Below are 61,308 nucleotides of genomic sequence, written 5' to 3' on the forward strand. Positions count from 1 at the left end.
TTTTGCTAGAAAGTCCAAAGATATAAGAAATCTGACGGTTTGCAGTTAAAACCAATATGACAGTTCAAATCATTAAGCTACAGAAGCTCCATGAGTTCAAATGGAGGCACTTTTTTGGCAGAAAAATTTAGTATTTCCTGAGATAACAGCTCTCTCGTAAAATGGGATACTTCAAACATTCAGAAATAGTTCTTTCAAAACGTGCAACATCTTTCTTTTTATGCATGTTTGACTTTGGCAACACTGCCGAATCCGAAATTTAAATTTGTTTTGTATTTACTTTATATTTCTGAAATTTATTTTTTGAATTTTATACTTAAATGCTTCCTTGACGTCTTTTTCAAACGAAACTAGTTTTTCTTCTGCATGGTGAGAAAAGTTTTCATTTGAACGTTGTAAGTTTTGTATATTTTTTTCCCGCCAAAATGTTTTTCAAGACAAAACCTCTTTTCGGGCTCAAGTTTCGAACGAGTATGTAGATATCTAAAATTCTTTTTGTTTTTTGGTTTTGTTGTAAATCTACATTATGGTCGACATACGATCGATTACCGCTCAGCATTTCGACGCTATTAATTTCAGTGAATTAAGTGAGGATTGGATAGACGAAGTGACAGAAGGTGAATATACTGATGCTGATGAGAATAGCATAAGTACAAATGTATTATTTATTCGGGATGCAGCTTCTTGTCTGGATGATGTGGCAAATGTATGTGACGCTTGGTGCAAATTTCTTGATGGAGAGACAAATTCAAATGATATTTCTGGTTGTGAAGAGTTCACATTATGGAATGTATTGGAAGAAATGAATATCAACATACGGCAAGTTTTGGGCTTGGTATACTTGCTGTGCTATAAAGCTTCAAAGCCTGATTCTTCTATCGAAGATAAGGAGCTAGGCCTGAAATGTACAAAGTTTTATTTCAATTTATTGAAAGTGCCTGGCAGTGCAGCATATTCTGTTTATCACCCAAATTTGTTGTCTCTTTGCATAAACTGTTTTTGTGTACCAGAAATTCCTGTTGAAAATAAAATAACGTCAGAATGGAAAGAAATTGGAGACATTTTACCAGCGTATACGTCTGCTATTGAATCATTAATTCCTCTATTAAATACACTTCACCTTGGCAATGATTCAAATATAATTGAAAATATAGTCTTAAAACTTAGTGATTTGACTTCTTTCGAATCATCCTCATCCATTGATTTTGAGTCTTTATTTCTCAAGACAGGTACAAAAAAAAGAAGAAATTCATGGTCATACCTAGTTGCATCTCTAGCTTACCAAGCACTTACTTCATTAACAAAAACTGATCTGAATGGTGATATTCATGACAATTATTCACTCATCTTGGCATGTTTAAGAAAGCACATTTTGTGCTCAAAGGCTAAGAAAGCGTCTAGTATACCACATAAGTTTCTTGTCGTCAAAGATAATGCTGTATCATACATGCTTTTCAATTTAGAACAGGATCAGCCTTTGTATTCTGGAGAAACCTTAGTAGCTTTGAAACGACTCTGTCTTACAGTTTGTGACAAAACAGACTTTCGCTCCATTGTTGCTCAATCCGTTTTGAAATTGATGGTTCTTTTACTCAGTAAGGATTTTGTGGACTTCATCCAATGGTTACTTCAACTATCTGATTCGAATGACCTTAAGGATAGGATATTTGCACTTGATATTTTAAGCGAAATACTCGTTCAGAAGCCTAAAATAGACCCTGGGAGTCTTGATGAACCATTGAAAACATATTTAACAGAAATGCCAATAATTTTCCAAGTATTAACAAGGTGTGATGATACTTCAGCAGCTGTTAGGACTAAAGCTCTTGCTGTTTTGTCTCAAAACATGGATTGTATATTAAAGTTTTTCGATAAGTTTAGAGATGAACAATGGGAGCCTGAAGAGTTTGAAGAAGTGTCTGCAGTGAATGGTATTGATCGTAGTTTCTGGTACAATATATCTTCTCACCGGGAGAGATTAAACGAAATTGCATCTATACTTATTCGAAGAAATGATGATAGCAATGTGCATACAAGGAAAGCTGCTCTTCAAGCTTTGGAAAGTCTTATTTCTTTTGATAACACATATTTAAATGAAGAGAACTTGAAGGTAAGACTTTTCTGTCACTTATTTTTATTTTTTTAAGTGCAGGTTTTTCTCTTAAGTTTAGTTTTGACAAGCTTCTAACATAAAATGCTAGGAACTCTTCTAGGTTCAGTTTTTCAGTACTGAGCTGTCAAATTTTAGCAAGGGTGTAATCGCATCTCTTTATATTACACTACTCTCATTTTGGTCTTTTCCCTGCCATAGCGATCCGTAAGAGGAAAAAGAATTTTGAGTGATTTCTTTTAGTGTTTGCTTCAGCTAATAGAATAGATACCATTTACTATATGAATGTACCTAAAGTGGCTCCCAAAAGTGTTCGTACACCTTGAAATTTTGTAGTAAAACCAAAATAACGCAAAACTGAATTTAAATTTGAAGTCTAATTTTTTTTTCACATCATTCCTATGCCATTCTAAATAAAACTTAGTATTTTTTTTTCAAAACATTGACCAATTTTATTTTTTAAATTTGTCAAAAAACGAAGAGACAGAGAAAAAATACGCAAAAATCCACAAAAGTCATTGTACACTGAAATATTTTCATATAAATTCATGGTTAGAGTTTTCATGTTTCGTTTTTTTTTATTATTTTTGCATTTGTTCACACTGTACAGTCGTTTGTCTTTAATTTTTGTTTGTATATTCCCTTATATTCTGTTCATTATTTTTAAATGGCTGTTATTCATAAAAAACAACAAACACCATTTGAATTTTTTTTTCCTCACAGTAGCGGTAAATTGGTTTGAAATGTCTCTAAATTTGTTAATTTATGCTATAATGAAATGCTTGACAAAATGCTATAAACAAAAGAATCAAATCGAAAGCAAGGCAAGAAAAGCCAACCAGCAAATTTAACAAGGCGTGATCGGAGATTTACAGTTAAAAAAAATTATGAAAAATAGATGTTTGAGTGCTGTAAAAGTTTCTGCAGAATTTAATGAAACATTTTAAGTTCAATTTTCTCCTAAAAAAGTTCTCCGAGTACTCTGATTAGCTGGATTAAATGGGACCTCCTCCCGCAGAAATTTTCTTGTTTGTGCGAAAAAACAGAAAGCTTACGTTTTTCTTCGCAAAATCAATGATTGGCTTAATCACAAATAATCAATGGCTTAAAACGTTTTGGAATAAGGTCTTACTTACACACAAAATTAAATTCAACATTTTTGGTTAAATTGTATTATTGTAAACAAAAAAAAAAAACAGAAATTTAATCTTAAGAACTTAGTTGGATCAGTTAATCAGGATGGTGAAGGTGTTCTTGGCTGAGAGTGCATATCAGTATCAAAACTTGGTAGTTTGGAATTTTTTGATGAAATAATGAATCACTCTGTTCCTTTAAATATTTTTATAAACAATTTTAAACTATTAGTCTAAAATTTGATTATCGGAAGCAACTTTGTTTTTTTTATCAAGATAACGATAAGAAGCACACGGTTTTCAACGTTTGCGTCTGGTGCCTCAAAAATTGTCCTTTAGCTTAGAAAAATCTCCTCGATCACCAGATTTTCACCTAATGTAACATATTAAGAGATATCTGGAGGCTAGATTACGAAAATATGGCTTTGAAACGAAAAGAGAGCCAGAAAGAGTAAGACTTGAAGAGTGGTAGATTGCACAATGGAAAGAAAAAAAAAACATTGAAATCTATTTGCAGACTTTCAAATGTTGCTGTAGATGTTGAATGATATTCTACTAAGTAACAACTTAATAAAAAGTTATTATTCAATAATATAGAGACATTTTTTACAGTGTACAAAGACTTTTGTGAGATAAAATTTCCGGCACTTTTTGGTTTTTGATTTTTAAAAAAATAAGTTTTAATATGTAATTAAAATTTTTCATGTTGTTTTGTTAAAAAGAGATCATAGATCTTATAATTGAATACCTATTCCAAAAAATTAATTTTAACCAATGAGTAGGGCCTATTTCATTGAAAGTTGTAGGTGTACAAACACTTTTGGGAGACACTGTATGTAATGAAGAGCAATACTTACAGCGTGCGCTGGAAGAAAGTAACGGTTGGGGACTCGACTAGGTTGTCCCGCTTTTTGTCTAAGTGCAGACATACATTTCAGAAAGCTATGAAACCTTGAAATATCAAAAGAAATTCCTAGACTTCTGTGTGAGGTTTGGGGATTAACTCAAGGCCAGCTATCCAGATGAGCCAATGTAAGAGGTTATTGATATAGATAGCAATATAAGAGAAAATGGGATAGAGAGAAATATGTGACAACAGGCTGGGAATAGACCAATATGCGACTACTTTAAGGGTTAATTATGCTGTTGAGTAATGTTTTAACATAAGAGTGACCTCTCTGCACAACCAGGAACGGATTTGCAGATTAGAAAACTTGTCTCAATTCCTGTTTGGGGGATATTTGTCTGTGCATTTTTTAAATCAGCTTCAAGGGCCCCCTTTGCAATTGTAACATTGTAAGTTTGCCACTGTGCACAATGCAGTCACATTTTGGCACGGGCATGTAAGGTTGGGATTTTACAGGTAAAAATTGGTTTTTAACCAGGACTAGAGAAAAACGAGGTTTTTACCGGCCAAACCCACGGAAATTCTACTAACCCCTGTTCATTTGTTGGTTTGCAGTGATTTATTATTTTTACCAATAAGTCTCTACTCTACATATATTATAATTTAATGTGATGTATTATTTTGTATAGATATATTATTTATTAGGACGACTGATGCATCGGCGCCGATGGTTCAACAATTTAGGCATCGAAAGCCAATGCGAACTTGCAGGAAACATCGGCCCATCGGCCTTAAAAACATCAAAAAACCGATGGAATTGGCCGATGTTTTTGAAAAAAAAAAGGACCTTGGTTGTTTTACTTTTTAATACAAAGTAAAGGGAGTTATTGTTTTCATATAAAATTGTTTATTTAAATTTCAGTATGAATTTCTATTTTAGTCACCCCTGAAAGAGTTTTTAATACTGCATTTAGGTACCAAACAAGTTAATTATTGCATTGTTTCTTGCGGCTGGATATACGTATATATCTCTCATAAGTCCTAACTCAAAAATAGTAAGCTGTAGAAGGCTAAATTTTCACATGTGGGGTGTGAGTACGTTCCAGTTGTGCACTTCCCTTTTTGTTTCCAATCGGATGTTCTAAAAAAGCCTATTTATTCATTTTTTGTGGCTATTAATTACTTATTTCAATGAAAAACTAATATAGCATCTCAGACTGACAATCATTTGGTGATATATTGCCGAATTGGAGACTATGGAAACAAATATGAGATGGCGAAACCGGTTTTGTTTCATTTTGTTGTTAGAATTACCATTAAACCGACGATAATTTTTAATTTTTTGATATTTGTAATATGAATCACAGTAATGCAGTCTTTTCTGTATTGCTTCGGCGGAGCTACAAGTTTGAGGCCCGTCAAAATACATTTTGGGACCCTATTTCTCTATCACAGAAGTTGTAAAATATTTATCATAAGCATTTTTGTAACTCCTACGGTGCCCCTATGGTTATGGGGCCTCTCGCGCAATTGCAACATTTGCTATATTTTAAATCCGCCACTGCACGTCAAAACAAACTTGGGTGCAAGTTTTAAAAGGGTTTTTCTGCTCAATGTTTACGATTATTTTGAACTTGATTTTTTACGACTATTTTTTGTATTTCTGAGAACACGAGCCCCTCCTCCCACTCCCTCAATTTCTGAAATTAAACTCTACTTATACTTCTTAATTGTTTAAAACTAACACCATTCATAAAATTAGAGATTTTTTTTGTTTTTACAAGCTTTTTTCTATTGTTTATCAAGAATTTAGAGCATTAATGTAAGAAATTGATTTAAGACGTTTTGAAGGGTGACATAATTCGGAAATCAAAGGGACTTTTGAATTTGAAGTCCTGAAATAGATTCAGAAACTCTTCCGAGGCGGTGGTGGTAGTGGTTCTGTACTAAAAAAAATGAGACCGAAGTTTAATGCATGGGTGCAAGACCTTCCGTCTCAGGACGGATTTCCGGCTTGGACAAATTTCCTAGACGGAGGTCGGGACGGAAAGAAATTCGATGACTTTCTTTCAGTTTTTACTTAAAAAAGAAAAATTGAGTGTTTGAAAAATATGTTTTAATTACTGGACCGTTCCATAACCACAAAGTGACATCGACATTCTCTCTGTTTTCTGCCATGGGCTTGTTTTGTTTGCAACGTGCTTTTGGAGGAGTGGCTTTTCGACTCGCGCTGTTTGACTTTTTTTAGGTATAGTTCTGTTATTTCCAACTCACTGCATTGCAGACCGAGGAGTTGCTCGCTATTATCCCTAATTTTTCGAAATAATCGGCTTTGATTGAAAATTTAGCCTTTTCTCAAGCTATTTTCGATCATTCTTTCGTTTTTTTCATTTGCGGTTTGTTTTTTTGCAAACTTTACACGCATAAATGAAAATTATGTACGCTCTTAAAATGTTTTAGAGTTGAATCTGAATCACCGATTGAGAGTGATTGCTGACGAGATGAAATGTTTTCGCCACAGCAAAGGCATCCACATACCAGGTAAAATAGAAACTATCATTGATTTTGAATATTTCAATGAAAATGGGAATTTTGGATATAATTGAGGGGAAATTTCAAGCTGGTTGGAAACACCAATGGGCAACCACTCCTGCATTTTTGACAAAGACTCTACGAATCACTAAATTCCAATGTCATTGAATCTAACACTCGCTAGAATGGAAATATGGGAGGGGGATAGAGAAAGGAAAGGAGAAAAATAACGGCAGCACGAATTTGCAAAAAAATGCTGCTCTTGCAAAGAGGATAATCAGTTCGCAAATTAACCCACGATACTGAGGTCTTAAAACGTTGATATCTTGGACAATCTAAGAGGGGGGGGGGAGGTGTTACTCAAATGTTACAGTATAAAATATTAAAAAACTGAATTGAAAGCCATTTTTGAAGCTAGGGGTGTTTTGACATTTCTCCTCTGCAAACTCTTAAAAATTTAAAAGTCAAAGTTTTAGGCTGTCTTTAATGATGTAAAAGGTGAGTGGGGGAGGTTTTAAAAAAAAAAATCAAAAATTGGATTCTTAACTCGAGATTGCTCGCATAGGGTATTTCATATTCGAGGAGGTTTTTTAGTATTTTCGAGTACAACTTTTTTTCCAAAAAGGTTGAAAATGCAAATAAGAGAAAAAAGTATAATTATAAAACACTTTCTAAAAAGACTTGCATTCAATTTCTACATTTTTTTGCAAATGCATACCATATGGTCCATGCAAATGTTTTTGTCACATTTTTCACACACAAATTTGGTTTTTGTCTTTTATATTGGGGCTTTCAGTACAGCTTTTGTACGTGGACTTTGCTTTTTTAGCAGGGGATGCAATGTCTTCTAGATCCTAGTTTTAGTTTTTAGTATCTTGGAAGCATTGCATATGCTTTAGTTCAGAACTGTAGCAGAAATACTCGCGCAGAGTATGATACACCCGTAGAAGTCAATTCCAAAGAAACTAATTTTAGAATGTCCCCACCATTTCTACCCCCTCAAGGTTATGACCTATGGGTCAGCTACTCAAGGAATTGTCCACTTCCAAAAAAAGGTGGGATGGAAATTTGATTGAAAGCGAAGAGGTGTGTATGTCATACCCTGGCGAGCAATCTCAGGTTAAAAACACTAATTTAGGCAATATTTGGTGAATTTATGAGAGATGGTTTTGGTGTTTTAATATAGAAATGTTTTGTAGCTGATGTATTAAAAACTATTTGAGGCTATAATTAAATGGACTTGAGTGAAATGGCATTTGGGACTCTTTCCCGAAAAGTGTTTGTAATTGAAGTCTTAAAACTGTTAGGCTGTCTTTGGCAATGTCAAGAGGGAGGGAAGGGGCTCTCTTTAGGCGAAATTCCGACACTGGAGTCTTAAAAGAGCAATTTTAGCCCATCTTAGGGTTCAGGGTTTCCCTTTCCCAAAAAATATTCAAAGCTGAAATATTCAGAACTCAGTTTTAGGTAATCTTTAAAAGACTTAAGAACAGAGAATTCGAAGGCTTTCTCTCAATTAGTTTTAGAATTAAAATTCTTAAAGTTTCGGTGAAGGAAAGGGGAAACCGCAAATTTAAGTCAAATTTAGTGAACTTAGGGGAAGGAGTTTGGGGGGGGGGGGTCTCTCTCCCCGAAAATTTCTCCATGCTGAGGTATTGAAATGCTATTTTGGTTATTTTTGAGTGATTTAAGAGTTACGGAATTCAGAGTTCTTTCTCGAAACATTTTCGAAGTTGTAGTCTTAAAACTTTGGGTTATCTTTGGCGATGTGTGGAGGGGAGTTTCTCTCTCAACAGAAAAATAGATCTTAAACAAAAACTTACACTGCGTTTAGCAAACACAATGGGGGGTAGGGCTATCTTTGGATGACTTAAGGGGGAAGGATGTAGGAAGGTTCTTTCAAAAAGTTTCCAAAATTAAAGTATTAAAACTTTTAGGCTGTCATAAATCATGTTTATAGGTAAGAGGGGTACTATTCCTACAAAACAATTTAGAAACTGAAGCCTTAAAAATTGAAATTTAGGACATTTGTGGCGAATTCAGAGGAAGGGTTTCGGGAGTTCTCTTCCGAAAATGTTTTGATGCTGAAAATTTAAAGAGCTCCTTTTGGCTATATTTGAGTGCCTTAAGAGGGATGTGATTCGGGAACCTTGCCTGGGGTTAGGATTCAGTTCCCCTATTTCTTTTTTTAATTAATGAATATTGGAAAGCATACCTTGTTTAAAAAATATATCTACTTCACTGAAGCGATTTTTTATTGCTAATTTCACCACCTGCTATCTTAGAAAAGAATTCTTTTTCAAATGAAGACTGTGTGGGGGAATGGTACCAATTCATTATCATTAGTTGACCATACCCTTTTCTCACCTTTCCTTCATTTCTGGAGTGTTGGCGCTACCTTATGTAGACATTCCGATCAGAACGGATTTATGTTGCAAAGGTGAAAACCTTATGTCCTAAGCAATTTTATTGCTACAATAAAAATGTTTACGATCAGCAAAAACTAATGGCGCGGCCCTAAAATTATCCAACATCGTCTAAAATTGCGTTTTTGGAATTTCAATTTCGTATTTTCTTTCAATTATAAAACCTTACCATGAATATTTCACATTACCGAAGCACATCCACCTTCAAAACGCACCTTGAGGGACTATGTACTTCTGCCAGTGTTCATATAAATTTTTGAAACACTGCTGGAAGCCATTTTTCGCTACCTTTTGTGCAGCTTTATCTTCTCCTGACGGAAGAAAGTGGCGTCCATGCAAATGTTTTTTTTTTGCTGGGAATAGGTAAAAGTCACACGGAGCTAAGTCCGACAAAACGTTATGTTATTTGTTCGTCATATCAGAGTATTGACCAATCGAACTGTGTATCCTTAACATGAAAGTCACCATCTTCCCCACGATGAAGTTAAAGCAGCAGCGCAAGAGGCCTTACCGGAGGTTGCGATAAATGTCTTTCAGGAGTCTTTCTAAAAGCTATAGGAACTTTGGCAGAAGTGCATAGTCGTTCAAGGTGACCTTTTTTTAGATAGATGTACTTCGGTAATGTGAACTATTCATGGTAAGGTTTTATACAACTTGTCCTCAAACTTTTAGATCATACTACATACGTATGAGTTTTCAACTTACTATTTCATAACATTTTTGAGTGACGCAAGTTTACGCGCATTAAGACATCACAAGAAAATTTGCAATACTTAACTAAAGAGGCGTTCAAAATGGATATTTCGGTCATCTATATATTCTTAGGTATGTATGCATGTACAAATGTGCCGAAAAAACTTGTGAAGTTTAAATTGGGCGATCGTAAAATAGAAATTTAGGTCGAAATCTGATTTTTTTTTGTGATTACAATTCCTTATTCGTAGAAAGGAAGTAAAGTGAATTGAATCAATGATCCTTTAAATCCCTGACAATCTTATCAATTTATTTCTGTTAGATTTTTTTGAGCAATCACAATTTCTCATTGTTCTCAGCACTCCTACCCACCGTCCTCTGCAGGCGCAGCTCCTCCGGTCCTGAGCAATGCCCCCCGAAATCTGCTTCTCCTGGTCGGTGGCGTCCATGTCCTACACAAGTCTATGTACACACAAGCCTACACACACAGAGAGACACACTCCTACCTGTATGCACAGCTCTACGTACACACAAGCCTTCACGTGCATGCGCGCCTACACGCACGCACACACACAAAACTATACACATGTAACCGCCCAGGAGAAGGGGCACTTTTGGGGGGACAGGAGTAGTTTCTAGAAACAATAACTCCAATGAGTAGGGTCCTGTCGCAACTTGTGATTGCGAAAAACCTAATTTGAATTTAAGGAACAAATCTGATATACCCCCCTCTTGGCGACTTTTTCCTGTTGGCGCCAAAAAAGCGTCGCCAAGAAAACTATGTATGACGTCATATGTCATACATCGTTCTTAGCGATGCTTTTTTAGCGCCAACAGGAAAAATTCAAATTATGTCATTAATTATTTAATGAAATTAATGCATTAATTTTTTTCCGTTGTTTCTCCGGGATACGAGCCCTCGGTCTCATAGTACTTTCGTAATGAGACCTCGGCTCGCCGGCCCTGCCTCGGTCTCATTACGAAAGTACTATGACACCTCGGGCTCGCCAGGACCTCGCTGCCGCTCGGTCCGTTATCCCTCCGACTTTTAATATACATCACAGTCGGATATAAGTCACAGATCTCCTCCGTTCAGTATACAATAAAGTCACAGATTTTATGTGAAATTAACACCATTTTTGTGCTACAAAAATGCCAACCAGACCAAAATACAAACTACCAGAAACACACTAAAAACACAATAATTCAAAATATGTTCACTTACCTAACCTCTTTATTTTCAATTAGTTTAAATATAAAAAATCTATTTAGGACTCCGGTACGTCCAAACGTTGGACGACTTGACGAAAAAGAAAAAGAAGATTCATTCAAAAATTTCAATTGATACATTTGGACAACATCACAAACCGAACTCATAATTAAAATAGAAAATTCAACTAAATTAACATTAAAAAACAACAAGAAAAAGAATACTCTAAAATAAAGTTTGAATTGAAACTTTATTTTAGAGTATTCAACTTAAAATCTCCCTAAGAGCGAAACATATGAGCACCTACCTCCTAAAACACAAACACGTGCAAAAACAGACTTAGAGAAACTACTTTCCAGCGTTCAAGTTGCAAAACCAGGGTTGCCAAGTTATCGCCTTATTGGCGATTTTCGTATCGAGCGAAAAATTAAAATCTCGCCAAGAGGGGGGCATATCAGAGGAGAGCCGAATTTAAAATATCAGAATTCAAATTAATTTTTTCTTTTACTTTTTTTTTTTGCCATTGGCCATTTGGAGGAAAACTATCGGCCATCTTTGAACAATCGGCTTCGGCCCATTGTCCAAAAAATGCCATCTGTCGAGCCCCATTATTTATAACCATTGTTCCTTTAGACCAGGGCTTCGCAACCGGTGTGCCGCGGCACACTGGTGCGCCGCAACAAGGAACCCGGTGTGCCGCGGTATTTTCGTAGTTATATGAAAAGAAAGAGCCTTGAGGTATTTTATTTTAAAGTTACGACCAAATAGCGTTTGTATCGTTCTGTAACTTCTCAATGCACCCTGTCGATCATGTGCAATAAGACATACCCAACAAGGGGAGAGGCGGGATTTGCAGCCGCGCCTCTTTTAAACTTCTTGTGATCCTATTATTTTCAGTTTTTTAAAAACGGATTTTAATTTCCAGGAAATCAACTAATTATACAGAATTTTTTCTTAATCTTTTGCAAACGGGAGTATTGTCCCCTCTCTCAGGAATTTCAGCCCCAGCTTTAGCTTTTGTTTCCTCTTTTCCAGTTCCGAAACTAATTTCCTTTTATCCTAGTTTCTCAAAGTTCGATCCTGAGACTTAGTAAAATAGAAATTAAAACCATACACTGTTTCCTCCAGCGTGAAGTTCTCATGGCAGAACTTACCAGATGAGCTGAAGTCAGCTTTGGCTGAAGTCGTGAATTTCATAAAATCAAGGCCACGTAATTCTCGCCTGTTCTCCGTACTTTGTGAAGAAATGGGGGCAGATTACCATTCTCTACTTCTTCATACAGATATTCGTTGGCTTACATGTGGTGAGGTATTATCAAGAATTTTCGAATTGAGGGACGAGGTACGTTTTGATTTCAAAAAACGAAATGTAGTACGTCAGTTTGTTGCAAGACAAATATTGGCTGGCAAAACTAGCGTACATGGCTGACATTTTTGAAAATCTTAACGAATTGAATCGGAAAATGCAAGGACAAGGAGAGAATTTGGGTTGCATGTATAGACAAGCCAAACGGATTCAAATAAAAAAATCAGCTGTGGAGAGAAGAAGTAGTTCGTGGCTCATTGGACATGTTCAAACGGACCGCAACATGGTATGTGAAGAAAATGGCATGGAAGAAAAGCTGCTGAATGTGGTGGCAGAACATTTAGTCATACTTCAGGAGAAATTACAGCACTATTTCAAGAATAGTAACAGGGAACAGTATGACTGGATTCGCGATCCATTCTCTTCATCTACGGATGTATCAGTTAAAGACCTTTCTTTGAAGGAGCGAGAATAATTTATAAACCTCAAGAGCGACCGTACTCTAAAACTTAAGCTGAGCGAAGTGCCTTTGGACGAATTTTGGTTGCTGGTTAAAAATGAGTATCCCACTATCTCTTGTCTTGCTATTGATGTGCTGCTACCATTTTCAACTACATATCTTTGCGAACTCAGTCTCTCAGCCCTCGCACTTATAAAAAACAGTAAGAGATCATCTCTAAAGAGCCTGGATCAAGAACTTCGTGTAGCTCTTTCCAGCATAGAGAGCGAACATCAAACGTCTTTGCAAAAGTTAGGAGCTTGGTTTCAATTTCTTGCTTGCTTCTTTCTTGAAACATTATTTGATAAATCGTTCAGTTTTTGCACTTTTATGACATGTTTGACAGAAATGCTTTGAAACATATGAAGCATAATTTTCTTTAAATAGCTATAGTTTTGTTGTTCATTATCAACCTCAATACATTCGAAATATTTCTGCTTTCTAAATAAGTTTAAATACACTACGTTTGTTATAATTGTTTCATTCATATGAAAAAGGTGTCCCCCCCTCGTCTTTTTACCAGTGAATGATAAAAACATTTCTATATTACCATTGCGAAATTAACTTCAGTGTGCCCCGTTGATCTAGAAATTTCTTAAGTGTGCCGCAAAGTAAAAAAGGTTGAGAAGCACTGCTTTAGACAAGTAATGAGCTATCTTGTAAGTTTCAAGAGAAAGAAATTTCAAAATAAGGGAAAGGAAGAGAGACAGGTTTTGGTGCTATTAAAATCTTAAATTGATAACTCCATTAAATCTTCAAAGTTTGTCAGTAGATATTAATTTAATGTGCAAATAATTCATTTGTGCTTCACATGTATATTGATGTAGATCGCCATCTTTCTCTTGCAATGAGTTCAAAAATAAGCTTGTGATGTTAATATACAGTACAATTATTGATTGTTGCATTTGACTTTTCAAATTTCTGTTTCATAATTTAAGAGCATGTGAAATACATGCATGTGTCTTGTGTTTATTCCACTCTGTATTAAAGAGATGCATATTTTAATGTATAGTTTCCCTATTACTTTTCAGTTGTTTACTAGTGCCTTATCTGATAAGAATATTGTTGTTCGAAAGCAAATGATTCAGTCCATCACTGCTGTGCTAGATTCCTTTCCTACCAGTTCTTTAGTGCAGGACTGTTGGCTTAAAAGCATTCTTCCTTTGGTTCAGGATCCAGAGAATACTGTTCAGGTGAAAGCTTTTTCAGTCATAGAAGACTATTTCCTATGTAAAATTTTTTCAAACACAGAATCTGAGATGCAGTGTGCTCTTGATTTATTGAAGAAGCTCACAGGAGGAATATTTTTGGCTTATCAAAACTACGTACAGAAATCTTTTGCGTCATGGAAAGCTGAAAAGAAATTAAGGTGAATTTTGAAGTATTGTAATTTTTCATATTTTTCCATTAATATCTTTTATTGTTTTAAGACTTTTATTTTTTTATTAATAGAAATAATCATCATATGATAAAACTGTTTGTTTAGCGTTGTGTAATTGTACTCCTGTTTTTGCAATTTTTAAATATGAGTCTTTTTGAGTTACAATAAAAGGTTTAGTTTTATATATTTAAATGTTCTTTGTACTGGCACTAAAATATAAGCAAGTAGCACAATAATTTGCACTACTTGTTTATACAGGGTTCCCATGACCTTGAAAAATCATCGAATTTTATTTTATTCACTAGGAGCTTTGGAAAAGTACTTGATTTTTCAATCTATCCTTGAAATATACTGGCTTCAAAAAGTTAAGGTACAACCGTTTTTTTGCGTCTAATTTGCAAATAAATGAATGTAGAAACAAAAAATTTGGAGGATGTGTGCATTAAATAGTTTTTTATTGAATGCGTCATAGAAATTTGTATAAGTGCATTGCAAAAACTATTTATAACAAATAAAGCAAACTTTGCGGAAAAGTCCATTCTTGAAGAAAACAGAACATCACAGTGTTATGTAGTAAAATGTCACAGAAACAATATAAAAATGGGTTGTAATAAGGAATGTGTCCCCCCTAACTTGAATACATCGGTGGCATCAATTTTGCATGCTGTTTATTAAGTTGTCAGGCACCGGAATAGGAAGCGAAGACCAGACACAAAGCAAGTCTTGTTCCAGCTCATGTGACGACCTTGGAGGAGGATTTAAAGCAGCAACTCAACAATCCGATCTCGGTGTTGCCACCCATCAGAATTAAGTCATTACCAATATCGGGGACATATATGGGTGGTCGGTCATATGAATCAAGGATCTCAGACCAGTCAGAGTTACTCCATGGAACCACATGCAGGTCAGTGTGACCACCAATGAGATCCCTGCCCAAACCATGATTCCACCATCTCTATAACTGTGCCTTTCAACAGTATTGATGGTATCTAATGTGCTGTTCCCTCCAAATCAGTAGACACCCTGAATACCTCTCCAACGTAAATCTGGACTCTTCTGTGAACAGAACAGAAGCCCATTGCTGTTGGGTCCACGAAACAAGTTCTCTTGCCCAGCATAAGCGTATCCTTCGCAGTGCTTCTTTGAGCGGAACACATACAACTGGTCGTCTTGCATTGTGAGGACGATTTCACACCGTAGTAGTAGAGATTCTTCTTTCTGGTGCCACAAAGTGGTCTGCAACGAGCTGCAGCACAATAGCAGTTCTTCTCCTTCAGGCTGAAAAAAGTAGAAAACGGTCTTCTACAGCTGTTGTAGCTCGTGGTCGGCCTGAAACAGGTCTTCTGGTCACAGAATCTTCTGATTGATATTGATCCCAAAGTCGCTACGAGACACATTGAGACGCCTAGCAGCATCAGCCTGAAACATTGTCTCTGAGACATTTTCTAAACTCTATTGACTAATGTCACCGAAACTGCCAACAACAGTTGAAAATCAATACAACTTACACACAAAAGTACAAAAGCTTGATAATGGCATATTTTTTTTCTCACTCATAAAGATATGTTCTTTTCTATAAAATAAAAGTGACAGCTATCTTATTTTTCATAAATGGTTTTAAAGTTCGTTACTATTATTCATGCAAACTATGCATTTTATTGTTAACTGACATTTTTTTAATGGTGAGCTTCAAAAAACATGTATCAAAAACCAATTACCTACAGCTCTAAAAATCACCCCCTTTTTTTATATACGTAATTCTACTCTTTGGACATCACTAATTTTGTGTTTACCATTATTTTGATTTTTTTTTTTTTTTTCAATGTATTGCAGATTCTATAGTAAAGATCTTTTACCCTTGTCATTTTTCTAGACCACACACAAATTTCAAACCAAAGGAAAACCACCATATCTTTGCTGCATTTAGTCGGAAAGTTATGCAAATTTTATGACTAGCAACTAATAATAAATGAAACTTTTATTGGAAATACGAAGGAGTTTCTTATTTCTGTGTGATATGGACAAAACTATAGAGACAATTAGATTTGTGTGGTCTAAAATCAAAGTTTGCATGTTTTTTTTTGTTCTGCAAATTGCGCTACATATCGATATAAATGCTTAGTAAGCAGTTGGGGAAATCACATTCTATTTTTGCAGTTGTCTTGCTAGGTACAGTACTTAAAGAATTTGAGAAAAGGAAAGGTTGAAAAATTTCACTGTTCTTCCAATCCCAACCAAATTGAATAGATAGAGATTGGTCATTTAGAGATTTAAAAAAAAATTCTGGCGAATAAGGTCTACAAAGATGAAAGGGTTAGATCTTGTTTCTGTGTGTGTGAAACTAAATGATGATAAGAAGAGCTTGCTGATGTGAATTTAAGTTACGATACATTGTTCAAACTGTTCAACACAGTGGCAGCGATTCGGATTTCCCCCCCCCCCCCCCCCGGTAGCAGAGAGGCGAGTCGTGTCAGTCGCGTCGCAGATTTTTCAGTGACCTGCAGATAATTTTACCAAAGAACAAAAAGAAATAAATAAGAAAAACAAATAAATTAAAGGGAAAAAAAAGAAAAACAACTTGGCAAAGATCGTTTTTTGACTGGAGAGGCGATGGATGCTTAATCATTTCAGCTAGAAACATAGTCGCCATATTTGGTCATTCACAAGATCGAAGTAGATAGATGCTTAAGTGCCTAAGTTTTGAAAAACAAAGCAGAATCCGGTGTTTTTTTACTAAAAACTAATGAAAATAATCTAAAATGTGCAGCAAATCTTTTTATTAATAATTTTCTTGAGAAATGAAAAATTTTGTACATTTAAAATTTCACCTTATCCTCATTGCGTTGGGCTCAGAAGTGCTAAAAACTTTTCAGCTCAAGTGTTGTCTCATGAGGATTTTTATTTTTTAATTATTTTTTTGCAACAAATTCAGACATTTATATTTTAATTTCTGTCATAGTCGCCAGGTTTCGTTATTCCCAAGATGTTGGTATGAAAGACTCTTTAATTGTCTACGTTTTCATAAACAGAATTGGATGTTTATTGCAATGCAAACTTTTGAAAATTATGTGAAATGTGCCATTTTTTCGTATAATTCTTAATTGTCTTAAAAATGAAAAATTTTATCTTTAGAATATTATCTTATCTTTATTGTTTAGAGAGTAATTGCTAAAAACTGACTATTTCATCTAAATTGTAGTTTTTTAAGAATTTTGATGTAACAAATTCAAAAATCTGTTTATAAGCATAAATGTTTCACGTAGACGCCATTTTTGGCCATAAGCAATATGGCAATAGAGAAGCCTGTTACTTGCTTAAGTTTCCAAAAACAGAATTGGATCTTTACCTTAATACAAGCTATTGAAAATAACATAAAATGTACAATAAATCATGTTTTTTTAAATTATTTTCATGAAATATGTAAATTATTGTCTGCACAATTGTATTTGATCCTCATTGCTTTGGGAGCTTTGCTATAAACCATAAAATTCATCTGAAATGCAGTTTCCTGCCAACTTCTCATTTACTAATTTATTTATTTATTCATTTAAAAAAAACTCAAAAACCTATTTTAACTTAAATTTTTCATATTTAAATAAATATGTATTGAGAGAATAATTGTTTTTCATAGTGCACAGAGTTCTATTTATTTTTTATGAAAGTGGTGAAAACTTCTCTCTCCCCACACCCCTTTTTTATACTTTAAAATTAGGCGACAGTGATGGCCACTAAGTTTTTCCGGCCAGTTGGAAAATTTCTGAGTCTTGACCTTTACCAGGGACTTGTGTATTTTATGAAAACTTAAAATAAAACTAATAATAATGCTGCAGATTATTTTCAACTGCCCAAAATAGTGTTGCAGACTGGCTAGAAAGTTTCTGCTACTGCCCCCTCTCCCCCCACTTTTTATTGGAAATAATTTTATTTTCCAATAAAAGAACCAAAACTATAAAAATTACAAAAAAAAATCAGAAACTTTAAAATTTTCAGAACAGGATTTACCTGTTTTACTTTGTACATCTTTTTACGGAAACATTTTGCCCCCTTCCTTTTTGTGGAAAATTTATTTAATTTTCTAGTTAAGGAACCAGAGCTAGAATGACAAAAAAAGCAGAAACGTCAAAATTTTCAGAACATAATTATTTGTTTTACTTTGTACATCTGTTTACAAACATTACTTAGCACAAGCAGTCGCTTTTTGCTTATGTATTCATTGCTTAGTTATCAATAAATCAATTGTTTTATTTAAACAAGCCATACTTGGTTCAATGAAGTTATTACTAAGTGCTTGTGATAGCTTAAAATACTTGGAGATAAATACTGTAATTCTAATTCATGTCTAAGTTTCTTTGAGGGAAGTTATTATGTATATAATTCATCAAAATCTTAAGAAAAACATGTGTTAAGTTGTTAGATTTACGTCAATTTCCTCTTACCTGCTTTCCAAACCAGCCCTAACAAAATGTTGTACTTTTTTCTCTCTTTTTTTTGCTGGCATTTTTTTCCTAATCCCCCCCCCCCCCCCCCCCATCCCTCCACACACACACTTTTGAGCCCCATTTGCCACATCTGCAGGGCTGCCACTGCAGACGAAAAAAGCGACTATTTTGAAGAATTGCAGACTATGACACTATTTTAGCCTAAAATAAGACAAAAGCGACTTTTTTGTAAAAAAGTTCTACTATTTCAGCTTAAAAGCAACTAAAAATAAAAAATACAAAGAATTAAAAAAATGAAAATGTAAAAAAATTCAACTTTAAATATCATTGGCCGAACTTTTAACTCACTCTGGTCTGCCAAAATTCGGAAAAGTTGCTTTCTTTATCACTGAAGATAACTATAACAGCTCCCCCCCCCCCCTTTTTTTTTTGCCATCAGACACCTGTTGCATATTTCTTGCCAACAATAATAATCTCATAAAGAGAAATATTACTTGTTGATTTGGTGGGGTCGAGTTGGCAATTACAACCTTGTACCTTGTACTTCCTGGTACGGAAACAAGTAGTTTAGATTTCACAAACAAATTCTAATTCAATAACGAAGCAAAGTTTAAAGGGGCCAAAGGCAATGTTTTTTAGGTATTTTAGTTACTGTGGACATTTTTACCTGCCATTTTCTCTGCGGCTGCAATATTTGGACAATTTTATTTAATGAACATAGAGTGTATTCAGCCGTTTTTACTATAATTATTTTGCTTTTTTGTAGAGGTAATTAAGACATAAGTGTGTAAATGTAAATAAAAGCTATATCTGCAAAAGGAAATGAAATTTAAGATCAGTATTAAGCATTTTTCTTTTATGATTTAAAAGAATCCATGTACTATATAAAACACTTCAGTGTGTCTTCAGCACGTACTTGCTTATGTAATATTTAACTTACTTCACATTCGTAAGTACATTTAAACACTATTAATAAAGCAAAGTTTTGGAATGTGACTTGTTAAATTTTTTTAAGCACATGCTTACTAATAGCCATTACAATTATATGAGTGCTAATGTTTGCTTTGTGTTATTTAATAAACATACACCATTTAGTCTTTCTTTTTTTTTTTCGTTTCACTCTAAAGGTAAATACAACTTCAGTGTAAAATTTAGATAAAAGCTATCGATTGCTTTATATGCATACGTGATTGTGAATTTAATAACCGTGATTAGGGTGTTTTTTTTTTTTTTAATTTAAAAGTCCATCATATTATAAAAAAAAGTTTCAAACACTTGATAGTTTATTGAAGTTTTTCAATTTACAAAGTTTGAACAGAACAACGTCTGTCAGGTCCTCTAGTTGTTTTATAAGTATCTCTAATGTATGCACACCTTTCACATTCTTATTATTAAAATAAGATTGGTACGAAACCATGTCAGGAACACCATTTATGTGTAAATGGTTAGAACTCTGTGACAATTCGAGGAAGGGGACGACCAAAAATGAGATGGTTGGAACTCCCGCTACAACACGATTCAACTTACTCGAAAGGGGTATAACGCAAATGTTTCACAAGCAACAAATTTTAGCGCTAACGCGAATTCCTTGTCGACAAAGTGAACTTTTTAGGAAGAAAGTTTCAGCTTTGTTATTGGCTACTAAACATTGATTTCATGAACGTTCTTACATCCCGTTAGCATCACTGACAGCAAAAGTTCTCGCACCAAACTAGTCTATGCATCATGTTGTCAGTGCATCAAACAATCACTCATCATCTTTCTTTTTTTTTTCATTCTACTTGTTAAAAGTTGCTAAAATAAATATAATGACACCTTAGTGCGCTGTTTCATCCAAAATTTGAAGACTACAAAACGTCGACAGTAGCACAAAAATAAATATGAGTGATTCTTCCATAGGTACAATTAATAGTCGAAACAAAAAGATATTCGTAAACGTTCAGAACTTTGTTTCAATATTGAAGCTTGCAGGGTAGTCTAAGCAAAGTAAATAAATATTGTGAAAATGGAAGCTGCGCTCTTGTACTGTGGATTAAAGACATCAGAAAGAGAGGCTGTTGCCATAAATGTAAAGGTTACAAAAGAAAAGGCCAAGCAATGGTATTTAAAAAGAATAACCATCTGATCATGGAGCATAAATCATCACCACTTTATTTTTCAACTCATGAATATTACTACATACTGTGAGTGCCGTGTTGCTTTACTTTATGTCTCTCCCTTTCATTGATCATTCATTTTGTGCATCTCAGTATTTTATGTTAAACTAGAGGACCCGACAGACGTTGTTCTGTTCAAATTTTGTAAATTGAAAAGTTAAAAGATTTCAATAAACTATCAAGTGTTTGAACTGTTTTGTTGAAAAAAATAAGTAAAAAGAAAATGTTTTAAGCTGCTTGGTGTGAGAATGTGTATATTTATAACAACTTGATTTATCTAATGCAACGGAGCAGCTGTTTTATTAAATATTTTTTCTCTCGTACTTGATGGTTTGTTCCTTTAGCCATACTCAAAGGATAAAAAGCGTCCTCAGATATTAAGTGTAAAAAACTAACTACCCATCTAGAACAAACGAGAAATCCCGCTGCAACATCCCCCATATGAATCATAATTAAACAATAGAAAGGATATCTTTTAAATAAATGATAAAGGTAAAAATAGTTCTCTGAATAAGCCAAAATCACTGATCCCCCCCACTTCCGATGTAAAATAAAAATTCTCAACTAAAATGACTAAACACTCTTTAAAAACAAAAAACAATTCTTTGCAATTTGAAATATTTTGCCAAATTAACAAAAACTACAATAAATTACATTAACAGTAGCTTTAAAATGTAAACAAATGATCACGCAACTCTGTTTATAGCCAAAGTCGCCAAGCCACCATGTTACTGTAATCCAGCCAATCAGTGAGCAAAGCCAACTCCGACTGATTAGCGGTCCAATCTTTTGAACGAAAACTTTTAAAACTTCATATATTGCCCAATTTGTTCTTTCCACCAAAGATAAAGATCTTCCACTGCACTGATATTTTGTGTACAGAACTACCCTGTTGTAATTTATCTGGATGAAAAATAAAATTTGTTTCGTCTTTAAATTCCATCATCTTTTCCTTTAATAATGTACTGATTAGTTAGATAATCCTTAAAGTATTCATGACATTGATGCCAAAACAGATGGATTTGAGCCAAGAAGCAAATGTTATTTAGTTAGGAAAATCTACAGCACCGATCCGGTCACATGTGTTCAACTACGACAACAGAACACACGTTTTGCGTTAACTTTCCAATACTTGACTTTAAAATATATCTCGGATCCTAAAATTGTTGCTTTCAAGAAATGAACAAAAAAAAGGCTTCACTCTCTCTCTCTCTACGTTTTATCTATTCTCAATTGACATCAGTAGAAAATTTCATTACAAAAAGCAGAGCTGGCTTTCTTATTGTCCTTTGGCAATGGGTTAAATATTTATTTCAGTTCTTGCTCAACAATAGGTTAAAATAAATATTAATCATTTGGGAGATATAACCATCCAATGTTTAAATTAATTAATTAACAAAAACATTTCTGATTCGATCCATCACGCTTCGAAACCATGCTTGCCACAACTTAATTACATACAAAAAATTTGATCAAAATCGGTCCAGCCGTTTAAAAGCCTTATGGTGACAAACATCCGCACAGAAGATTTTTATATATTAAGATAAAACGCCTTTTTTTATTTTTTAAAAACAGTAATGGTTTAATTCTTTATGTAAGAAACTGTAATGTATAGTTTAGGATGCTTTAAAACAGTTTAGGGGTGTTTAACAGTATCTAAAAGAATTCAGTGTGTTTCTAAAAAAAATTGTATATGTACATTTTTCTACAACGCGAATTTTGACTTACATAAGGAGTCTTGGAACGCATCCCTCGTAAAAGTCCAGACTGGACTGTATATGAAAATAATGTCATGATGGACTTTTTAGAAAGTTCATAAGAGACCCAGAGTTGAGTGTGCCAAAAATGCGTCGTTATGGGTAAAAAGTGGGATAATGTAATGTTTCTAATAAGGAAAAGTTTAATTAGAATGAACTAGATAGTTTCTGCTACTTCTGGTACTATGCTAATATTTTTTGTGCTGGGCAGAATGAATTCTGAGAGCAATATTGAGTACTGAGCAATATTTTATTACCCAAATTACTGTTAAATACGAGTTTAAACTATTTGATCCAGCAGGATAATGCCTAATGACATGTTTCTTAAACCTTACATCTGACAGGTCTTTCTAGTCTTGAGCTCATTTCTTTTGCATTGAAAAAGGGTTCCTTGTAATGCCAAAACACCTGTCTGCAGTAATCTGCAATTTCTGCTTTTTGACATTGTTATTTCTTTTTTTACTTTTCAGCACAAAGGTATTTATTTAACTAAAGTTGTAAGTGGCAAAAACCTATTTTTGCCGGGTTGAAAAAAAACGATTTTTTCCACCTTTGACAAATATTTGCCAACCCTGATCCTGAAGTAGAAAGTGAGAAAATGCATTTGAGGAAGGACTACTTTTGATTTAAATTTATCAAATGCTTTTTCTTGTGTAAAATACATAAATTTAGGTTCCTTGAATTTTCTGAGTCCCTGAACATCCTTAATTTTCTTGAAAAAGTCTTTGAATTTTTTTTTTATAGATAAGATTGGAAATCCTGTTATATTTTTGGTCAAAGAGGTCCAGTTTCAAAAGTAGAAATTTTATATTAGTTTTTCTTCATGATATAATACCTCTGATAGAAATATCATCCAAATAACTTTTTGTTGATTTCAGACCACAGCTAATTATGCAGTTAGAAAAGCATTTAGGTAGTGAAAATGAAGAAATTATTTGGTTTTACATTTCCATGTTTGCTGCTTACTCAGATATTCCTTCAAGAATGCTAAATCTTGTGGTTGAAGTGTTTTGCAAAAATCATGAGTCAATGACATTCCTTTCATCAATGGAGTATATTATCAAAATCTTGGACCAAGTTTCGAAAAAATTGCCAGCTGAGACATTGAAAAAGTTACAAGGTAGGGGACTAAGTGTATTTTTCTCTATAAAAATTTTTCACTTCTGTTTTAAAATATGAAATTAAATAAATTTCATTAGCTGTGTGGAACTTTGTTGTAAAGACATTATGAATGATAATAAGAAAAGCTAGGAGTTGGACATTCGTGATATATACTGGGTTGTCTAGGGGTTTTTTTTCCCCAGCTCAGAAAAAAGATGCCTTAGACAAAATATCACTTTGTTCACTTTTTTAGCATATAAGAAATTCCATACTAAAAATGAATAACTTAGCAGCAGCATGTTGTATACACACACTATCGTGTGAACTGTTGATTAGTTTATTTACAAGTTTTTTTTTTCTTCTTTTTTAATGATATTGCATTTATGAAATAGATGAATATTAATGTTAAGTTTTAATGCATTTAGTAGTAATCATAAAAAATTTAAATTTGTTTTTAAACACAAAAAATACATATATTTGTGTCTTAAATAAGAACCTCCTTGTAAATCCATAATATATGTCTGCCATTTTTGTTGCTATTTGTGCTTTGAACTTTGCTTCTGTTTTGGTTAGTGACAATCTGACAAAATTTGCTCATCATTATATATTTTCCGTTAAGAGCTAAAACAAAATTTACATGTTGTGCACATTTTGGTATAAGTTAAGTTCTTTATTGGCTTATGATACTTCTACTAGCGTTGGAGTTTCCTTTTCCCCAAGAGTTCATCCATTAGTTCTCTATTACTAACTCTTCACACCTTTGTTGTTTAGCCAGATTGTCTTGATACACTACGAATTTAACATCAGTGTTAAAATATTAAAGGTTAAAACAGCAATGATTCTGAACCAGTGACTGCCCATCAGTGCTTGGATTTGTAATTGGAGCGATATTGATGCATCTGTGTGTTTCTAGAATAATTTTAAACTGGTTTAATTATGTGAGATATACACCAGATTTTTGCATCGCCCAGCATTAGAATGTGTAGTATAACTTCAATTTAACGATACCGTATTTAACGATTTACTCAATTAAATGATGCATGGATTTGACTGTATTGAATGTTTACGTTCCCAGATTTAATGATATATTTGATTTAATGATAACTTTTTCCAGTTCCTTAACAATCATAAAATCGGGGTTATACTGTATAACTAAAATTTCTCGTTTATAAATGTTTAATAATATTATTTGTTTTACCCATGCCTTTACATACTCAGGGTTGCCAACTGCTCCTCATTTCACAGAGTCGCTCCGAAAAGAAACTAAATCTTGAAAACTTTTCAAAAAAGTTATTTTGCTCCTCATTTCTCACCAAATTTACTAAACGAGGTTTCTCAAGCAAGTGCACAATTGCTTATCTAAAGTTGCCAGATGTTTCGTCATCAGACATCTTTCACCAAAGACTCCCCCCCCCCCCCCAAAAAAAAGCCACCTATCTTCCATTCTGTGACCTTTAATTTCATTGGATTATTCATTGCTTTTTTTTTTTTTTTTTGTAATATAGTAATATTCTTAGCCTTAAAGCTTTAACTACCATTAAAACATTCAATCATATTCAAGGTCTTTTCTTTTAGTACGAGGGGGGACCCAAAAGTATCCGGATTTTTGTTCTAAAATATTTATATATTAGTTTATTCACAAAATTTCTTTTGTCTCTTTCACCCTTAGATGAAATACACTTGTTAATTCTTTTATTTCCACTGTTAGAAGCTCCCCTGGAACTCTTTAGCTTTGACCATGTTCAGTGCCCGTTGCGAAGCAGTTTTTTCAGCCTCTACATCATCAAAACGTTTCGATTTCAGAATTTTTTTCATCCTTGGGAATGGAAAAAGATCACAGGGGCCTAGGTCTGCCGTATGCGGGGGTCGAGGAACGACTGACCACCCCTGAGAGTCCAAATAGCGATTAATAGTGAAGGCTAAGTGTACGGGACCGTTATCATGGCAAAGGAATCATTCTTCTGATCGCTCGCACAAGCACCAACTCACTCTTGTTTCTTCTAAAGTTTCGTCAATCATAAAAGGACGACTCTCGTGGATTTTTTGGCAGATTTTTTCAATGTTTTTATCATTTCGAGACGTTGAAGGGCGCTCAGAACGAGCATGATCTTCAACACTCAGGCTACCACATTTAAAGCGCCCAAACCACTCGAAAACTTGTGTACGGCTCTTAGTATTGTCCTTAAAAGCTTGTTGAAGCATTTGGTAAGCTGTTCCATTGCCGACTCTTCAAACAGGAAACAAAATTTCAAGCTTACAGTTTGTTCTTTCAAATATGCCATAATGAATTCACAGGCAGAAAGCAACAACACCTGAGAAAACCAACGCTACAATCAGACGTTATCAACTACACTGACGCTACTTGCACAGCTGGTTTGTGAAGGTCTCATTTTGAGTCATCTAGCTGAAGAACACTCTACTACATCTAGGATTAACATCGCACCATTAGTTTGGTTTCTTTTGGGTCCCCTCTCGTATTATATTTTGTTATTTTAATGCTATAATGTCAGACATGTTTTGGGAAATTTGTTTATGCTCAAAGTGTGACCTAGATTTTATAAATGTTTTATCAATTGAAAAATATTTTTTATACAACTGTTTTAGATGATTACAGTAGAATACCTTATAACGCCGACCTATATGATGCAATTCTCTATAAAATGCACAATTTTTCAGAAGTAAACAATAGATTTTGAAGGTAAAAAAAATTCCCACTGATTTACCTTGTAAACATAAAAACTGTTAGACAAATTAAATTATGAAAGAGATTTTCATTTTCCATCTTAATTCAGAGCTTTTAAATGAAAATTAGTATTCACAGTAAAAAGGAAATACCAGATAGCTCTTGAAAATGTAGCTGTTATGCAAACCATGAAGCTAGCAAAAGTGTAATTCGTTTTTTTTTTTTTTTTAAATTGTAAACCACATATACAATTTTTAGTCATTCACAAATAAATACTTAGTGCTTTAATACTCATTGCAGATAGAACTCATTTGGAACTTGAAATATATACGTATCACTTTTTTTTTTTCCATTACTGAACATAAACACGCTGAATGCGAAATGCACCTGAACTTGTTTCTCTAAGGTTGGCAATCCTGATCACTGTTTATTAAGTATGAAAATTACTAAAAGCTGTAAGAAAAAAAAACTGCTATTTATCATTAATAAAAGTTACGTATTTTAGTGTGTATGTTTACTGATGGGGGGAAAAAGATTTTCATAAACATATTTAATTTTCAGGTATGTTTCAGAAGTCACTGACTGAATTTTCTGTTCCTGTTGATTTTGTACCTTTGTATATCAATAGCTTAAGGCAAATTAATAAAAGCTTGAACGAAGAGGATGAACTACAAAAATTAGCTGATGAAGTTGTTAAGGTATGTGTGTTTGTTTTTACTTTAAGGCTCAAATTTAAGACATCAAAAGAGAAAGTAGCCTTAGACAACTAGCATTGCATTTTCAGATTAAAAAAAAAAATACATGTGCATTCAAAAAAAGAAATAGAAAAGAAGTGAACAAATTATTTTACAGCAGGATTGTTTAGTTTAAACTATAGTTTAAACCAGTTTTTTTTTTTTTTTTACCGTGTGGTTTTTTTCAATTTTTTTTTTTTTTTTGAAAACTTAATTGTTTTCCCCCAAGTGTTTTCATAAATTTTACGTGTTATTGCCAAGAGTAAAATCTAATTGATGCAAAGTAACTAGCAAAGCTATATAGTTGTATATAGTCTTAATAAATGTATTATATTATTATAGACTTAATAAATTTAGAAAGTTATATTTTTTAAGGTAATGTAAGTTCGTTAAATAGTTTTTTTTTTTTTTTCTTTTTTTTAATCAATGCAGCTTTCCTGTTACAGTTATATAAATATGCAAGGCAGACCAACAAAGATTTTTAAAATTACATGGGGAAAAAATCTAAATTGCTCTTTTTTATTTATTCAATTATTATTATTATTCAGTCTTTTGCATTTCAAAATAGTCCAAAAAGCATATTTCAACCAAAACTTTATTTACTACCTAATTTGCTTGATTACTTAAGATTTATTGAGATAGATTATTCACCATTGAAGCGACGCATAGTGTATATAAATTTTAACGTTAGAATATTTAAATGACAAGAGAAAAAAACTAAAGAAGTCCAAGAACACTTAAAGTAGCCATAAAATTATGTTTATACCTACACACTTTTTGCTTCCCCGATAGACGATGCAGTCCGAGCAAGAAAAGAAAAGATATAAAGTTATGAAAACAGAAAATATTCATGTATTTCAGCGCTCTTATAAAAAAAATTTTAAAGCCAAATTTTCACCTTTCAAAGAACTTTTTTTATCCCAATATAATAAGAGAAGTCTTGTGTAGGAATGGTGGAAGAATCAACAAACATTACTTTTTATGACAGTCTTCATTAGTAAAATATGTTAAAAGAGTATTTTCTGAGGCTTTTAATTATTTTTTTTTTCTTTGATAAAAAAAATATATTCTTAAATGCATTAAACTGGGAGAAATAATGTCTACAATGGAAAACATAAGGATTTTTTTTAAACTGACTTGTCCTGTTTGCATAATTGTTGTCACTGATACATTAGGTAAATAAATTGAAGGGATCAGTGGATAAAGGTGTTAACTGACATTTTTAAAAACAACGAGTTTTGTTGATAGATGAAAGTTTCAAATTATTATATTTCATATAAGCTAGCATTGAAAGTCCTATTCTGTGTATTTCCAGAGATTATAGATGATAAAGGTGTTATCTAACATAAAACCGTAAATTTTTTAGTGGTTAAAAGTGTTTACTATGTTAACACCTTCATCCACTAGAGGGCACCCTTTTTCATACAGTTAGCACCGTTTTTGATTTGAACGTTGGTTCGAAGAAAGGTTTGTGAAAGTCCTGATATTTTTGATATTCAACATGAGATATGTGAAAATTTTATTACCGATGCTAAAGTAGACGTATCACCTTCTCCTGAACAATTTGAAGAGTTGACTGAAATGCTCTGCTCTAAAAAAACCGTCCAGAAAAAGAAAAAGAACTCCACATGCATGGAAGCGAAAAAAAAGCAGCTACGGCTAGGCAGAAAGGAGAAGCTTATGTTTCCCAGACAGGCAAATTAGTAGCAGCAAAATCAGTATGTAACAGGTACTCTGTGCCATATTAAGTGTCGTTTACAGTTTTCCTCTAAATTCAGTATTGATGACAGGACTTCCATACTAACTCAATTCAATAAACTAGGTGTGAATGCTAAAAATTGTACACTTTTTAATAGTACTGAAATTAATAGCATTAAAAGACAGAGCACAAGTGCTAGGAAAAGTAGGGCAGCTTCATACAATATTATGTCACTTTCGACTGTCAAACTATAAATATTTGCAAGACAGCTATGTGCTTTTTGTGTGGTGTTGGAAGAAAAAAGCTTGATATCATAAAAAACAGTATTTCAAATGGGTTGTCAGCACCACTTCCAGATGAAAGGGACCATCACAGTTCAAGACCACACAAAGTGGAAAATGATGTGAAAGCATATGTAATGGAGCATATAAACAGTTTCCCAGCAGAAAGTTCGCATTAATCCAGGTGCTGCAATCCTCACAGAAAATACCTTTCCCCTCTTCTTAGTATCTCAAAAATGTATGCATTATATATTGAACGATGTAACGAAACTCACCAACGAGAAACCTTTTTTGTCAGAGAGTGGACATACAGAAGTATTTTTAATAGCGAATTTAACTTGTCCTTTTCACAACCAAGAAGCGATACATGTAACACATTTGATTCCGGGAATAATGATGAAGAACATGAAGAGAATTTCAAAGCTGATTTTGAGTCAATCAAATTTGGTAGGGAATATGCAAAAAGTAATAAGACTATGCCGTTGCCAAAATTAACATCAAAAGCCTTTTACTTGCGTCAGATGTGATTTTACAATCTAGGAGTACATATAATTTATACAGGGTGGCGACAGATCAGGGAAATCAGGGAGGTCAGGGAACTTTCTTAATCAGGGAAAAGTCAGGGAAATATCAGGGAATTTTGAAAAAATAACAAAAAATCAGGGAAAATTGATTTTATGAACAAAAAATTTTTTTTTGCTTTACAAAATTAAGTACTCTAATTCCCTACGCATTTTTCGCCAATTAGCTGTTCAAAAAAAATAAATAAAATTAATGAGGTACAATTATACACTGCCACATTATTGAATCTTACTTATTAACCACAGGATGAACTTCCTAAGATAGCTTTTGTGTCTGTTAGGTTGTTTATTTTACCTAGCTTGAAATTTCCTTTTACGCTTTCAATGCTACGTAAAATAACAAACGAGGCAAAGAAGAAGCCTTCATTAATGCCTTAGCTCCTTTGCCTTTATTCCATTGTCTCGAAGTAATTAGCGTACTGTAATCACGATTTCAAGAAGAAATCTTTGGTTTTTGAATTAATACTATGAAAGCTTAAAAGTTATTACTTCTTTGCGGTTTTAATTTAATGGCTAAAATTGAACTTTCAATGAAAAAAACCCTTTGTTTTTTGCCGTTATACTATTTGTTGTCACCGCAGATTATAAAGATTTTCTTTTCTTCCGACTTAAGAGTGATTCTTTTATTTTATAACCAAGTTGTATTCTTCTTTTATGTATTTTGAAATTAACTAATTGTTTTTTTTTTTTTTTTTCTTGCATTTCAAAGTTTGTTACAAAAGCAATCTAAGATTTTTTTCGATACATACTTAAATCATTTCAAATAGAGTTAACTTGTGTACTTAAGTAATTATCTTTATTTTTTATTGTTAAAATGCTGTATTCATTCATTAAAACCTATATTCTTGATTAGAGAAAAGCACCCTATGAATGGATGTCAAATGGTTTCATCTGTTTTGCATAAATATGTCAATTAGTTATATAAGAATAACTACATTACTTCTATTCTTTCACTATTACTTGTTATTCTTGCAACAATTATTATGCTGTTTGAAAATTTTGTTCAAAATATTTTCAGTTACTTTTTAGTTCTATCATAAATACACATGTTTTTAAGAGTGATTTTAATAGTTTATTAAAATTCTTATGCTAAGTGGTTTCTGGAAGTAAAATATTTTTTTAAATTTTATTTTCTATAATCTTTCCATGTAGAAAAATTTAATATACTGTTTTGTAGGGGTTTTTTTCCCCAAAAAAATTGATTTGGTATGTTTTTTTTTAATCCATTTTATTAAAAAGTAGCATCTTTTAAAAATATATCTTTAGTTCAACAACTTTACTCAACTTAAAACGTTTAAAATACTGCATTTTATACAAAAATACAATGGATTTCAAGTAGAGCAAAGAATGAAAACCATTATCATTGGTAACGTAAATCAGGGACGATCCCTCAAGCGTAAACTATCTTAAATTCCATTATTTCCAAAGATAAATCCTTTAAAGTGACTGATTAATTAAAAAAAATAACCAAATGCAATTACCAAATGCAATTTGAAGATGCCCCTCCCCACACTAAAACTATCTTCCTAGTCTGTAATATCATCATGCATCAACTAAGTAACAAAGTCCAGGGACCATACCTCAATGAGAATCTAAGTCCAGGATTAAAGTTCAAAAAAAAAAAAAAACTAAGTCCAGTATCACAACAATGAAGAAATCCAAGTCCAAAGTTGGCCAAAAAAATGCACAAGTTCGGCAACATCAATTCATCCAGTATGGCGACGAAGTTTCCCAACACACTAGTGTTGTAGAACATATGACCGCCCATAACCTAAAATGTTGTCTTAACCGATGCTATAGACATTGTAACGTACCAGACCATAAATAATAAAAATAAACTTTTATTTGTCTGGAGTAATTGCATACAGCTATGTACAATTAATTTACAAAGATTGTAAATGCAGGAATATTATCCACAGAGGACTAACTTTGTTGGAAGTTCAATCCATTGGCTTTACAAACCAAACTTGAAACATTGCGTTCCCAAGAGAATTTCGGACCTCAGTCCCGGCTCGTAGCGTAACCATCCCTGCCTCCAGAAGCCTTTCAGACCCCCGAAGGAAACTTCGATTCTCACCACAGGGTGGTCTGTGCTCCGAGACAAAAGAGGAGGAGCGGCGCCGTAGTGACCGCAACTTTTGCGTAATCTTGAAGGGGATCTTGTGTAAGACCGTGGGACAACTGCAGTGGTTGCGTGTGGTCTCCAAGAATGACCCTCTAACAAGACGTAATCGTGGTGGGAGGCCGAAAAGAACCGTTGAGACCTCACAGCTCCTTCCCCCTTAAAAAGAGAACTTTTCACATGGGTGGAAAGTTCAAAAATTTGGAAACGGTTCAAATAGTTTGAAATAAGTCCAACACACTGTTATGCAAATCTTGTCACACTTGAGTCACGTGTAAACAGTTCAAAATCATAGTCACGATGATTACAGTTACACATACATGAAACAGTAATTTCTGACAAGAAGAGAGCAGTACCATTTCCATACTTGAGAGTGACTCAACCTCTTAAAACATATTTCAAAAGTTATTACAACCCGAACTAATTTAACATTAAATTTATTAATGTTATTTTCTGTACTAAAATTAACTCTAAATAATCCAAATCTATGTGATTTATCACATGCAAAATGAAAATGCATAAAAATTTCTTAGCTAAATAAAAAAAACAACAACCTTCAAACCTTTCTTTTACTGAAAGAATGAACGACTTAGGCTGTCGACATTTTGATGTTCTTTTCCTGGCTTATATTTGACTTCAAAATTGTAGGGCTGAAGAGCTAACGACCATCTCGTTAAACGAGGATTGGTACTTGAATTTTTATTCAACCACACGAGTGGATGATGGTCTGAAATTACCTTGAACGGTAAATTTGAATCGAGGTAAAAATGTAATTTCTTTACAGCGAAAACTATCGCGGCGTACTCTTTCTCACTCGTGCAGTATTTTTGCTCGGAGTCTGAAAACTTTTTACTTAAGTATAAAATGGGATGTTCTTCCCCATTTTCATCAAACTGCGTAAGCACTACGCCTAAACCACGATCTGACGCGTCCGTTTGCACAATGAATTCACGGTTGAAATTCGGAGCAAACAAAACTGGCTGACTCATCAACATTTCTTTCAATTGACCGAAGGCCTTCTCGCATTCAGGAGTCCAAACAATTTCCCCCTTTTTCGACCTCCCTTTCAACGTGTCGGAGAGAGGCGCAGCAATAGCCGAAAACATCGGAATGTAGCGACTGTAGTACCCCGCTAATCCAAGGAAAGCACGAACATACATCTTTGTTCGCGGAGTAGGGAAAGATCGAATGCTTTCTACTTTCGCTTCTGCTGGAGAACGGAAACCGAAACCTACTATGTGTCCCAGATACTTAACATGATCTTGCGCGAACCTGCATTTCGATGGTTTAATAGTTAGGTTAGCCTTTGAAATGCGCTCGAGTACCCAATCTAAATGTTTCAAATGGGATTCCCAGGTGTTGGAATACACGGCTATATCGTCAATATACGGCACGGCGAAAGATTCAATCTTTTAACAGTTCTGAGATAATCTTAGCAAAAATATAAGGACCATTCTGTAGCCCGAAAGGAAGCCGTAAGGGTCGAAAAGTCCCAAAATTTGTGCAAAAAGCTGCTAAACGCTGGGCTCTAGGAGTCAACGGAATTTGCCAATATCCCCTAGCAAAATCTAAAATCGTGATGTACTTGGCTGCACATACCTGTTCAATGCGTTCCTCGATATTTGGAAGCGGGAAATATTCTGTTCGAACAATTTCGTTTAATCGCCTATAATCTATGCAAGGCCTAGGATCCTTTCCAGGGACTTCAATTAGAATGATGGGGGATAAACAGTCTGACTCCCCCACTTCAATAATGCGTAGGTCAAGCATTCTCTGAACTTCTGCCTTCAAAATTTCATTTTGCCTATGCGAGGCGCGATAAGGTTTTGAACGTACGGGTTTGTCACTTATTAATTCGATGTTATGCTCAACCAAATTAGTGAGACCCGGATCATTTGAAAAACTCTTCGAATACTTATTTAATAATCTCTCTAACTGCTCAATTTGTTCTGAATTTAGACGATCTGAAAGATTACTCGATTGAACTATTTCACTGAAATTATAGATGTTGGGGTCCCTTTCAATGGTGGGGAAATCCACATCGTTATCGGCTGATGCATCATCTTTCATTTCAAAACTCAGCAAATTAATCTGCTCCGGTCTCTTGTGATAGGGCTTGAGCATATTCACGTGATAGATTTGACATCTTTCCCGTTTCCCAGACAATTCTACAATGTAGTTTGTTTCAGAAATTTTACTTCTAATCGTCCCAGGACCAACCCATTGAACAGAAAATTTAGTTGGCCTTGATGTTGCCAAAATTAGGACCAAATTGCCCACTTTAAATTCTCTTTTTACCGTATGCTTATCGTAGTAACCCTTTCTCTTAATCTGTGACTCTTCCATTTTTTTAATGGCTACCTCCTGGCATCGTTTTAAATGGTTTATGAGTTTAAAAACGTATTCGGTTACACCCTCGTTTTCAATATCATCTCCCATCCACTTTTCATATAAAAGAGTTTCCGGCGTCCTAAGATTTTTCCCATGAATTAACTCTGCTGGAGCATATCCTGTACTCTCATGAACTACCGAGCGCAGAGCAAGTAAAGTTAGTGGAAGGTGTTTCTTCCAATCAGGTCCGGACTCTACACATAATGCGCGAATTAATCGCTTGATGGTTCTGTGAAACCGCTCCACTGGATTAGATTGAGGATGGTTGACGGAACTATGCTTAATTCTTACACCAAATCGCTTAAAAAACTCAGAAGTAAGAATACTCGTAAACGATCGCCCTTGATCGCACTGAATTTCCACCGGGAAACCCATTCTGCTAAACATGATCAGTGGCGGCGCTAGGCATCGGCGATGTCGGCGACTGCCGACGGCCATGCGCAGATAGGGCCTCGCAAAATTCTCAGAAGTAAATTCTCAAAAGTTTAAAGAAATTTCCATGTTTTCAATTGAAGCTCTTATTAAATGCAACAGACACAAAAGTAATCAAAATAGTGCGTGCAGCGGAGACTGCACAGAGGAAGCCTTAGCAAATGCGGGGCCCAATTCTGTCGGGGCCTGATTTTAAAATATTCAGTAGCTACAGCTTATTGATCAGTTAACTCTATTCTCCCCACCCCCGTCCTTTTTCTTTTCTTTTTCTCTTGTTTCCTAAGTTCGTCTAAAAATAAGAAAATATTCAAAATGCTGCTCGTCCGAACACACACCCCTCCCCCACCTCCCTACACACCCCTCCATACACACGCACACCGAAAGCATTATGAAGCATCTGAAATTTCGTTTCCAGATCTTAAATTTCGCGATATTTCCAGCCTAAAGCCCCCCAAATACTAAACAACATCGAAAATCGCTTAAAATTCTGTTTTTTAGCTTGAATTTCAAAGATTACCGAGCCTAATATTACAAAATATGGCCTTACAATCGCATTTTTAAGGCTTGAATTTCAGAAAATATTCGGGCAAGGGTCCCCATACTCCCTTTCTTTTATATCATTAGCAATTACGTTTTTTAAACTACATTTAACAAAAAGTTTAAGTGGACTGGCTCCTGAACATAAAATATTGCTAAAGTTTTTAGGACCGTAATTTTCAAAATTTTTCGAGGGAATAACTCCCTTCCTTCCCGTAAAATCTTCAAAGTTTGTCTAAAATTCTGTTTTTGAAGCTTCAACTTGGAGAATTTGCAATTGATTTTGACCTATTTTTTAAACAAAAGAATCGATCTGGGACAATCTCTGACCCTAAAATCAATAAATGCGGCCTATAATTGCGTTTTTAAGGCTTCAGTTACTAGAAATTTCCACCGAGACCTCTGTAAATTTTTTCCCGTAACATCAGCAAAGAAAGCCTAAAATGGCGTTTTTAAACTACAAATTTTAAAAAAAATTACGGGGGAGGACCCCCGGACCCCCCCTTCTCTCAGGTCATTTTCTCCCTTTCAATGTGCCGCCCCCTCCCCACACCATGAAAAAGCTTTTCGATTGCGCTACTAGTCACGAACTGTTTTTGTCCTAGCAATTAAGTGAATTGGGAACTCTAAGTACCAATAGTTAGTACAAAAATTAATTCCATGGATTTGTCTGAAAATATTTTATGATTGAAAGGGCCTCGCAAAACTGTGTCGCCGACGTCTACTTTTGCTCTGGCGCCGCCACTGAACATGATTAAAAGAGCATCCGTAACTGAAACTGACCCAATATCTTTCACCAGAATGGCTTCTGGATATTTTGAGGCCAAACAAATTTCGGTGACTAAATTCCTATTACCGTTAGGTGATTCTACTAAAGGCCCAACACAATCTATGTTTAGGGTGCTAAAAGTATCCCCAATGATAGGAACGATTTTTAGAGGTGCCTTCTTTTTATCACTAGGTTTATCGGCCCTTTGACATGGGTCACAAGACCGGAAAAACATTTCCATATTTTTGAAACATCCCGGCCAAAAAAAATGTCTAACCGGCTTATCTTTGGATTTAGTAATTCCTAAATGAGCAAAGGTTCCTTCATGACACATGCCCTTTATTTTTTCCCGTAACACCTCGGGAACAATAATTAACTCCTTCGTGTTGCCTAACCGGTCAGTCTGCGTTTTAACCAGCAATTCATTTTTAATGTTATAATTATCCTGGTTGGAGGTCTTATTTTTACATGACACAATATCCAAAATTGGTTTTAATGTTGGGCAATTCCGCTGAAGTTCTTTTAACTCCTCACGGCTGATTTCTAAAAGTGATAATTCTGGAGCGTTAGGCTCTACTGCCGGAATAATCAGCGGGGTTTCCTCCTCCTGCTGATCCCTTTCAAACCCAACATTTTCCCCTTGATCTGCATCCTTTTTATCAGTGATAACAGACTGAGCTTCATTCCCAAAATCATGATTTGACTCACAATCTTCAGCCAATTTGTATTTATTAAGCATCGCCCTAGTCTGTACCGCGTTTAAGAATTCACAATCTGGAAATTCATACTGTTTTTGCTCCTTAAGCAAGGCAGCGGTTTTATTTCCTAGCAAATAACGCCCCGTATCTAAGGAGTCAGAGCAAACGGCAGCCTTTGTTTTTATCCTCCCAAAATGCTCCCCTTCAATTTCTACTTCAGTAAGAGGCAAAGCAATGTGATGCGCATCTAGTGGTTGTTTAACCCACACCACTTCTCCTGTATAAGAATTGGGATTAACATATTTTCTCGTACAAAGATCAATCGAGGATCCAGTATCTCGAAGTATTAGAATTTTATGATTCCCAATAATGCCCTCCTGAATGTAAGGATTTAAGAATTCAGAATGACACCTTTCCTTGGACCGAAATACGATTTAAACTCTCGTTACCCCCACTCCGTTCTTTCATTATCTTCGGACAAGACGCTCTCAAGTGATTAGGACTGTTGCATTCATAATAGCGGGGTGTCTTTCGCTTTTCGAAATTCCCCATATTGTTCATCCCCGGCGCGGAGCGTTCTCTGTTCAATAAGGGGTTGTTCCCAAATTTCCCATTAGTTGACCTATGAGCAATCTTTTCACTCTTCTAATTTTTTGTCTGTTTGGGATTTTTTCGTATATTTTCATAGCTGTCTAACAGTTCAGCTAATTTTTCAGGGTCTTTGTATTGTCCCCAATCGTCGATGAAATGCTCTTTCACTTCCACTGCTACGCGCTTTTTGATTTGATCGGTTACCATCAGACTTTTCAAAGATTCAAAGTCCCCGACCTCTAAACCTTCAAGCCATTGCTCAAGAAAATTTTTGCTTTCGAAAGCAAAATCTTTCCAAGTTCCTTCAACCCGCTTGTTCAGTTGAACAAATTTCTGGCGAAAAGCTTCCGCACTCAATTTAAATTTCTTAAGTAAAATTTGTTTGATGTGATCGTAGTCTTCTGACTTTTCATTAGACTCCCGAGCAATCAACTGCACGATGTCCAGCGGCAGTAAACTTAACAGGCAGTAAACCCAATTAGTTTGGGAAATATCTGCCTTTTTGACCTGTCGCTCAAAAATAGTCAAATACAGACTGATGTCTGATTTTTCGGGATCGAATTTTGGGATGAATTTGACAAATTCAAAATTTTCTTTTGATGCCCGAAACCCAGTGTTTACATTTGAAACAGCTCCCTGCTGTGGGAGAGACTGCAACCTGAGCATTTCTAACTCATATTCCCTCTTTTCTTTCTCTTCCTGTTTCTTTTCTTTCTCCAAAATCAAATTCCTTTCGGAAATTATGTTTTCAAACATTGTTTTAATTACTTCTGGGTCCTCCGTACTTTTTGAAATTAACTCTTTCAAATGAACAACCTTTAAATCCGGAGTTACAATGAACCCCAGTTCTTCAGCTAATTCCTGGAGATCGGACTTTTTTGCTTTGTTTAAGAAAGCCATGACTACAAAACAATTTAATTTCGAAAAATAAAAATACGAACAAGACAACTACCAAATTAAAGTGAATGAACTACCTAATTAAAGTTAAGTGTCATTAATCCTAGCAAAATACATGTTCATAAGGTACAGTAATTTTACTTTACACAGAGAAAAAAGAACAGTTTTACACCCTAAACGTCACTCTCAAAAATGAAAAGGGTACTTACCCAATTGCAGAAAGGACCTTCATCAGGGTATATCCAAGTGTAAATTCAGAGATAGGGAACTAATTAATGGATACTAGGATCCGTGCGGGAAACACAGGAGGTTATCACAAAAAAGTTCAGGTCACAATGACCGATCTCTAAAAATGTGCGGAACCACAGGAGGGTTTTCACAAAAAAGTTCAGGTCCGATGACCGATCTCTAAAAATGTGCAGGAACCACAGGGGGGTTATCACAGAAAAGTTCAGGTCGCGATGACTGATCTCTAAAAATTCTTTAACGGGTTGCCTGTTGTTAATTCAAGAGGAAATGCTACGATTTCGCTTTTAAAAACACAAGAAGTAAATTTCTTCTTTCACACGCGCACAGAAGTTGAAGAACACCCAGCTCTGATGCAACGAAGATCGCATTTCATCACAGGAAAAATAGGTTCGCGGGGCGAACAGGGAAGTCACTTCTGGACGGCGAGAAGAACACAAACATTTCACATGGGCGAAGATGCACAAGATGAGCACATTCCAAGCAAAGCAGTTCTGGATGAATTGCAATTTCAACTATGGTAAATAATTTGTTTACCAGTCTCTTTGAGGCGATAGAGGAACCATCGCGAAGCTGCCACCAAATAAATTTAAAGCTGTAACGTACCAGACCATAAATAAGAAAAATAAACTTTTATTTGTCTGGAGTAATTGCATACAGCTATGTACAATTAATTTACAAAGATTGTAAATGCAGGAATATTATCCACAAAGGACTAACTTCGTTGGAAGTTCAATCCATTGGCTTTACAAACCAAACTTGAAACATTGCGTTCCCGAGAGAATTTCGGACCTCAGTCCCGGCTCGTAGCGTAACCATCCCTGCCTCCAGAAGCCTTTCAGACCCCCGAAGGAAACTTCGATTCTCACCACAGGGTGGTCTGTGCTCCGAGACAAAAGAGGAGGAGCGGCGCCGTAGTGACCGCAACTTTTGCGTAATCTTGAAGGGGATCTTGTGTAAGACCGTGGGACAACTGCAGTGGTTGCGTATGGTCTCCAAGAATGACCCCCTAACAAGACGTAATCGTCGTCGGAGGCCGAAAAGAACCGTTGAGACCTCACAACATCTAATATCCTTTAGACAATATTTTGCAGAGTGTTCGTTGATGAACAAACACTTTTTAAAACAGTAACATTTATTTCTAACTAAAACATTAAAAGCAACTAAAAACAAAAATATGTGAAAAGACCACCGGCTTATTCTAACTTGACTGCTCCTGATAACAAACACCAAGACACCAAGCTTAAACTAATATGGCCGAGTCGACGACTAGCATGTGCTCAATATTTGTATAAATGGCTAAGCAGCCCAACCGGTACAGAGTAGCAACTCGCTATCTCCCATGAGAAAAGTGAGTCAGAGAGTGAGTGCTCAGTAAGGAAACATCCGCTTAATCTCAAAACCAAATTAACATATCGATGCATGATGGGACATGAAAGTTGTCAGATGCTTCCCATACACATGCAGAACACAGCAACCAATCATGGCTAAGCACGTGTATGAATCTGCATAATAGTCTAATACAGGTGTCGCCCTCTAATGAGCAAAAAGCATGTGATTGCTGACAACATCATGTGATGCAATAGAGCGGCGTTTTAACTGAATGTAAATAAAGTTAAATAAATGGTAAGTAAAGAGAAGTGACAATAGCGCTGATTCTATCATCTGTTCCTTTGACTTGAAAAATTTTGTACTGACCAATTATTTTCAACCATTCTTATCTTTTGTTTTTAGAAAAGGAGAACTTGAAAGTTCGTCTTCTTGCCACACCCACTCGAAAATGTCAATGCAGTTGCATTCAAATTGATTCAAGCGAATGCCATCTGTAAAAAATAATATTGTTCACCAGTTTTTAATCTTGGGTTTCTTAAGATTTTAGGCCTGAAAATTGATCTCTAGTTTTGGTTGGAGACTAGGACTGGGCGATATCAGAATTTTAATACCGTGATATATGGCTCTCCAAATATCGATATTTTCGATATATCGATACATTCATGGGAGGGGAGGTGCAAAGGATCGAAAAACAATAAAAAACATTTCTAAATATAATAATATTTCTCTAATTCAAAACTTTCCTGGGGGGGGGCATACTCAATGGTATAGCTCAATGCATGACAAAAATGCTTCGCAACGAAGACTTGACTTGCTTTTGCTCGAGCTGGCAGGGGGCACTGCCGAGCCCCCAGGTAAAACACCTAAGGATCACTAATGACATCATTGATAAATTTATCGGTTATTTGAACAAAATTTTACTGTAATCCAAGCTTTTTTACTTTTGAGTTTATATTTTTGTGGAGATTTCATGAATGAGTATTCAAACTATACATTTTTGTAATTAAATTAATTCCCGAATTTTTAAATTCCTGAGTTATACTGAATTTAAGCTTCGTTTTTGGGTAATTCATCTGTATATCAATGAAGTCAAACTAAATTTAGTTTTTAGTCAAGTTTTGATTAAAACTTTTAAGTCTATATAATTTTGTCCACCAGTGTGTTATGAGTGTTTTTTCTCTTCCTCTTTAGAAATCTATAGAATCATTATCTTGTGCAGTGTTTAGGAAATCCTCCTGTCAGAAATTAACTGAAGATGTCATGGCAAGGAAATTATGTCTGATTGTAGAAATGTGCCATTTTTATCCTTCATATATTACAGAAAATCTCCTTTTAATTTTAAAAGCATTTGTGTCATCAAGACTTACTAGTGAGTATTCAAATACTTCATATTAGTAAGTATATTATAAAACTAGTGATGTGTCAGATACCTATATTTGAATATCCAAGGGAAAATAAAGATCTGTATCCGTTTTATGTTTGGTGGATCTTAAACGGATATTTTAGTCTTACATTTTATTGCCTATTTGAAACTCTACATCTGTGCAACTATAAAATACAATAAAACTGTCTAATTTAATATTTCGTTTCTTATAAAAATTATACAGGGTGGCAAGAAATAACTTGAACACAAGTGATACATTATAATTTTAATTCTAATAAAAATATTAAAACCATACTTCAAAATTAATGTGAATACATTATTTCATCTAATATATTTACAAATTTTCAAAGTGGCTACCTTTAGCCTTAATACAGAGTTTTAAACATCACAAAATTTTCGACTATGGGGAGCAACTCACTTGCTGATATTTTATCCCATTTCAGTAGATGTAGTAACTTTAAACACTTGCTGCTACATCTTCTTAAACAAGTTAAAAATAATTTTTTACATTTTATTTACAAATACAGCACTGTCACATTCCTCCTGCCTTTTCATTTGTACTGACTCTCCCATACTCTTCATATTATAACTTCTTTACGGCTATATCATTTTATTCATTATGTTTCCCTAAAGATTGATTTTTCAAAGAAGTTGTGCCTTTACACTTAGGGAATACATTCTGTGGCAAATTTTTACACTGGAAAGAAGATTAAATAGGGTAAAAATTTCGAGATCTGTATTAACGGATCTAGACACCAATGATCCGTATCCGCGGATCTATATTATTGACAATTTTGCACATCACAAATTAAATCCTCAGTTATCGAAACTCTGTTCACTAGAATTCAGTTTTTTCTTCATGGTATTGCTGCACCCTAGAGTAATGAAAGCCAGGTTATAAAACTAGTCATCAGAAGTTAGTATTCTTCAACTTGGTTAGTGTTTCCAAAATTGAATCAGTCGGTAATTTTTGCAAATTTGAAATAGAACTCATTTAAAGAAGAAAAAAATTGCATCAATGTTTTTCCTATTAACTTTAAAATGCCAAAATAAGTGAGAAATCGCCAAAATTGCAACTTAAAGCATAATTCAAACATCATCCGCATGTCACCTTTCACCACGAGAAGCTTTCATATGTTGCGAACGCACCTAAAGCACATGACAGTACTCTCACCCAATAGAGAGAGGACTTATGCTCAATTTAGTTAGTATTTAAAAAATTTGGTTGATATTATTTTAGTACACTCAAAACATGTTTTTGTGCGGTAGATAGGAACCGCATTAAAAAAAAATTTGCTCCAAATTACACTATTAAGCAATTGTTTTAAAGATACGTTAGTCAATTGAGTCCCAATTTGTGTGAAATTTTCATAGACTGCACAAAAATAGGTTTGGGTGTATTTTATAAATTTTGATCATTAAAATTAGTATTTTTGACCTCCCAAACAGTTTAACCCCCTGATTATTTTGGGGAGCTGAAAAACTATTCCACTGATGCTGTTGTTGTTGGTTTATTTGACATTATTGTTGCTTGTTGAAATTTTTTCTTAAGAAGCTTATCTGAGAGTAGCAATTCTGGCTGACAGATTAGTTCCCACTAGACTCCAAAAACAAACGATGTATTATGAAACTGAAATACATATATACACATTCATTTTAAAGCACATACGACGATGCAATAATAAAAAAAAACCTTCCCCACTGCTCACGAACTAACTTTTCTGATCTGACAGAGGTAGTCTTCATCAGACTCCAACAATAGATGATATATTGCTATTTAACTGGATTACGCAATATATACATTCATTTGAGGGATATAATTCGTACATTCTAGTCTAATTATTGCAAACAAAGATGCGATTTTTAAATATTAATGTGAAGGAATGAATATTAATGTGAAGGAATGAATATTAATGTGAAGGAATGAATATTAGGCAGCTAATAAGCAAACAATCAACACAAACTTGCATCCTATGCTCTGATACAATAATAATGATAAACCCTCCCCCACCGCTCACGAACTAATATTTCTAGTCTGACAGAGATAATCTTCAGTCAGTCTCCAATAACATATGATTTATATTGCAGTTTGTAATTGAATTACATAATCTTCTCATTCATTTAAAGCACATAATTCGTACCATCAGTTCTATTACAAGCGAAAATGCAACATTTGAATATAAATATGAATGAATAAATATTAGGGTGATAATAAGCAAACAATAGACATAATAATGCATAAATAAAGGTACAATAGTAATATGTAATGAACACTTTGAAAAAATTCTGCAGAAATTGACTTTCTGAGGCATGAAAAACCCAAAAGAATTACCTTTCAAAATGAAAATCCAACTGTAGAAGCTTAATACATACATTTAAATTACAGAGAGATTCATTCAACCTTAAAGCAAATAGAGAAAGGACAACAAAATACGCTGTTTATCTTCTTCGAAGCCGTTTTGAAGGTCCAGGTTCTCCCGGCTCAGAATCTGTAGGGGGTAGAAAGAAGAACTTGCACGTAGCGAGTTCGCATTTTTGCGCGGTAAAACCAAGTAGAACGTGTTTCAAAGCATTTTTCGAGAACATTCCAACCATACCATACTAAGCTTGAAGCATTAAAATGCAATTTTCGTTTAGAAAAAGCAGTTTAAAAAATGAATTAAAACTTAAGGTTTCACACTTCCATCAATGAATTTCAACAATGGAAAAGAGATAAAATTAAAATTATTGAGTTTCGCTAATTAAATGCTTATAACTTTTTTCTAGTTTATTTAGGTTATTGGACCTTGGACGCCCTGACAATTTTTTTCGTTAGGAGTGTTTTTTGAAGAGCTTTCCAACCATATCAAATTAGAAAAAAATGAACCATCCGTTCACGTAAAAAGAGCTATTAAGGACGAAAATGCCTTTTATATTAATATCTCTGATAATTAGCTTTCGATTTCAAAAATTTTTATTGATAACACTAAAACTCGGCAATAGCTACCAAACAAAAAAAGAATGAAGGAAATCGGTTCACAAACAGAGGGGAAATCGGTACCGAAAGGAAACGGCTTGCCTATTAATATATAAAGATATACAAGGTGTTCCATTTTAACCTACAAGACCTTTATTTTGCAAAGTTTGAAGCAAAAACTAAAATGAGTCAAAAAATACAAAGTTTAACTTTTTATACGGGCCCTAGGTCCCCTAGCTAATATTTAGAGAAATAATCTCCATTGAAAACTGTTACTGACACAAAAAACTTGACATTTGTGCAACCAAAGCTCAAGGAGATATTCCAGTTCAAAGTTTTAAGGGACCGTACAAAAGAAGAAATTGGAACTTATCGCCCTTTCAGAAGAATGACAGGTCGTCAAAGTAAGAGAAACAAGGTATTTATATTTTCTATTGCTATTCAAAAATAAACGCAAATGTTATGTTGGGATACGCAAAAACAAACTACAAAACTTCGAAAAAATTGAAAAACGATACCCTATGCACAAATATTATTCTTTTAAACACTTCCCCCCAAAAGGTGTTATTGACGGCAAGTGAAAAGTGGTGTAAGTCGCAAAATGCTGCATTTCATTCCTCGGTGAATATTGGTGGTACTAATTTCAAATGTTTTGTGTTGAAATCATTTAATCATTTTTCAATAGAGATTATTTTCCTAAATGTACGTTAAGGTACCTGGGGCTCGTATAAAAAGTTAAATTTTGTATTTTTTGACCTTTTTTTTTCACTTTAAACTTTCAATATCTTAACTCTACATGTGATTTTGAACATTTTTGCAATTGGAGGTATACATCTAGGACTAACGCTTGCAAAATAAGGTCTTGCAGGTTAAAACGGAACACCCTGTATGTAGACTACATGCTTGAAAAATATTAAAAGCGTCCTTATTTTTTTCCTGATATTTCTATAATATTGTGTGATTGATTTTTTTTTCAAAACCACTTAACAGAGTGCCTTAAACTTTGGTTTGTGATTTCATTAAAAACTTTCCTTTACAGCTCACTTAGAATTATATTTTATCTTGTGCTACGCAACATATATGTTTTTGCTACATAATGGATTTTGAGAACAATGTATTGTTGCCTCAGGGCAACACTAAGTACGATATATGGATGCTTCACTTGCCAGATCGATTAACTCCATAAAACAAAAAGTCGAGAAAAGTGATGAAGAAGATAGAGTTATCCATAGGAGTGAATGGGCCCTCGTGTTACATTTTCTGCCATCGCAGGATCAGAAATGTACTGAACCAAAAGTTTAATATAAATTCACATTCTAAGCCTTGATTAAGCACAATTAAAGCAGAAATGGGGATTTTTATATAAAGTGGAGTTGATCGATTTGGCAACTGAGGCATCCATATATAGATGTACCTGTATTTGTAATTTATTTTAAATGGTGTCTATATTTTTCATTTGATAGCTAAAAATGATATACTTAGACTTTAGTTCTTATTTCTAAACCTGGTGTAAGCTTAAATTTATAAAATGCATTTTTTTTTTTTTTTTTTGATGTCGATAAAAATCTATGATTCAGTGTGTACAATGACTGCTGCTTTTTTATGTTACAGAAGCAAACAATCAGTTGCCTAGCATAAGCCCTACTTTACAGAGCCATGCATTTGCAGCTTTAGGTAAACTGTGTCTTCAAGAAGAAAGCTTAGCAAAGGAACTCCTTCCTGCTCTTGCAAAAGAGATGCTGACTTCGGAGCATGGAGTAATTAGGAGTGCTGTAGTTGTCATCATGATTGAAATGTGTAAACGATATACTTCCTATGCTGATAAATATATTCCACTTATATGCCTGTGTTTCAAAGACTCGCTCTTCATTGTTCGTTTCCAAGCTGCTACAATGATTATAAATCTTTTGCAGGAAGATTACATTAAGTGGAAAAGTCCTTTGTTCTTCTGTTTATTGTCTACGATTCTTGATAAGAAGGAAGCTGTACAAGAACTTGGAAAGTATTGCTTGTGTGATCTCCTAACCAAAAAACAGCCAACACTCTTTTATGATCGTTTTCCCGAAAGTATTTTTGTATTCAATTGCTTTAAGCCTCAGAATAACAAGAATATATCTAGCTTAGTCAAGCATCTAGAAAAGTTTGCTCTTAAGGGTCCCACTAATACTGAAAAAAGAATTACTTTATATGCATTTTTACTTCAAAATATACCATATCTCAAAAGATTTTGCTTGATTCCCTCGATTGTATCAATTTTTGATAGAATTGCAGAAGGTGTTTATCCTTTAAATGAAGAGACAGAATCTATTATCAGAGATTGCTTCATGATTGTGACCTCTAAAGAACTTGAATTTCATTCTCAGAAGGTAACACCTGAAGATTCTGAAGAAAAAGAAGAAGATACTGCACCAGATGATCTGCAATTCGTTAAGCTAGTGATAATAGAGCCCCTCATGCCAAGTATTTTGAAGCTATATAATTGTGTTCACCTTGCAAAGTTAAAATTAGCTGACGATATCATACCTTTCTTAACTGAAATTTTGCAAAATCACAAATCTGAAGTGAAAGACATTCTCTCAGAAAACTTTGGATTACTCAAGGCTGTGGAAAGCCAGTATAAGAAAGAATCTATTCCAGCGCGTCCTTTTAATAAAGAGGATCATGAAGAAGGGGACGGGCAGTGTCAGCAGACACCTCAGCCACGAATGTCTATGCGATCCCAAAACATGCTTAACGTCATGCTTAATGGTGAGGATAGTTGTGCGAATGATTCAATTAACAATGCAAATAGAGAAGTGGGGGACATGTCACTGCCCTTGAGAAAATCTCAAAGAGGTAGCATGCGTCCGAAAAGGAATGTTGACAATATGGAATGTGAAAATGCTTCAGATCCATCTCCCGGTGATTCTGAGTCTGCAGAAGTAACTCAAGTTTTAAACGTACCTCCCATTGAAAAAGATTCCCAAGTGGCATCCACCCCTAGACTGAAAGCCTCTAGCATACCTTTCTCGAGTACACCTCGAGTTGTTTTAAAACCACTTAAGCTCCCACGATTGCAGAATCTTAGCCTCATTCAACCGTGTGACGAGGAAGATGAAGACTAAAACTTTTAGACTTCTTTATAAATTTGAAATATAAATACTTTCTTTCTTAATGTCATTCTTTTGGTGTCTGAATGAAGCCAAGATTATGCCCAATAATAAACTAACAACATTAATTGTTTATTTATTTTTCTATATTTGTTAGCTAAATTGTTACTGAATGTTTTGGAAAACAATAAATTATCCAGTACATGTTTGTCTGAAATGCCTTTCATTAAATTTAGTTTTAATTCTGCATTACATTTAGTGCTGTACTGGGAGAGGAGGGGGGAGGTACACTGTTCCTGGAAATATTTGGAGTATCATTGTCAGGGCAGTATCCAGAGGGGGGGAGGGCGACGCCCCCTACACACACACCTAAACTTGAAATGTTTTGTACCATAAAACAGATTTTTTTTTTTTTTTTTTAATTATGTCAAGAGAAGGAAAATAGCTAAGTTTTTTTTTTCTTAATTTAGTAACTATTAAACTAGTGAAAATTTGAAGAAATACAGAAAAAGCAATTCTAGTTCTCATTAGCTGCAAAGCACACTTGAAATTTAGACCCTTAATTTGTCGAACAAGCAATTTTTATTTTGATTAATCTTGATTTGCAAGAGAATGCATAACTTTTCCAAGACTTTGCCTATTTTTCTTCATATTTTTGTTGTCTCAATTACCTCATAAAAAATCTGTATTTTTAGGCCTTATATCTATTTTTCAAAAAAAATTTCGGGGGAGAAACCCCCGGACCCCCTGAAATTATGGATGTTCAACATTTGACTTAATGGGACACTCTCCTGTTATCCTTACCACAACAAGGTGAATAAAAAAATAAGAAATTAAAATGAAAATAACAGTCCAACAGTGGAATCATTAAAAATCGCAACAAAAAACATCCTCTATGTTAATATTTTTATGTGTGTCAAAATGTATACATATGTGTGTGTTAGGGCAATGTGCAAAATCCGGGCACCTCCCAAAAAACAATTTCTGGATACAGCCTTGATCATTGTAAAATTAATGCAAATTTAATGTAAAAGGTTTTTTTTTTTTAAATTGATGCATGCTTTAGGGATTAAAGGTGGCATAAAGTAATCTAAACCGAGTCGCTTTTTTTTAACTAACTAAAATTCCTCAACCACAGCATCTACCCAACAAAAAGGTGCTTTCCTCCAAATATCTTTTCCCAACTACAGCTCACATTCCATTGTCAATTTTCTTGATATCCCATGGGCATTTTTAAAAAAATCAATCGATTCATTTAAAACCACTTGAGTTTCACATAAGAGCGAATAAGACAGCATGATACACTAGCAATTAAAATGAAAATCAGAACAATTTAACAAAAGAACATAAGAAATGTTATCTTTAAAAAGAGTTCATGTAAGTTCTAGTATAGTTTGCTAATATCTTCATTCCTTGAACTCTTTGTCAAGCTCTTGGCAATTAAAATGTTTTTCGTTGTCAATTGCAAATGGGAAGTGTTTTGGGGACAAATGTTTATCCTATCTCCTGTAAAGTCAGTGGCGTAACTACGTACCGCAATACCCCGCAACGCGGTGGAGCCCGGAAATGTTTGAGTTTTGTTTTTATTCAATTTCATTAAATTTTCCGAAAATCAAGCTTAGTTTAAAACTTTATATTGGTTCTAGGGCCCTCTATAACCCCAGAACTTATTGACCAAAATAAAATATTGGGACCTTAGGCCAAACCCTTTTTCGGGGTCCTCATAAAGGCAAACAACAATTTTTGCTATTTGCCCTGCTATTTGCTATCCCCTGAACAGAAGGGGCTCTAAGTCACGGCCTATTTGGTCTTTTCAGTACACAGGCCCTGAGTATAGAGAAGGGGGCCCATGGACCAACTTCCCTGCGCGAAATCCAAACCTCGGCATGGTGCAAAAAGTATCATACCCTCCCTACGCCGCCTGCCACGGAAAGAAGGGAAAATTCCTAAAAGAAAAGGAAAAAAAGTCCTGACTGTACCGGAGCACAGAAAAAGACAGCCAAGAGAAGTTTTTGGTTAGGATCTGGATGAGGGGGGGGGGGGTGGAATCGCAAGGGGTACGAAAATTTTTGAACTTTGTTTTTACTCAATCTTATTAAACTTAGCTTTGAATGCTTATGTTGGTTCTAGGCCCCAGAACTTATTGGCTTGGGGTATTGGAGGCTATGGGATTAAAATATCAGAGATCGTAGGCCCAAACTTTTTCGGCGCCCTTTTGTAGCCAAACATTACAATTCTTGCCATTTGCTAAAACTGTTTCGCCTTTTGGAGGCCCCAAATAGCAGGGCTCTAGGCCACGTCCTATTTGGCCTATTCAGTAAACAGGCCCTCTTACACTTTTTTTTTTCAAAATAAATAAAAAATAGGGCCTTAACCAAGAAGGGATCCTAAAACTAAATAATTTCTTTTTACTTCACCAAAGACAGCCTATTGTGGTTTTTAAACTTCAATTTCGGAAACATTCTGGGAGAAAGTCTGAAAAACCTCCTTCTCCCTAATCTGTCCAAAAATCTTTTTAAATTGCTTTTTTCGAACTTCTATTCAAAAAATTCCGAACCTCATCCTTTCCCAAATTTAGGATTTTAAAATGTTAATTTTCAAAAAATTCTGGAATAGCCCGGAACCTCATCTTTTCTCGTCTGGTCATTAAAGTTGCAATTTTGGGGGCCTCCGAACTTTAGTTCCTTTTAAAATTACCGAAGATCACATCTAAAATTGCGTATAGGGAACTTCATTATCAAAAGATTTTTCCGGAAGTTTCATCTTTGAACAGTTCGCGTTTACATAATATCTTAAAAATGCATTTGTGGACCACTTTCGATGAAGTTAGGAGAAGAAATAAAGGGGTTTGAAATTTTGCTCCTTAATTTTTCGCAATCAAAGTCCAAAAATGCACTTTAAAGAAGGCTTACAATCGCATTTTTAAAACTTCAAGTTCGAAAAATTTACCAAGAAGGTCCCCAAACTTGCTCTCTTCTTAATATCACCTAAATACGTCGAAAATTGCGTTTATGGAACTTCAATTTCAAAAATTCTGGGCAGAGTCTTCAATTTAATCCTTTGTTGTGATGTAATCAAATGTGGCCTGCAATTGTGTTCTTTAAGCCTTGGTTTCCTAGAAGCGAATCGCCGATCTTCGACGTCGCTCATCGACGTAACGCTGAAATCAAAGTCAAGTGGATTCCGACGTGACCACTCAGAACGCCGAATTGGCTCGGGCGCGCATGAGCAGAAGAATCAAGTTTTCGCCTCGGCGAGGAACGACGCCGACGCTAAGCGTGTTCGCTTCTAGGAAACCAATGCTTTAAAGTTCCATTTCAAAAAATTTCCCGCGGAGAGCCGCCGAGCCCCCCCCCCCTTTCCTTTTCGTTAACATTAACGAATTTTGTCTAAAATTACGTTTTTATAACTTTAATATTGAGATATTTTCGGAAGAGTCCCCGACTCCTTCCCCCAAAGGTGATTCCCAATCATGTGTGTAAAAACTTACGAAAAATTTATGGTTAAGACCTAAGAACCTACCACCCTCCTAATATCACTGACGAACGTTTAAAATCACTATTTCGGAAATTCGAAAAACTGTGAGTGAGAGTTCTGAACCTTATCCTTTCACCTAACGTCATCAAAGGTGGCTTATTGCATTTTTAGAAGTTCAATTTCGATAAATGTCCTGGGATAGCCGCCGAAATTTTTTCAACATCATTGAAGGTCTTTTTAAATTTGCGATTTTCGAGCTCCCCTACCAAAATATTTGTGGAAGAGAGTCACTGACCCTGACCCCTTTCCATTACGTTACAAAAAATGGGTTGCAATCTCGTTTTTTAAAACTTCAATTTCGAAAAAATTACGGCAAAGGGCCCTGAACCTTCCTTTTACCACATATAGTCTGAAATTCCGTTTTTCAAACTAGAACTTCAGTAGAACTTTAGAAACTCCAAACTCCTATTTCTATACAAATGTTATGTTTACAATTAAATTCATATTGGTAATTCTTTTTCTCCTCATTGCAACGAGTTATCCAGATTTCTGTAGCTAATGATTCCTTTCTAAACTAAAATCTCATACCCCCCCCTCTCTCTCTCTCTCTCTCTCTCTCTATATATATATATATATATATATATATATATATATATATATATATATATATATATATATATATATATAGAAAGAGAGAGATTTATTACGTAAACAATTTTGAAGTAACTTCTGCGGCTTCAATATATATATATATATTGTGTATGTGTGTGTGTTTGAAAAAAAAATGGTACCGACAAAATAAAAAAAAAATGCACTTCAAATTACATTAATACGATTTTTAATAGGGGGCCCAAAATCAGATTTTGCAGTGGGGCCGAAAATTTGAAGTTACGCTACTGTGTAAAGTAGTGATTATGTGACTTACAGTAGTCTGGCTCTGAGGTACAGATTTTTATCATTGACTTGTAAAATTAATGTCGGATTAGCATTAGCGTGTGAGAATTTTTACAACAAGATAAAAAACAAAAAGGTCTTAATAGCCCATGGGAAGAACATGTAAATATTGTTCAAATTTTTATTCCACATTCAAAGTTTTTCTTCTTTCTAAAGTGACTTTAAAAATATTAACATGCAAGAAATAAAATGTTTAAATGTACCTGCTTGTAGCATGTATTTATTACCCCGGGTTCCCGCTCATAATTAGTAATCAATTTTTATTCACAGCATTGAGAATGAACTACCCTCGAAAAAACAACCAGGGGTGCGTACCCTTTTGAATACTAGCTATGCTACGCGGGGGGGGGGGGGGGAGTACTCTGGTGTCCCGGTTCAACGTTTCAGAAATCTGGCAAGCCTACTTTATTTTTCCCTTTGCTTGAATAAAGCAATTCGTCAAGGTGAGTTCGATTTTTTAAAATTGTAGAAACGACTGTTAAAACCACCCCAAAGTGTAGTGGGTCATTCTCATAAAAACAAGTCATTTCGAACTTATTAAGTTCAAAATAATTAAAGTCGGTGGGAATCAGATGAAACCTTTGAGATAGACATGTGTAAGGGCTTTATGAAAAAAATATTGTTCCGGTTAAAAACAAAAATATTTTTTGAATAGCATTATGAAGTCACTTAGCATCATTCCCTCACTGTTGAGGGGATGACAAATTCATTAAAATTGGATTGTAGTAGGCAGAGGTCGAAATTAGCATCAGCTACTTAGGTGCCATTGGCAACCAATATTTTTTTCTTAGGTGCCGTTATGCTTTACTTGGTTGCAATTTGCAAATGCGTTCAATAACATGCTGAAATTTATACTAAACTAGAATATGCATGAAAACAAGCTGATATATATGTACAATGCATTAAAATAATGCATTTTGGAATCACCTGCTAAGTTTATACAAGTACCATAATTACTATTAACTTAATTTAGTGACATAAAACAAAAAAAAAAAAAAAACAAATTCTAGATTTTAAAAGTATTAAAAATATTGACAAGATCCAAAAGGATTGCAATCTCGAACACGATACGCAATTTTCCACAAAGTACAAGTTTAGTGTTGGAATGATTTCGAAAATAAATTTATTCATTAAAAAGAAAAACAAACGCAGAAAATAAGTTAATCTGCAGTGGCATGCGACTAATTGTCAAAAAATATTAATATATTTACAAGATGCAAAAGGATTGAAAGGTCAAGAGCGAGAATACACTTCCCGCAAAGCACGTGCTCATTGTCCGCATGTTTTGAAAAAAATAATATATTATAAATTAAAATAAAAAAGAAAATAAGCTAACCTAAAGGTAGCATATGTAAAAACAAATTTTAGATTTTAAAAATATTAATATATTTACAAGATGCAAAAGGATTGAAAGGTCAAGAGCGAGAATACACTTCCCGCAAAGCACGTGCTCATTGTCCGCATGTTTTGAAAAAAATAATATATTATAAATTAAAATAAAAAAGAAAATAAGCTAACCTAAAGGTAGCATATGTAAAAACAAATTTTAGATTTTAAAAGTATTAAAACATTGACAAGATGCAAAAGGATTGCAATCTCGAACACGATACGCAATTTTCCGGTAAGTAAAAACAGTTTAGTGTTGGAATGATTTTTAAAATTTTTTATTCATTTAAAAGAAAATCAAACGCAGAAAATAAGTTAATCTGAGTGTCATGCGACTAATTGTCAAAATATTAATATATTTACTTACAAGATGCAAAAGGATTGAAAGGTCCAAAACGAGAATTAAATTCTCACAAAGCACGTGCTCATTGTCCGCATGTTTTGAAAAAAATAATATATTATAAATTAAAATAAAAAAGAAAATAAGCTAACCTAAAGGTAGCATATGTAAAAATAACTTCTAGATTTTAAAAGTATTAAAACATTGACAAGATGCAAAAGGATTGCAATCTCGAACACGATACGCAATTTTCCTCAAAGTAAAAGTTTAGTGTTGGAATGATTTCGAAAATAAATTTATTCATCAAAAAGAAAAACAAACGCAGAAAACAAGTTAATCTGAAGTGGCATGTGTCCAATTGCCAAATAATATTAATATATTTACAAGATTCAAAAGGATTGAAAGGTCAAAAGCGAAAATAAACTTCCGGCAAAGCACGTGCTCATTGTCCGCATGTATTGAAAAAATAATATGTTATAAATTAAAATAAAAAAGAAAAAAAGCTAACCTAATCGTAGCATATGTAAAAATAACTTCTATATTTTAAAAGTATTATAATATCGGCAAGATGCAAAAGGATTGCAATATCAAACACCGGAACTATTATTCCGAGAAGAACGTGTTCAGTATTGAAAATTGCATTTATGATGTGTTTTGAAAAACAATTAAGCGCAATTTAATAAATATCTTTAAAAATAATAATAAAAATAATAAAAACGAATGAACCGCCTGCACTAATCAACAAGAAAACTACTTATTGTTTCGAATCTTGCAGTAGGACAACCATCGATGAATCCAGTATCTTCTTTTTTTCCAAAATCTTTACAGACTTTACATACCATCAGGTCTTCACCCTTTCTTTCCAACCACGGAAACTGCTTTTGCCACTTGATGAAAGTTGCAGCGTTGACACTTTTCCGTGTACATTTATAAGTCGTATCTACTTCGTCATTATTTTTTTCTATTTCGACTTCATCGGCAATCCTTGGCCGTTTATTTCCGCTAGTATTTAGTGGCGTAAAATATGACTTTAAGTTATGTTTACTCATATTTTCAACAAATAAAAAATGATGGTAGCGATGATTAAAAAAAAAGAAAGAAAAAAAGATGAGCGAAATCCTGTGGGAAAAAAAGGAATCCTCGTGCTCGCCGTGCGTTCGTGTTACCAGGGCCGATCCTAGCAGGTGTGCAGAGTGTGCACCGCACAAGGGCGGCCAAAGCAAGGGGCGGCCGCAGGACGCATATATAAAAATCAATGTCCTGAGATAACATATATATATATATATATATATATATATATATATATATATATATATATATATATCAACGCACAGCCAATACCGCTGAAGTCTCGGACTTGAAATTTGGCAGGCATGTCCACATGATTACGAAAGTATCAACTAAGAAAGGATTTTTCGAAATATCAATTAGTTCAGGAGAAATTAATTAAAACCCCTTCATTTCTGTGAAATTAAAACCTGTCATTGAAATTTAAATCCCTTATTTTTGGAGGCTTTCCTCCATTCAAATCATTATTCAGTACTTCTCAACTTTTGCTCGATAGCGAATTTTAAATTTGATATTGTTTTTGTTTCTCACGTGATTCTCGAGGCTTTTCTCAAGTCAAATAATAATGTTTCTGTCTTTTGCTTTCATTTTTTTAAAACTAGAAACGAAATTTTTAAGAATATCATCACAGGTGGACTATCCTTTTGAATTTATAAGAGTGCAGTTTCCTGTAAAAGTTTGCTTTGCAATAACCGTTCATAAGTCACAAGGACAGACATTAAAAGTAGCAGGGATCGATTTAAGAGAGGACTTTTTTTCAACACGACCAATTTTATGTAGCTTGCTCGAAAGTCAGTTCATCAAGCAGCTTCATAATTTTAGCACCAGAAAAAAAAACTAAATATGCTGTATACAAAGAAGTTCTTGCTTAAACATAGGTATAACAATAAAATGTGGATGGCCTGTGTTTGCAAAGATAATCAATACTTTAAAAGGGTCTTTAATAACAGTTAAAGATCGGTTAAGGACAAGGGCTTATATATAAGGGGTCCAGAGACCCTGGGATCCTCCCAAAATTAGAAAAAATTATAGGTAATAAGTAATTATTTTAGGGGATTTTCGGAACTAGGTGCACCAAGCACTGTTAACCCTCCAAATTCCATTACCCGAGCAATGCCGGGTACGGGAATGCTAGTATATTATATTTAAAAAAAAGCTATACTGATTGGATACTCTCGCAACCATTTCAAACAACAAATTCAGTTTTCAACAATCGCGGATGCGTGGAGAGACAGTGGAAAATTGTGACTCCCCTGAGAGTCAAACATATATGAATGACGAACTAAAATTTTGTAATTTTCCCCCTTTACAGCATTTTTTTCGAATTAAAATCACGAATGAACTGCCCGGTTTCAGATCAGGGCTCTTGCCCCGGGTAGTAAATTTAAACGTAACTCCAAAACGAAGATCCAAAAGGATGCCATGACCTCTTTGACGAGACTAAAGAAGGCTTAAAATTGCGTTTTTAGGACTTGAATTTTGGAAAATTTTGCTGTTAGAACCACCGATCTTAAGGACCCAATTAAATCTCTGATTCACCCCTTCCACCTTAACTTAATCAAACATAGCCTGAAAATGTTGGCTTTAAAATCCAAAATGTGTTTTCAGAGGACAGCCCTTCTAATTGTCATCAAAATTTGCTTAATGACATTTTTCGTATTTCTTCTTCGAAATTTTTGCGATTGAGGTCCCCGAAATCCATTCTCAAACATTACTACCAAAGATAGTCTCAATTAGCGTCTTTAGAGAGGCCCCTTATCCCACCCCCTCAGTTTGAAATTGACTTCAGTTCTAAAAACAGTTCGTGAGGGTACACTGAACTCCCGCCCGCTCTTTGTCCCATCGTAATCAAACAATGCGAAAAATACGATTTTCTAAAAAAACTCTGGAAGAGAACTGCCTGGCGTGTGTAACTTTTGACGGCGCTAAGGCATATGCCCATCGATTGTCGAAGTGAGATGGACAAAAGTCTATAGTTGTGTTTTTCAGATATTAATATCGAAAATTATCCGAAAGATCCGTCGAAGCTTCTCAGTTTTGTTAACGTCACCAAAGATTGCATAAAATTGCGCTTTTAGAAATATCCACTTGGGAGCCCCAAAACCCTTCCTTCCCAAAAATAGCCTAAAATGGATTTTAGTTCCGAAAAAATATTTCGGTTCGGAATATTTTCACGTTTTCTCTATCGTCAAATATAGCCAAAAATGGGTTTTTGAAGCAATAGTGCCGAGAAATTACCGGAGGAAAGCCGCCAGATCCCCTACCGTCACCAAAGACAGCCTAAATTTGCGTTTTAAACTTTAATTTCGAAAACTTTCAATAGGAGATTATTGAACCTCCCTCCCTCTAGCAACGTCAACAAAGATAACCCAAAACTGCTCGTTTAAAACTTCAGTTTCGGAAAAATTTTGGGAAGAGCGCCGATCTTTCCTAAACTACGGTCACAAAAAATAGCTTCGAATTGATTTCAATTTTGAAAGAATTTTAGGAGAGAACTCCAACATTACTTTTCCCCTGAAGTCTCGAAAAAGTTCCTTAAATTGCGATATTTGACGTGAATTTCGAAAATTTCTCCATGCACCTTGAATATACCCGACTCTTTTCTCCTTGAAACGAAACACAACCAAAGATTACTAAAACTATTTTTCGTACGCCAATTTTAATAATTTTCTGGGAGCAATCCCCCCTCCTCCGTCCTTTCTCGGATGTCACCGAAGACAGACTATAAAATGCATTTTTACGAGTAGTAAATTTTGGTATCTATTACTTTCTTCAAAGATATAAATTGTACCTAAGGAGTTTCTTACTATAAAACTTTTCTTCCTTTTTATAAGTTCATCATTCTTGTTTTTTTTCTTTTTAAAATTAGATTTTGATGTAGAAATTTGAAGAAATATTTATATGGACGTCAAAGATTAGTCAAAATATGCAAATTACTCTTGAGGGGCGGCACATTAGATCTTTGCACACGGGCGGCCGACACCCTAGGATCGGCCCTGCGTGTTACGATGGGGGGTCGAACTTGAAACATGAAAAAGATCAGACTATCTGCTCAAACAACCCTGAGATGAGTCCGGTTTTGGAGGGGTGGGGCGATCGGGGGTAAACAACACTAAGGGAACAAAGGGGAGAATGGAGGGGTGTGCTTGCAATGACACTGGCTTCTACAGTTCGCAGGCGAAGGTGGGGGGGGGGGGGGGATTGTTCAAGCTTTTCCGACTGAAAGCGATACTTCCAGGAAATTTTCCGCGATCGCAACGCACGCAGATGTTTTTGGAGACAAATCTTCCGAAAGTGAAAGCTTAGTAGGGGGGAAAGCTAGGCGTCACAGTGACGACTACGTTTCAAATCGCGGTCGTCAAAATGAAATTTACAGTTGCAAAATACGACTAACGACCGCTAATTTCGAGCACTGGATGCCTAACTATTTAGTTTATTTGCACACAAAATGTTCTCAAACCAGGAAGCAACTTATGATCATGCAGTTTTCATGCATTATTTTATTTTATTTTTCTATAAAACAGATGTGAGGGAATGACGGAATCAGGGTTCGTACGGGTCATGGAAAGTTACGGGGAGGAAATAAGCAAATTTTTTTTCGGACCAGGAAAAGTCATGGAAAATTGAAATTTTCATTCAAAGTCATGAAATTTTATTTGAAGTCATCAAAAAATGTCCTGGGCAAAGAGAAAGCAACATTAATAAAAAGAGCATTAAAATTTTTGAGTGATTCAACACTATTGTGCATAAAAGCTATTAAAACTGGAAAATTGAATTTGAAATCTCATTGCATCCACTTCTATAGCAGCTGCCGTCTTTTTTTGTAATGTGATTTTTCTGTTTGGACATCACACATTTTGAATTTACTATTATTTTCAACTCTTCTTTCATTTTATACTAACTGCATTGCACGGTTTACCTCGAAAATAAAAGTTATGTCAAGTGAGGCATGTTCAACAATCAGGCTTCAATTAGAGGAAAAAAAAATACTATAAAATTTTTTGTCAAAATAATCATTCTTAAAGAAAGAAAACTGCAAGTTGAAAATTTCAGAATAAATTAAACTCAACCCTCCATAAATTCGCAACTCCAGCGCTCGGATACGCTACCTTGGGATGATTTACAAAATTAAACAAAAAGGTAAAACATTGCATTCCACATTTGGTAAACCTAGGCAGTTTGTTATAAGTATTTTATTAATGTGTTTGATGTGTCTTACATTGCTTTCAGCAACAGAAATTGTTTCATCCCTTAATGGTATTCTCGAGCTTCTCAAAATAATGTTCCTTTTCATTATTTCCCTCTAAAAAGTGAGTTGATTCTCGTAAATGGCGAAAGCGTAAACACAAGAAAACTCTGGATTTCGCGATATTTTTAAGATGCATTAAGCCTTCTTTCATTCTTTTTTCTGACTTTTACTGGGAAAGTAGGCTAAAAAACGGCTCTGCGTAAACGTGCCCCGGTCAACCCTATGCTTTTGAAAAATTGGTACACCTGTACAAAAGGTCTCTAATGAACATACTAAAAGACCTCGGTAGTAGGAGGGAGGGGCAGAGAACTAGCACCGCTCGCCATCTTGGAATCAAGATGAGTTTTTTTTTTTGAGCAATCAGGATTGCTTATTGTTCTCTTGGCGTTACGCTGATTTTATTTTCCCAACAGCACCACCGTCGCGTCGACCGGCCTCACATTGCTGCTCCTCTTACGAAAACCGTGTCCAGGTTACCACAGTGGCGTAGCTAGGGAGGGGCGGTCCGGCCCGGGCGGCACTTTTTGAGGGGCGGCAAATTTATCATTTTGATGTGGAAAGAAACGTCTTTTCAAAATAAGGAAATTATGGTTTTAATCTGCTACTGCAGGCAAAAAGAAAATCTTCGAATAGTAAGACTTTTGTGTCTCACTACCAGATTAAAAAACTACTTTAATACAAAACTTTCTGCTTTCTCTCAAAAACTTTCAAAAGTCTTTCTTGATAGCATATCACTCAATTCCTTGTTTTTTTCTGAGAGGTGGCAGTGGACAGTCATGGGATCAATGTTTTTTTAGACTGTAGAAGTTAACTCCTGGCGAAAGAAAACAATGAAGTTTTCCAACTTTCGTAATAAGAAATAGTTAGCACTGGGTTTTAAGAGAGTTTCTTGAAAACCTACACAAATGAAACAAAAACTATTTTTTTAACTTCAGGAAAATGGTGACAGGAGTTAAGAAAAGAAGGGGAGGGGGAGGGAGAAAAATGGTAACTTTTATTTCTCATTCATTACAAGAGTTCTCTATTTCATAAGAAGTAAAAGGTATTTCTGTTTTCTCTGTTCTGAGAGTAGAAAACCTATCCGATAACGTTGGATCACATGTTAGTCTATTCTTTATGGGAGGTAAACGAATTCCTATTTTCAACATTTGGTTTGGTTCCCCAACCTGGCCAAACATAAACTAAAATTGTTTTTTATCGTATGCAGTTTCAAATTATTCCGGTTGGGAACCTCTCCTACCACCAGTCTAACTGCGTGAAAAAAAACTTCAAAATGTTTTTTCGAGGGAGAACTCTCAAATTTTTCATCTCTTTTCCGTATATCCCCAAAGATATAGCTTAGAAATATGGTTTTAGACCTCAATGTTTAAAAATTTCTAGGTTGATCCCCGAACCCTGTCTTTTCCTCTAACGTAGCAAACACAACCAAAAAATTCACATTTAGGTCCTCAAATTCTGAAAATGTTCCTGGAGAAAACTCCTACTCTCTCTTCTAAGGTCTCAACGTATAGCCTAAAATTACTTTTTTAAAACTTCGATTCTTTAATTCCAATTTATGAAAACAGTATTTGAACCTTGACTATCCTTGATATCCTAACGTCATCAAAGAAAGCTTAAAATATGTTTTTAGGATTTCAGTTTAGGAATTTTTCTGACATAGATACCTCAATCACCCCTCCCCCCCCCCCCTCATCTAACGTCTTCATAGATTAAAACTGCGTTTTGGAAACTTCAATCTTGAAAACTTTCCGAGGAAGGAAAGCCAAACTCCTCAGACCTTTTCCTAACGTCCCCAAAGATAGCCCAAGATTTCGCTCATAGAAATTTGCATGGGAGGGAGAACATGCTAATCCTACTTCCTTCTCAAAGATAGCCTAAAATGAACTTTAGCTTTAAGAAATATTTGAGGAGGGAAACCTCACTCTACCCCCTTTTGCTCCTAACATTATCAGTATTTAACAAAGCCTGAAGTCGGGCGTCAATTCGGGAATTTTCCCATGCCTGGCTTCACAATATTTTTGATGCCATTAAGTGTTAAGGAACCCTTTAACGCTACCAAACATAGCTTAGAATTGCGTTTTTGAGACTTTGGTGCAGAACAATTTTCAAAGAAAGAAGCCGAACCTTCCCATTCCAATTAATCAGCAAAGAAACCTTTAAAATTGATTTCAACTAAAAAAAAAATATTTCAGTAAGGAGAACCCTCAGCGTCCCTCTCTCCTCTAACACCTACAACTGCGTTAGAATACTCATGCAATTGCTTTGCCAAGGATAGCCTAAAGTTGCATATTTCAGAGCTGAAAATTTTCGAATTGAGTATCCGATCATTCCCGATTTTCTTAACCTTTCCACAAAGTAGCCTTAGCTGCAGTTTAAAACCTTTGTTCTCGGAAATTTCCTTGCAGTGCCAACCGATCCCATAACGTCAACAATGAAATACTATGAGAGACTTAAGTTTTGAAAAAAAATCGGGAGCAAAATCAACCCGCATTTTTCCTTCGCTTTACTAAAAATTGCGATTTTTTACGTAAATTTAGCAATTTTCCATAAGTGTGAGCCACCCATCCCCCCTTCTTCTTTTTCTTTTACAAGTAAGTAGAAATTAATTATGTCTTTTTTGTCTTTAATTAAATTTCCAGTTTTAATTTAAACACCCTTGACAGTTTTATGTATTAGCTATTTTACAATGAAAGGGCGGCAAATTGAGAAACCGCCTCGGGCGGCATACACTGTAGCTACGCCACTGGGTTACCAGTGTTGCCAGAATGGGGAAAATTTCCCCATTTTGGGGAAATCTGGTACTCTCTGGGGAAATGGGTTTTGAG

At 34.7% G+C, this 61,308-nt stretch overlaps 1 protein-coding gene across 1 annotated transcript; it reads left to right on the top strand.

Moving 5' to 3' along the window:
• Positions 1 to 276: 276 nt before the first annotated feature.
• On the top strand, positions 277 to 47,214 carry LOC129234120 (condensin-2 complex subunit D3-like). The gene is made up of 6 exons (XM_054868011.1): positions 277 to 2,110; positions 13,785 to 14,122; positions 23,365 to 23,606; positions 26,832 to 26,968; positions 40,772 to 40,949; positions 45,532 to 47,214. Exons 1-6 carry the CDS (start codon positions 527 to 529, stop codon positions 47,022 to 47,024), a joined length of 3,972 nt encoding a protein of 1,323 aa, XP_054723986.1. The 5' UTR covers positions 277 to 526; the 3' UTR covers positions 47,025 to 47,214.
• The last annotated feature ends 14,094 nt before the right edge of the window (positions 47,215 to 61,308 follow it).

The sequence above is a fragment of the Uloborus diversus genome, chromosome 1 (assembly GCF_026930045.1).
Source record: "Uloborus diversus isolate 005 chromosome 1, Udiv.v.3.1, whole genome shotgun sequence".
NCBI lineage: Eukaryota > Metazoa > Arthropoda > Arachnida > Araneae > Uloboridae > Uloborus > Uloborus diversus.

Bases quoted from the DNA above. Each gene is read 5' to 3' on its own strand.
- LOC129234120 (XM_054868011.1), top strand. From the start codon at position 527: ATGGTCGACATACGATCGATTACCGCTCAGCATTTCGACGCTATTAAT. The intron at 23,607-26,831 runs GTAGGGGACTAA...TTTAATTTTCAG, and splicing joins GACATTGAAAAAGTTACAAG to GTATGTTTCAGAAGTCACTG. The intron at 40,950-45,531 runs GTGAGTATTCAA...TTTATGTTACAG, and splicing joins TGTGTCATCAAGACTTACTA to AAGCAAACAATCAGTTGCCT.